Source organism: Apodemus sylvaticus, chromosome 23 (assembly GCF_947179515.1).
Source record: "Apodemus sylvaticus chromosome 23, mApoSyl1.1, whole genome shotgun sequence".
Classification (NCBI taxonomy): Eukaryota; Metazoa; Chordata; class Mammalia; order Rodentia; family Muridae; genus Apodemus; species Apodemus sylvaticus.
Window position 1 is genome coordinate 14247733 of NC_067494.1, and position 72089 is coordinate 14319821.

At 42.7% G+C, this 72089-nt stretch overlaps 1 protein-coding gene and 2 pseudogenes across 1 annotated transcript; 2 read left to right on the forward strand and 1 right to left on the reverse strand.

The window, feature by feature from the left end:
- The first annotated feature begins 16795 nt into the window (after nucleotides 1-16795).
- LOC127673495 (28S ribosomal protein S18b, mitochondrial-like) lies at nucleotides 16796-17430 on the forward strand (annotated as a pseudogene).
- Nucleotides 17431-24983: 7553 nt separating this feature from the next.
- LOC127673859 (patatin-like phospholipase domain-containing protein 4) lies at nucleotides 24984-37703 on the reverse strand. The gene is made up of 8 exons (XM_052169614.1): nucleotides 37550-37703; nucleotides 37170-37268; nucleotides 36422-36619; nucleotides 34897-35005; nucleotides 34651-34786; nucleotides 27042-27107; nucleotides 26531-26683; nucleotides 24984-25135 (listed from the first exon to the last, which is right to left on the reverse strand). Exons 1-8 carry the CDS (start codon nucleotides 37554-37556, stop codon nucleotides 25004-25006), a joined length of 900 nt encoding a protein of 299 aa, XP_052025574.1. The 5' UTR covers nucleotides 37557-37703; the 3' UTR covers nucleotides 24984-25003.
- Nucleotides 37704-57305: 19602 nt separating this feature from the next.
- Nucleotides 57306-58233, forward strand: LOC127673496 (sperm motility kinase X-like; annotated as a pseudogene).
- Nucleotides 58234-72089: the final 13856 nt, after the last annotated feature.

The window sequence follows — 72089 nt, forward strand, 5'->3', positions numbered from 1 at the left end:
GAGCTTGCTCTGCAGGACCAGAACCTGTCTCAAAGCACCGTGTAATCTCACTGTTCAGGGTGAGATCTGAACGGTGTGTTAGGAACAGAGGAGCGTTCCATTCAACCTCTGAGGAGCGTGGTTAGCAAAAATAAATAAGAAAGCAGAAAGAGAAGTGAGCAGATCTCAGATCACACATCTATGAATATTAATGTATACAACAGAAACATCGAATATATACTGTCCGTATTAATGTATACAACGGAAATATTGGGTATATCCTGTCTGTAAGAAAACTAAGAAAAAACGTTAATGTCTGTAAGGAAAATGAATAACAGACTAAGGGAAAGCTAAACCCTAAAATGGTGCTCCCTCTAGGGACACACAAGACCCCAGAGCCCGTGTATGGACACGTGACAGTAACAGTCCTAGACTAGTCAGCACTGCCATGCCAGGAACTACCAGGGGGCAGGGTATAGGCATAGAAATGTTACATTCAGCAACTGAAAATTATATATGCGTTTGAGAAGAACAAGGGACAAAGAGACAACTTGGTCATATAGTGCTTGTCCCTTACAAGCATGAAGACCTGAGTTCCCTCGTCAGAACCCATGCACAGTGTGGTGGTACTTGATTGTCATCCCAGTGCAGGAGACAGAGAGAGAGAGAGAGAGAGAGAGAGAGAGAGAAGAGCATCTCCCAGGTTCCTTCATCAATCAGAGGAGTTGAATTGGTGAGTTCCAGTACAGACTGTCTCAAAACACAGTGTGCATGGATGGCATCCTGGGGAGTGACATCCAAAGGTAATTGATGTGTCGTCTCCATACATCTGAGTGTATTAACAAGCATGCACACGTGTGTATATACATATACGAAAAAGATAGCCTCTGTGGACCCAAACTTAGATAGTGACTTCTCCAGAAGTAATGTTCCTGAGAGACAATGGGCATTTTTCATACTAGTTATGTGATATTACTTGGCCTTGACTTCTGGGCCATTTTATGTTCATATTTTAATAGGTAAGAGGAAAACAGCTCACAACTTCCTAGTTAATAGCTTTCATAGAACTAATGTTCAACTACTGGCCTTTGGTTCCAGGGTTGGGTAGGATTGTGAGTTATCATGAGGAACTGAATGGCACTCCAAGCAGGAGATTCTGGTTGTTAAAAGAGAATGTTTTGATTTTATTGTGAAGAGAGGGACTCCTTGAGTCTGTAATGCTGCCCTGAAAGATGGGCAGATCATGTCGTGGATAAATGAGGCAGATGCTTTCCTCTTGGGAGGGCTCTGTTGCTGAGAATGAATATTGAGAGCCCTGTCTGGGGATGCTGAGCTCTCATAGGGTCATAAGACCCTAACATTTAAGAAGAGATTGGACTACAATTTTGAGAGGCAAGGGTGGTTGTTGCATGAGGTTGGAGGTCAGACTTTGACATCACTCAGAGGCCAAGTGTTCCTCAGTGCTGACAAATAGGTGTAGGTGTAGATGGTAGTGATAGAAAGCCCTGCTACAATGCTATCTCCATCGTAGTGCCTTCTTATCTAAAGGATATTAATCATACTGAAAGATTAAGTGAGACCAGCCAAAGACACTGCAGAATTAAAACAAGGAGTATGTTGTGATCAGCAAAAAGAATTGTAACTCACAGTAATTAAAGGGGAGAACATCCTTTGGAGGTTTCAGGACAGGCAGGAGGTATGATATTAGTGACTGAGGAGGAGAAGAAACCCCAGAAATGTATAAATAAGGGATTTATGGCATGACATAAGAAACTCAGATTAAATCCTGTTGTAATTTAGTTTTCTTGTTTTCCTGGAAAGTATAAAACCCTGACCACAGCAAACCTCCCCATGTTTTGTGTTTTACAAGTGGGTTTAGATGTACAATGCTGTCAAGTCTTTCATTATCAGTGGTTAATGTGCCTTTTGATACCCAGCTTCAATAGCCTGGTGACTCTGTTCATGTAATACTGATTTTTTCTTTGTTCTTCACAATATCAATGTGTTAGATTTGCTTGCATCCCATGAATTAAAATAAATTTGAACTATGCTTGCCGTCTTGCGTCCTTATCTGCCAATTTTGATTAAACACCTTGTGGGGAGAGACATTATCATGTACACATTCCCACAGAGCCTCTATCTGAAGGTGGAAAATAGATATGTCACATCATATACTCAGGGTACAGCTGTGCCAAGACACAGACCAATGCTCATACACATACATACATACATACATACATACATACATACATACATACATACATACACAGTCGCAAACACAGCCCCTCCACACGCATGAGCACACGCACGCGTGCGCGCGCGCGCACACACACACACACACACACACACACACACACAAACATTGTATATATGAACAGGAGTTCACCTTGACCTTCAAAAGTTAGTTGTTACATAGATCCTAAAAGATGTGAGATGGTGGAATGCCATAGGTCCCAAGATTTGTTGTCTTGGGCCTTCTTTAGCCTGCTTAGGGCCGACTTCTTGCCTTCCTTCTTAAGTGACCTAACATTCTTGTGGCTAATAGATATATATCCTTAGACTTTATGAACAGACCTTCAAGATTTCCCCAACCCAGTACATTTGAGGCCCACAGTTGGTGCTTCCCAGCATTGTTACAATCCATCTTCCTGAGGCACCCACCTTTGTACTTCAAAGAGAATTGATTCATGACTTCCTTGTGTCTTTCTATAAAATGTTCATAAAATTGCCTCCAGGTAAAAGTGAGGGAAACCTAAATCTGTGGTCACCCTTACTGGCTGGCCATGGTCTTCCAAGTTTGTCTCCAGAAAAATTATCTTTGACCCCTTTGAGGGATGTTTTCCCCTTTTTACACATGGAAGTACCTCACTGCACTGTAATAGGAAAGATGAAGTCCATATGCCACGGTTAGTTTTCATCAGAGTGCACCCTGAGTAAGGGCAAGGTGACTGATGGGGCATCGGGCACAGAGCTCACAGAACCTTGAAAGAGGGGACAGTGACGTCAAGGATGAAAGGTTAAGCTTCTTAGGGTGACAGAGTTAAAAGAAGAAAACTTCTGCAGTATCCACAAGAAATGATTTGAGGGAGAGGGGGCAGCTTCTAATTCTTTCCCAAGTTCCTGTACAATGTTCTGCAACAAGGGTGAGGGAGAACCCACGCTTAGCCAGGGGTAGGAGTGTGTGAGAGGGCCCTGCAGGCTGAGGCTGAGGGGAGGGAGAAAAAACAAAGGGAGGTCAGAGGGACGGAGACTGGAGAGAAGTGTCAAGCAGAGGAGGGCTGGTGCAAAGGAGCCAGAGCTTGGGCAGGGTGTAGTGGGAGAATCTGCTGGGGTCACAGGGCAGGTCTCTCACATCTGAGCATCCTGTCACAGAGCCAAGAAGGCTTAGTTCTAAGAATCTCAGAATCCCTGCTTGAATCATCACAGAGAGTTGTCACTGAGCAAACAGCTGGTGTGCCACCAACAAGACAGTGCTCTCGGTGTGAGGATGGGTCCAAAAGAAAAATTGTGTTACAAAGGAAATAAGTGTTTTCTGTAGGATATCTTCAACACCATTCTAGCCAGGTTTTGAGACTACATCCTTTGGTGAGGTAGAAGGCACCATGGCCAACAGACAGAGTTGGTCCCAACCAAGATCCAAGGCTGAGCCTGAAAGTACCCACCCAGGCTCTCCACCGCTGCTCAGAAGCCATGTCTCCTTTCTGGGCATCCTAAGAGAAGAACCCTCCTGGACCACCGCACAGAACCTCACCTTAACTGCAGAGACCAACTGAGCAGATGACTGACATCAAACATGTGCTCTGGACACTTGCAACCTGAAAGAGACTACAAGTCAGCTCTGAGGGTGTGCGGGTGAGTCTTATGTCCATTGCACACAAGATGGACTTATCAGAGTGGAGGGAGCTTGTAGTGAAAAAAATGCTGTTATAATATTGACTTGTAGCCAATACTATTGGGCATTGACTAGTTTAATGAATCATGTGGAAGGACCCAGCATATTGTGTTTCAGGTCCCACTGGAATGGTGGTCCTGGGTTCTGTAAGAAAGCAGACTGAGTTAGCAGAGGGGAGCAAGGACATAAGCAACACACACACACAAGCACACACACACACACAAGCACACACACAAGCACACACACACACACACACTGTGACATCCCTATAGGGAAGTCACTAGAATTTTCATATCTTCCCCACCCTGTGGATGTTTCCTTATGGTAATCTACCTCTGTGAGGTCTCTGGTGAAGGGGAGGCCACAGGAGCAGTCACAGCCCAAAGACTGAAGCAACCAAGCAGAGAGGCTGAGGCACCAGGAAAGAGCCCAGGCGAGGCTGTTGGTAAGTGTTCAGCCCACTTGCAACAAGAGACACCAGTGTTTTGAAGATGCCAGGGCCATGGGATGACCAGCGAGCACTGCCTCTGCAGTGGAGGGGAGCCAGCTGGAGCCTCAAAGACAAACTGTGTGCTGGGTGGGGCAGAGCTAGAGACTTGGCCATGACATTTGGAGGATCTAGAAGACTGTGAGTGGATCCCAGACACTAAATACTGAGTGTATGTGTGTAGATAGATTTTCCTTTGTTCATATTGCAATGGTGCTTTATTCTTCCCTTAGTCCAAAACTAAACTGATTTGAACTTAATTTTGGAAATTAAGTAAGAACACAGTTAGAGATTTTAATTTTTTTATTTTTTACATGTTTATTAGATATTTTCTTCATTTACATTTCAAATGTTATCCCCTTTCCTTGGTTCCCCTCCAAAAACCCCCTATCCCATCCCCCCTCCCCCTGCTCACTAACCCTCCCACTCCAGCTCCCCTGACCTGGCATTCACCTACCCTGGGGGCAATGAGCCTTCACATGACCAACGACCTTTCCTCTCACTGATGACCAACCAGGCTGTCCTCTGCTACCCATGTGGCTGGAGCCATGGGTCCTCCATGTGTACTCTGGTTGGTGGTTTAGTCCCTGGGAGCTCTGTGGGTACTGGTTGGTTCATATTGTTTCTCCTATGGGGCTGCAAAGCTCTTCAGCTCCTTGGGTCCTTTCTCTAGCTCCTCCATTGAGAGACTTTACATTTTTTACAGATAATTTTTATTTTAAAAAGTCTATATATTTCCATAGAGACTGAACTTTTAAAGTGAATAAATTGGTAGAGACCATGGGAATTTTTAAGTTATTTGTGTTTTGTGATATTATATGAATGTGCCATGTTTGGGATAAATGAAAAAGGTTCTGATTAAAAAGTGTTGTATCATGAACTACAATGTCTAAAAATTATTCTATTCTATCTATTCTATTCTATTCTATTCTATTCTATTCTTAGGCAAATGGATGGAGCTGGAGAACATCATACTAAGTGAGGTAACCCAGACTCTAAAGGTGAATCATGGTATGCACTCACTAATAAGTGGTTGTTAACCTAGAAAACTGGAATACCCAAAACATAATCCACACATCAAATGAGGTACAAGAAGAACAGAGGAGTGGCCCCTTGTTCTGGAAAGACTCGGTGACGCAGTATAGAGCAAAACCAGAACAGGGAAGTGGGAAGGGTTGGGTGGGAAAACAGGGGGAAGGAAGGGGACTGATGGGACTTTCGGGGAGTGGGGGGGTCCAGAAAAGGGGAAATCATTTGAAATGTAAATAAATATATCAATAAATTAATTTGATTTTAATATATCAAAATATTAAAAAAAGTGTTGTATCATGAACTACAATGTCTAAAAATTATTCTATTCTAATTTATTTATTTATTTATTTATTTATTTATTTATTTATTTATTTATTTATTTTTGGTTTTTTGAGACAGGGTTTTTCTGTAGCCCTGGCTGTCCTGGAACTCACTCTCTGTAGACCAGGCTGACCTTGAACTCAGAACTCTGCCTGCCTCTACCTCCCAAGTGCTAGGATTAATGGCATGTGCCACCACTGCCCCAAAATTGTTCTTTTTTATTAAAATATTAATTTTTTATTTATTTTGTGTAAGTACACTGTAGCTGTCTTCTGACACACCGGAAGAGGGCTTCAGGTCTCATGGACGGTTGTGAGCTACCATGTGGTTGCTGGGATTTGAACTCAGGACCTTTGGAAGAGCAGTCAGTGCTTGTAACCTCTGATCCATCTCTCCAACTCCTCACAAATTGTTCTTATTTTGAGTTTCTACCACAGTAAAAGCCAAGATTTTAAGCTCTACTAAAAGCAAAACAAACAAATGAACAAAAGATTTTATTATTTTATGTTTATTAATAACATGTTCATCATTTTTATGATTGGTATAAAAAGATACTTATTGTTGAATATAATAAAAATAAAAATAAAAAGTAGAAAAATGTATCAAAATAAATAAATACATAAATAAATGTGTTGCAGTTGTGTGTCACGGTGACAAGGGTTCAGTTGTGCTGGTAGTTTTTTGTCAAGTTGGCAGAAACTAGAGTTTCATTTCTAATTTTTTTGGTGGCATGGTGCTTCATCATAGCATCAGGAACCCTACTCACAGGAAAAGGGACTCAGTGTAAAGCAGAGAACAAACCCCTGATCACCCAGAGTCCTTGCATCAGGGTGTCTGTCTGAGATCAAAGTGGCAGAGCCTAATGTCAGTCAGGAACTCTTTCCCTCCTATGCTGAAGAATAACAAGAACTGTCAAATAGGGAGGTGAGAGAGAGGGTGAGGAGTTTCTCACAGTGTGTTCAGGTTTCTGGGAATGAGTTCCTCTCTCTCTTCACCATTAGGGGGCACCTGTGAAGAAGAAGAAGGAGAAGAAGAAGAAGAAGGAGGAGGAGGAGGCGGGGGAGGAGGAGGAGGAGGAGGAGGAGGAGGAAGAGGAGGAGGAGGTGGAGGAGGAGGAAGAAGAAGAAGAAGAAGAAGAAGAAGAAGAAGAAGAAGAAGAAGAAGAAGAAGAAGAAGAAGAAGAAGAAGTTGTTTAGTTCATAAGTCTTGTACAGAAGTCTGAGGGTCAGTCAGACCTTAGCTTATATGACAGAAATTAAGGTGATCCATTCTCCAGCATGCAGGCCGCTGGATCTCCCTGCAAAGTCTGCTGAGACAGTAATCTTCATCCACCTATTGACTGCTCCAACAACCACTACCAGCAACAGAGGAAAAGGAGGAAGGCAAGAAGAGAGTTTCCCAACCAGGCCACCAAAGGTTTGCCTCACTGGGTTGAGCCCAAAGCATGGGCAAACATATTTCCCAAACCAAACGTGTATATCACCCCATCCAAGAGCCAGGAAACACAGCATGGGAGGGAAAGACAGGATGTGAGAAAAAGATGGGAGCTTGATCCCTTCACAAGGGCAGGCTTGTAACACACACACACACACACACACACACACACGAGAGAGAGAGAGAGAGAGAGAGAGAGAGAGAGAGAGAGAGAGAGAGAGAGAGGGAGGGGGGAGGGAAGTAGGAAGGGGAGGAGCAGGGGGGCATGAGATTGGGAGGGGGAGCAGAAGGAAGGAGGGAGGGGGAGGGGGGAGGGGAGGGAGAGAGGACATGACACAGAAGACACTGTGCCCTTGACAAGTTTCTCCCTGAAATCTCTTCCTGGTATTTGTTTTCTAGAGAGGCATGGAAATAGTATATGAAATAGCTGTTGTACATTTTAACTGAGTGTAAACTCTATAACTATAAAAGATTAAATTTTACTAAAGTATTCTAAAACTGAATTTAAACCCATAACCTCTCTACATAGCAGTTTCTTCATGTAACCATATTGACTCTAAATAGGTCCAAGGTAAATTACCATGGTCAGAATTTCATTGTCTCTTCAGTTCCCTTCACTTTCAGTATCACTATTGACTGACTCAGCAGTCATATGTAATGCAAACTAATATTTGAGACTTTTATGACTATTACACACCTTTTTGGGTGTTTTAATTATACCTATTTTTTCTATAAAGAGATAAACATTTTTGAAGTAAATCATAAAAACTATTTCCTCAATAAGATCTAGATGTCTATGTAAAATGATTACTTTTAACAAAAACTAACAGGAAATACTGTCCAGGGAGTCTGTCATCTGTGTCTTCAGGAGTTTCTTAGGTCAGCATGTATAGTCACTTCTCATTTTAATATTGCAAGACTAGTCTTCCTATAAATGTGTCCAAATATGCCATCCGTCCTGTATTTATGAGGATAACGTCTTCCTTGTTAGCAAGTCTACAAAAAGTAAAATTGTTTCAATGACCATATTGAGAAAAATAGCTGTGGATGTCAATAAAGTTTTTGGGAGGTTCATTAACCAGATACAAATAGACTCTGAAAACTGATATGATCTATGTTATCATTTCACCTCATTGCAACACTAGATAAATACTTTGCGAAAAGAGTGAACTTTGGCAAAAGATGGTAAAAATGTTATCCCTAGGAGAGAGGAAATGGCGAACTCAGCATAAGGATGAGAGCATCTAACAGTTTCTATTTGGACAGTTTCGCTCCTCCTTCCTTTAAGAAATGGTGCACAAGCGTGAGGTAAGGCAAAGCCTCCCCTGATTCTGGCTCCATTATTCTCACTCACCTGCTTCTGCAGGGTCCTCACTCTCCTAGGTTGTGGCAGATTTCAGGTCCCACTGAGGTGGAACTTGTTACTCTAGGCGGCAGCCTTAAGCAGAGGGAACAGAGCATAAAATGAGGCAGACTGAAGTCTCAGGCAATAGCCAACTTTATTCAAAGCATCAGACCCTTGAATTAAGCAAGGTCACATGAGCAAAGTTCACAGGACTGTACACAGTCACAGGGACGCCATGCTTGGAAACACTTCTTAGCCACACAAGTAAGCAGCAATGTGTAATCTGGAGCAAACCTACCGCTGTTTACACCTGGGAGGGGCATCATTCCAAGAACAAACCCTGGTTTAGTAGCAACACAGGTACCAAGGCTTGTCTTGTTCTCTTTGAATTTTCTCAAAAGCTCTCAGAACTCTCCTCACAGCTTGATTCATGGATTGTGGTCTGACAGTACCTATCTCTTCTCCACCAAAGTCTCTCTCTCTCTCTCTCTCTCTCTCTCTCTCTCTCTCTCTCTCTCACACACACACACACACACACACACACGCACACGCACACGCACACGCACATGCACACGCACACGCACATGCACACACAGACTCTGATGGTGTTGGTAATCTGTGTCCTTTCACTTCCAACTAAACATAGTGTGATATATTAAAACCGACAGTCTCCATTCCCCTGCTTCACTCCATCAGGATGTAACAGGTCATTGACATCAGCCTTGTACCTGTTCCCTTTCTCACCATCACTCATGTGCACATCATCACACAAATGCAATTACAAATAATAAGCAATAAATCCAGTCTGAGGAAATTAAATAAAAATAAAGAAAACAATCTTGGAAAATATATTAGCTCAGGAAAAGAAAGGAGGGACAGATTAAAGGAAGAGATCTGTCCTAAAATGGAGTTGACCTCTAGGGAACCTGGCATCCGACTGAGTGAAGTTAGATCAAGATGATTTAAGATCAGATGACAATTCTAGGGGATAATCTCATATAGGAAATACAAGGAGGTCAAAGCACAGAGCTGAAAGTTATGCATTTCTCACAACAGAACTGATGCTAATGTGTTAATAGGCCTGGTGAGATGACTGCAAGGAAAACCAGTTGCTGCTAAAAGTGATGTGGTTTCCATTCCCAGAACCTGTGGGAAGCCAGGCAGACCCAAGACTTTCTCAGAGGTCCTGTTGAGAGGACAGAGGAGAACCTTAGTTCTGTGTACATGTCTTGACCTGGCCCATCTAGAGTTGGAGCCCTGGCCTAAGATGAGTCGTTGTTAAGGTTTCTGCAGAAACAACTCTGTCCCCTGGACTGTGGTTATCAGTCTTAAGGCAGCTGTGTCTGAAAACCTCAGATCTGCTGAGGTAAATTTAGACAAGGAGATTCTTGGGGCTCAGTGCTCAGCCAGCCTAGCCTGCCCACTTGCTAATCCCCAAGTCAGTGAATCCCTCTGTCTCAAACAATATATCAACAACTGCTAAAGAGCCACAGCCCTGTGACTTCTCTGCATCCCTGCACAGGCCTGAGCATGGTGTGGGTGGGCACTACCCCTGCCTGTGAGCACTGAGCCCTGACATTCACCAGAGACAAGGAAAAAGGAAACAAAAGGGCCAAGTCTCAGCAGAGTTCATAACCCCTGCCTGCCTTAGTAACATTTTCTCTGAAACTGATTTTTGCTGGTGTCTGTGTACATATGAATGCATATAATATATGTATTCATGTGCATGTGTGTATATAGGTAATACACACACACTCACACATACATGATTTGTTTTTGAGAGAGTATCTCACCACTGAACTCTGCCTGGCCTTTAACTCACCAGGGGTCCTCCTGTCTGCCTCCAACTCCCAAGAGCTCAGATGGAGGGCAAGGGCCACCACAGCAGCTGAGAAGGTGTTTTCATTTTGAAACTCCAGCCTTATAAGTAAGAGGTCCTACATTTCATCCTCCACCAACCAAGGAAAAACTCCAGAAATGGTGGTTTGTGCTGTAATCCTGGACACAGGAAGATCTGCAGATTTTGAAAGCTGGCCAGTCTAGCCAAATCCAGGAACTCCTAAGTTCAGAGGAGACTCTGCTTCAAAAAACAAGATGCACTTCAAGAGCTGTGAATAACCAAAGCTGACCTCTGTTCTCAAAATACAAGAGTATTGGGGTGGCAGAATTGATAGAAAGGAAGGAAGGAAGGAAGGAAGGAAGGAAGGAAGGAAAGAAAGAAAGAAAGAAAGAAAGAAAGAAAGAAAGAAAGAAAGAAAGAAAGAAAGAAAGAAAGAAAGAAAGAAAGAAGAAAGGAAGGAAGGTAGAAAGAAAGGAAGGAAGGAAGGAAGGAAGGAAGGAAGGAAGGAAGGAAGGAAGGAAGGAAGGAAGGAAGGAAGGAAGGAAGAAAAGCAGAGCGGGCTGACTGGACAGCCAACAACTCTGAGAGAGAGAAGTGGGGTGGGGAAATGGATAGCTACAGCCAGAGAGGGGCTGAAGGAGCCCTGGTGGGCAGCAGGAAGCTGGAGGCACCAGAGGTGTTGGGGTGCACATGTGGAGGTGTCTCCACAGAAGCAAGCACACTGCAGCCAGGGTGACTTCCTCTCTTTCTTTGGCTTCTGTCCAGGTTTGCTGCTGGGGTTCTCTCAGGACTAAGGCTGATGGCTGTGCTCCTGAGGAATCTGCAAATTAAGGACTCAGAAGCCTGGAGCTCCTGATTCTCTGTAGGTCTCCACACCATGCCCGCCTGGTGCCATCACTTTCCCTGCCACCCCTTTCCCTGCCACCCTGTGCTCCCTCTCATCATTCACCCCGCCCCCCTGGTAGCCATGGAACAACTTCCTGTCACAGCTCTTCCTGCTCTTTCCCCTTCCTGATCTTCCTGTGCTTCTCATCTTCTCATCACGTGCTAGGGCGCACATGCCATGCGCAGCTGCGTTCCTTCCTGACTCCACCCTGCAAAGCACTGAGACTAGATACAAGAGCAGGGCTACACCTCAGTCCGCAGGGCACAGGCACCAGTCTGCAGGGGCTGCGGTTTTCACTACAGCAAGGAGAAGGCATTGCCCTGAACTCATAGCCAAGTTTTAAAACCTTTCTGAGGTCTGGCCATCAGCAGAATGTGACCAAGGCTTTCCCTCCCTTTCAGAGAGTTAAAGTCACACCTTTGGGCGCCAGGGTCTAGAGGAGGAGCTATGGAGCTGGCTGCTGCTGCCAAGGTCCTTTCCTGCCACTTGGTTCTGCTGTGCCTGCTGTCTGTTTGTCTGTCTTTCTGTGTTCAGGGAGACAAGGTGAATTCCAGAGATCTCATGGGGGCAGCGGGGTGATCGAGTGGGGATGGGGGTGGGGAGGAGGAAGGAATACTGTTTGTCTGTGTTCAAGGCTGGCCTGTGAATTTCCAAAGCCTGTGGTGGGGGAGGGGGCAGCAGAGCTGTCTCTGTCTTGAGCTAGCCAGTGTCTTCCTGGGACAGGAACCCAATGGGAATCCTGGGACACAGTGTGGAAGGACAGGACCCCTCAGCCTAGAGACTCTTTCCCGAAGATTCTAAGTCCCAAGTTCCTTCTAGTCCTCACCGCACCCCTTTCTCTCTTTTCCAAAACTGGCTCTCTCTTCAAGAGTTCTCTGGCCGTTTTGCTTTTGAACTTCTCAATGTGCTTTAACAGATCACAGCACAGGCAACAGCTGCTCCAGGCATTCCTACCCCTTTCCCCAAAGTCTTTGGCTTTTGGTAAAAGAGTTCAGTCTGTAGCCCAGGCTAGTCTTTAACTAGAAATTTGCACCCAGATACAAGAATTAAGGGCCTGTGGCACCACATCAAGGTTTACAACCCACTTGGTAAATGTTGACCTGCCACCCAGCTCACCTCCCTTCCCTGTCCTGCCTCACTATCCCCTCAGAAAAGGGCTTTAAGCCCTTCCTTCACTGGGTGACAACACAGTTAAATGGTGCTTAGTGGGCATGTGGAGGCTTCTGCCCCTGCCCCTGGGCCTGTCTAGACTCCTTCCCCTGGAGGCAGACCAGGTAATGGTGTTCATTTAGACAGAAGTCGGTTTTTCTGTAAAACTCAGTCAGGAATAATTCCAGATTGGCAAGAATATTATGTGTGCCTCTGCACCAGATACTCAGTGGAGGACAAGGATCTCTCTCTCTCTCTCTCTCTCTCTCTCTCTCTCTCTCTCCTCTCTCTCTCTCTCTCTCTCTCTCTCTCTCTCTCTCTCTTTTAGTTTTCCAAAGATTGAAATATATTTTAGTTTCAAAAGATTATGACAATAATGGCCTTCATTTGCCAAACACTTAGAGAGTAAAGAATTCATGTGTCATTGCTCCACTTAATTTATATAATAATCTTTCAAACACAAGCCCCAGGCCAGCTGTTTGCGTGTTGAGTGAAGTTCTACATAACTTAGTTCAAAATCATGGCTCCTGTCTGACACATGGGTACTTTGTCTGGGTGTATAGCTTTCTGAATAGACAGTCACTCCCTGAAGGAGTTTGCTGTCCAGCAATAGGAATGGTGAAATCGCTCAGTGGCTGGGAGGGAGAAAGGGAGCGATCGCAGCTGAAGTTAGGGTGCACAGGACTCACCTAGGGGGTTCCCACAAGACGGGCCTTAGACTAAGCTTTTAGAGGTTGAGAGAGCTACTGGCTGCAGAGCTGAGGTCATTCAGTGTCACCTGGTCACCACCATCACATGGTCCTCCTGTTCATCATCTCCTTTCTAACTGACAGCATCTGTCCTAAGGTCAGGAAGCTGCAGCAGTATGTTTAAGGATCCCTGTTCATTTCACAGGTGAAAACAGATGCTAACCGTTAAAACAAAATGTCTGGTTTCCCAACTCAGGAGTTATGAGTCCTGCCCGGTTTTGCAGATCACCTGACTGGGTTCCAAGTGCAACACCAACAGGGCAGCTCACAGGGCAGCTCACAAGGTTCTGTAACTTTAGTTCTGGGGAACCCCATACCCTGTACTGGGCTCTGAGGGTACACGTGTTGTGCACACTCATACATAGGCAAACCTTCACAAAATAGCAGTAACTCTAAACACACACTCAGGAAACTGAGACTGGAGAATCACCCTGAGTTTGAGACAGACCTGAGTTAGAGAGTGAGATCCTCTCTCTCTCTCAAAAAAAAAAAAAAAGAAAAGAAAACTGGGCACCTTACTTCCAGAAGATCCTGCTATACCACTCCTGGGCATATACCCAGAAGACTCCCCACCATGTAATAAGGATACATGTTCTACTATGTTCATAGCAGCCCTATTTGTAATTGCCAGATGCTGGAAAGAACCCAGGTATCCCTCAACAGAAGAGTGGATGCAAAAAATGTGGTATATCTACACAATGGAGTACTATTCAGCCATTAGAAACAATGAATTCATGAAATTCTTAGGCAAATGGATGGAGCTAGAGAATATCATACTAAGTGAGGTAACCCAGACTCAAAAGGTGAATCATGGTATGTACTCACTAATAAGTGGATATTAACCTAGAAAACTGGAATACCAAAAACATAATCCACACATCAAATGAGGTACAAGAAGAAAGGAGGAGTGGCCCCTGGTTCTGGAAAGACTCAGTGAAACAGTATTCAGCAAAACCAGAACGGGGAAGTGGGAAGGGGTGGGTGGGAGGACAGGGGAAGAGAAGGGGGCTTGCGGGACTTTCGGGGAGTGGGGAGGCTAGAAGAAGGGAAATCATTTGAAATGTAAATAAATTATATCGAATAATAAAAAAAAAGAAAAGAAAAGAAAGAAAGAAAGAAAGAAAGAAAAGAAAAGAAAGAAAGAAAAGAAAATCTTAAAGAAAACAAAAGATGAGGTGAATAAAAGCAATCACACAATATTTGCCATCTGCTTAAAGCCCTACAAAGCTTTACATGGGACAGGAATTTTCTTTCCTCCTTTCTGTTCTCTCTCCCTTTCTCCTTCCTTCTCTTACTTTTTCTCTCATTCCTCTTGTTCTGCCTTTCTCCATTCCTCCCTCCTTCCTCCATTCCCCTTCTTCCATCTCCTCTCCTGACCCTCCCCATCCCCATCCCTTTTCCCAAATTCCCTCTTCTCCCCTTCCCTTCCCCCTCCCCTGCCCTCTCCTCATCCTCCTCTCCTCCCCATCCTCCTTCATCTATCCCCCTTTCCTCCCCTTCTCCTTTCTCCCCCTCCCCTTTTTCCCCCTCCCCTCTCTCCCATCCTTCTCCCCTCCACTCCCTTCTCTCCCAACCCTCTCCCTTGGCCCCTCCCCTCCCCTCTGCCTTCCCTCCCTGTCCCCCTCCCTCCTGCCACAGCAGCGCACTCAGAGCTCTTCAGAAGCCATGTCCCTGGCTCAGAAGCTGGTTTTAAGATGACCTTAACCTCCCTGCTGTCTTCTGTGTTCTTGCTTCTACTCAACTCCAGTGTCCTTCCAGTACATACGTAATTTTCTTTGCCTTCTCATGTTCTCTCTTTTTCTGCAAGCCCCTTGTAATGTTTCCTGGACTGACAGGGAATAGTAACACACAGAATGTAGAACAGGCCAGGAATGATCTTCTCAAGTTTGCCAACATTTCTGTGCTCTGCCCATTTACCTGTAGGGCAGATGGGTGGCAGAGAACAGGAAATGGTGGCTATTTCAGAGTGTTCAGGGGACATAGGTGATGCTACTCAGCCAATAAATGTGGACACCATAGAGAAGCTGGTGTCACAGAGAGATCATTCTCTGTGTCTAGGCTACTTGTTTTCAAAGGCTGTCCACTACCACCCTGCATCCTTCACAGCTGTCATCTGCATCCTGGCTTTGTTGGATTGTTCTTGCCCTAGAGTTCATCCAGAGCACAGAGGATTTACTTTAGGAGCAGCAATTAAAATACTATCTTTTCAACATTCTGACAGTATGAGATTGGAGACCAGGGGACTCTGTTATTTGGGTGGTGCTGTGGGGAAGAGTGTTTAAGGTTTATATGGGGAATTACTCTCATTTAACTTAAGATTCCCAGGAACAGTAACCATACATCATTCCATGGCTGGGTCTCCCAGCAAGTCTGAATATATAATGTGGAAAGCATATCTGCCCATAACCATCAGAACTCATCCCACAGAACTTCAAGAAACACCCTGTAGATGCTGGGATGACTATACACTGCAAAGGCCAGAGACTGCAGTGGATGATTCCAGGATGATTGAGACATCCTGGTCTCAATGTTGGGCCCCTAGGAAGTCTCTTTGAGGATGTGAAGCTTTTAGGAGCTTTCTGTCCATTCTAGGTGGCTGTGGTTAGGAAGGAGAACTGGTGAGAAAGATAGGGAATGAAGAATGAATTTTATGAAACTTTTAATAAAAGGCACTACTTCTAAAGAACACCGTGGAACTGAGCTGGCCAACTTGCCCTTCTCTGCCTGTCTTGCTCTGTGCAGTGTTCTAAACATCTGTTCTTTAGTGATCTACAAATTTGATCAGAATCCTTTTTCCACCAGGATTTGTACATCTATGGCCTGTCTTAAGGTCTGTAGAACTTGTATCCTCAGCCTGGTATTCCTGGTCAAGGTTTTGTCTATTGCCTTGTGTTGTAAGGCTAAATTCTGTACCCAAAGGTCCAGGAGTAATTTCTCCACTCACAAGCTTTTGTTATGCAGACCTTATTCCTTGATTTAAAACTGTTGGTTATATAAAATAGGCTACAGCCAAGTGGCAGAGGGATCAAGGGAAGGTTGGTTAGGGTTGGAGGAGGAGGGGTGGGGGAGAAAATAGGAAGAAGCAGGAAGAAGTGGCCATTCAGGGATGGGAACCTTGAGCATGTGGCCAGGAGAACAGCAAGGATCTGGGGAGCACCACTGGTGAGGTAGCCAGGCCAGCAGTTAGAAAAGAAGATTAGGGGTGACCCCCAGTAATTTTCAAGCCAAGTAGAATACCTATAGTCTGAATGTCCTTTATTTGGAAGGAAGTCAGGGATGAACTTGAATTGTTCTTATGACAGTAGTTGGTTTAAAGGTCCTGCAGCTTCCCCTTGGCTTGTGACACATGCTTGCTGTTTTAGTTTTGTTTCTGTGGATGTGATAAACCACCCTGGCACAAGTATCAAGGAAAAGGGCTTCTGTGGCACACAGTTCCAGGTTCCAGTCACCTGCTGCAGACAAGAGGGCAGAACCTGAAGAAGCCCTTCAGATCACATCCACAGACAGCCACAGAGAGCAAGGAGCTGATGGCTAGACTTCTCTTCTTCATTTATTCCACAGCCAAACCCTAAAGCTGTTGCCACTCGCCCACATAAGAAAATCGCACATACCCGCCCTAGTCTGTATCCTGAGCATACATTTATTTTTCCAGCAGGCTGGAAATCATGTGTGCACATCATGATGGCTGCCTCCTTGTGGCATATGCTGCTAATGTTGTTTCCTACACTCTTAGGAAGTTCCTATGGAGCTGAGGTTCCCCTCCAGACTCTTTGCACCAGAGGCCCTCCTGAAGAAAACCCTTCAACCTCCCTCCCTTCCCTTCTCCCCTTATTAAAACAAACCTTGGAATTCCCTGGATTCCGGAGAATACCTGAATGGCTATGGCTCTCACCATGTTTGGGCTGACTATTTCCTCAACCACAAAGCTGGTGGCACAATGGATCAGACAGGTATTCCTAACAATCAAGTTTCTAGGAATCCGTGTCCCATGTGCAAGTATCTCAAATTGCATGTTGACTTTAGGGATGTGATGCTCTTGGAACAGTTTGTTTGTGCCCATAGGAGAATCATCTTCCATGCCCCATACCCTGGAGTCTATGAAGCAGCAAAAGAAGCTGACCCAGGCCATCCAGAAAGCCAGTGAGTGTGGTCTTCTCAGTTACTACATTCCCCAGATTGAGCCCTGAAACAATGCCTATCTTACTGTACAAGGTGCTGTCAGTATGACTCCACCAGCCTCCACATTGTTGTCAGGTGAACCTTGATACCCATGGTACAGCTGGCAACAGTCACTGGAGAGAGGACTCAGGAGTTGAGACTGCAATCCACACTGCTTCCCAGAGAGGATTATAAATGGCAAAGACCACAGAAGCTCACAGCAACCATTAAAGCTTATACACAGGTGCAGGGAGTCTTGCCAGGCATCTGGGTGGTTGGTTCAGGTTCAAGCTTATTCTTGCTTACTATAGGAAGCCATTCTAACTGACCTTAGTTATGATTGTTCCTAAAGGAGGGCAAGGGTCAGAACACTAGAATATATTACTTAATGGGATATACAGTTAATGGTTAGCCGGGCTCAAGAAAGGTCCTCTGTAATAATGTAAGATGGCCGGCTACAGGTCTAAAATGAAATGGCTATGGTAATGTCAGAATGGCAGCTGCCACCTAGGTCTTAACAAGCAGAACATTTTTTTATGTTAAGCTGTTACATCATCTTAGACCCATCAGTTGGGACACATGTTGAAGCACAGAGTGTAGGTATGAGGACTTTAAAGCAGAGGACCCAGAAATCATTTTAACCAGAGTCCTAAGGACAGCAAAACATCCTACAGGCTTTGATTTCTAAAAGCCTAATATTAGTCTCCATAGCCCACCTAGGCCAGAGGCTTGGAGTCCCTCCCAGCCCTGTCAGGACAGGTCCTGCTCTGATCTCATGAAGTGGGATTGTGATACAGTCCAGCCAGCACATGTTAAGCTGTGGCAACACCTGGATTTCTTTGAGTGCATTGAGAGGAGTTGGTGGAGTGGTGCTCTCTGCAATTTCGGTGTATTTTGTGACCTGTGCGTGGATTTTATATTTGATTGGTTTGTGTGTGAGCTTGTGTATGTGTGGCTAGATCAGTGTGTGTTTGGGAGGAGTGTTACTTGAGTGTGTGTGTGATTGTGTGTGTGTATGTGTGTGTATATTATGTGTGTGTGTTGTGTTTTAAGTTTACTTGCATGTTAGTACCTATATTTGTGTTTGTGTAGGGATACCTGTGGGTGGGTTTGAGTGCAGCTGTGTGTTTGTGTGGGTATGTGTGAGAGTGTGTGAGAGAGTGTGTGTGTACACACGGGTGTGTTTAGGTGCACGTGTGGTAGGTGTGAGAACATCTCTGTGTAAAGGACGGTGTTGAGGCCATCAGTCAGCTTGGCCATTGTTTCTTTTTTTTTATTATTTGATGTATTCTTTATTTACATTTCAAATGATTTCCCCTTTTCTGGGTCCCCACTCCCTGCAAATCCCATAAGCCCTCTTCGCTCCCCCTGTTCCTCCATCTACTCCTTCCGACTTACCTGTTCTGGTATTCCCCTATACTGTTGCATTGAGTCTTTCCAGAACCAGGGGCCACTCCTCTGTTCTTTTAAGACATCATTTAATATGTGGATTATTTCTTGGGTATTCCAAGTTTCTAGGTTAATATCCACTTATCAGTGAGTGCATACCATGATTGATCTTTTGAGACTGGGTTACCTCACTTAGTATGATGTTCTACAGCTCCAACCATTTGTCTAAGAATTTCATGAATTCATTGTTTCTAATGGCTGAATAGTTCTCCATTGTGTAAATATATCACATTTTTTGTATCCATTCTTCCGTTGACGGATACCTGGGTTCTTTCCAGCTTCTGGCTACTACAAATAGGGCTGTTATGAACATAGTGGAGCATGTGTCCTTATTACATGCTGAAGAATCCTCTGGGTATATGCCCAGGAGAGGTATAGCAGGATCCTCCGGAAGTGCCATGCCCAGTTTTCTGAGGAACCTCCAGACTGATTTCCAAAGTGGTTGCACCATCTTACAATCCCACCAGCAGTGGAGGAGTGTTCCTCTTTCTCCACATTCTCGCCAGCACCTGGTGTCTCCTGAGTTTTTGACCTTAGCCATTCTGACTGGTGTGAGGTGAAATCTCAGTGTTGTTTGACTTGCATTTCCCTAAAGATTAATGATGTTGAACATTTCTTAAGGTGTTTCTCAGCCCTCTGAAGTTCTTCATGTGAAAATTCTTTGTTTAGCTTGGTACCCCACTTTTTAATGGGGTTATTTGGTTCTCTGGGTTCTACCTTCTTTAGTTCTTTGTATATATTAGATATTAGCCCTCTGTCAGATTTAGGGTTGGTGAAGATCCTTTCCCAATCTGTTGGTTGATGTTTTGTCCTTTTGACAGTGTCCTTTGCCTTACAGAAACTTTGTAATTTTATGAGGTCCCATTTGTCAATTCTTGATCTTAGAGCATAAGCTATTGGTGTTCTATTCAGGAACTTTTCCCCAGTGCCCATGTCCTCAAGGGTCTTCCCCAGTTTCTTTTCTATTAGTTTCAGTGTGTCAGGTTTTATGTGGACGTCCTTGATCCATTTGGAGTTGAGCTTAGTACAAGGAGATAAGAATGGATCAATTCACATTCTTCTGCATGCTGACCTCCACTTGAACCAGAACCATTTGTTGAAAAGGCTAATTTTTTTCCCACTGGATGCTTTCAGCTCCTTTGTTGAAGATCAAGTGACCATAGCTGTGTGGGTTCATTTCTGGGTCTTCAATCCCATTCCATTGATCCGCTTGCCTGACATTGTACCAATACCATGTAGTTTTTATCACTATTGCTCTGTAGTAAAGTTTGAGGTCTGGGATACTGAATCCCCCTGAAGTTCTTTTACTGTTGAGAATAGTTTTAGCTATCCTGGGTTTTTTGTCATTCCAGATGAATTTGAGCATTGCTCTTTCTAGCTCTATGAAGAACTGGGTTGGGATTTTGATAGGGATTGCATTGAATCTGTAGATTGCCTTTGGCAAGATGGCCATATTAACTATATTAATCCTGCCAATCCATGAGCATGGAAGATTTTTCCATTTTCTGAGATCTTCTTCGACTTCCTTCTTCAGAGATCTGAAGTTCTTGTCATAGAGGTCTTTCACTTGTTTGGTTAGAGTCACACCAAGATACTTTATGCTGTTTGTGGCTATTGTGAAGGGTGTCATTTCCCTAATTTCTTTCTCAGTCTGCTTATCCTTTGAGTATATAAAGGCTACTGATTTGTTTGAGTTGATTTTGTAGCCAGCCACTTTGCTGAAGTTGTTTATCAGCTGTAGGAGTTCTCTAGTAGAGTTTTTTGGGTCACTTAAGTAGACTATCATATCACCTGCAAATAGTGATAGTTTGACTTCTTCCTTTCCAATTTGTATCCCTGTGACCTCCTTATGTTGTCTAATTGCTCTAGCTAGAACTTCAAGAACTATATTGAAAAGATAAGGAGAAAGGGGGCAGCCTTGTCTAGTCCCTGATTTTAGTGGGATTGCTTCAAGTTTCTCTCCATTTGGTTTGATGTTGGCTACCGGTTTGCTGTATATTGCTTTTACTATGTTTAGATATGGGCCTTGAATTCCTGTTCTCATCCAACATGAAAGGATGCTGAATTTTGTCAAATGCTTTTTCTGCATCTAATGAAATGATCATGTGATTTTTTTCTTTGAGTTTGTTTATGTAGTGGATTGCATTGATGGATTTCCTTATATTGAACCATCCCTGCATCCCTGGGATGAAGCCTACTTGATCCTGGTGGATGATTGTTTTGATGTGTTCTTGGATTCATTGGGCAAGAGTTTTATTGAGTATTTTCCTATCGATATTCATAAGGGAAATTGTCCTGAAATTCTCTTTCTTAGTTGGATCATTGTGTAGTTTTCGTATCAGCGTAATTATGGCTTCGTAGGAGTTGGGTAGTGTTCCTTCTGTTTCTATTTGGTGGAATAGTTTGAAGAGTACTGGTGTTAGTCTTCTTTGAAGGTCTGATAGAATTCTGCACTGAAACCATCTGGTCCTGTGCTTTTTTTGGTCGGAAGGCTATCTATGACCCCTTCTATTTCTTTAGGGGTTATGGGTCTGTTTAGATGATCTATTTGATCCTGATTTAATTTTGGTGTTTGGTATCTAAGAAATTTTCCATTTCCTCCAGATTCTCCAGTTGTGTTGAGTACAGGCTTTTGTAGTAGGAACTGATCATATTTTGAATTTCCTTTTGTAGTAGGATCTAAAGATTTTTTTAATTTCCTCGGTTTCTGTTGTAATATCTCCCGTTTCATTTCTAATTTTGTTAATTTGGATACTGTCTCTGTGCTCTTTGGTTAGTCTGGCTAAGGGTTTATCTATCTTGTTGATTTTTTCAAAGAACCAGCTCCTGGTTTTGTTGATTCTTTGTATGTTTCTCTTGGTTTCTACTTGATTGATTTCAGCCCAGAGTTTGATGATTTCCTATCTTCTCCTCCTCCTGGGTGAATTAGCTTCTTTTTGTTCCAGGGCTTTCAGTTGTTCGGTTAATCTTCTAGTGTATGCTCTCTCGAATTTGTCTTTGGAGGCACTCAAAGCTATGATTTTTCCTCTTAGCACTGCTTTCATTGTGTCCCATAGATTTGTGTATGTTGTGCCTTCATTTTCGTTAAATTCTATGAAATCTTTGATTTATTTCTTCCTTGACCAAGGTATCATTGAGTAGAGTATTGTTCAGTTTCCATGTGTATGTGGGCTTTCTGTTGTTTTTATTGTTATTAAATACCACTTTTACTCCATAGTGATCTGATAGGAGGCATGAAATTATTTCAGTCTTCTTATATTTGCTGAGTTCTGTCTTGTGAAGATCGATTTTGGAGAAAGTACCATGAGGTGCTGAGAAAAAGGTATATTCTTTTGCTTTGGATGAAAAGTTCTATACATATCTGTTAAATCCAATTGGTCCAAAGCTTCAATTAGTTTCACTGTCTCCCTGTTTAGTTTCTGTTTTCCTGATCGGTCCATTGATGAGAGTGGAGTGTTGAAGTCACACACAATTATTGTGTTAGGTGCAATGTGTGCTTTGAACTTTAGTAAAGTTTCTTTTATGAATGAGGGTGCCCTTATATTTGGAGCATAGATGTTCAGGATTGAGAGTTCTTCTTGTATTTTTTCTTTGACCAGCAAGAAGTGTCCCTCAGAGTCTCTTTTGATGACTTTGGGTTGAAAGTCAATTTTATCTGATATTAGAATGGCTACTCCAGCTTGTTTCCTGGGACCATTTGCTTGTAGAATTGTCTTCCAGCCTTTTACTCTAAGGTAGTTTTTGTCTTTGACACTGAGGTGTGTTTCCTGTATGCAGCAAAATGTAGGGTCCTGTTTACATATCCAGTCAGTTAGTCTATATCTTTTTATTGGGGAATTGAGTCCATTGATGTTAAAAGATATTAAGGAGTAGACTCCAGGGATCTAAAGCTCGGGGTGATACAGTACCTAGTGAAGCTCTTCTGCCCTGGCCTGCAGCGAATATATGGCTTAACTCCTTTTCTTATCAAAAATTGCAAAGTTCTCATTCTGTACACAAGCAACATAGTCTGTCACAGCAATACCCCACTCTCAGGAACCAACTTGTATATGGATCAGTGTCCTATTTGAGGAGGATGGTGGCCCAGAGGTAGATATGGTAGCTAAGATTTCTACATCCCTATCTAAAGGCAGCAAGAAGAGAAACTCAAGGGTTGGAATGGGTTTGATGAACTTCAAAGGCCACCTGCTATTACACTTTGACCCCAATATGGCTACAGCAGGATGTGGTAAAATAGTCCTCACACATGAGCGCCTTGGTCAACCTAGAGAGAGAAGCTGATGCTGGAGGTGTGTCTTTAGCTTTATCCATTGTTTTCTGTTCCTTTTCAAGAATTTTCCAAAACCTTGACGACTATTCTATGCATACTAGCACCAGTTGCCTTTATCGGATTGATCATCTTAGGAGTCTATCGTTATGTACCAAGACACCCACATGAAAAAAAAGGTAGGGAAGCAGGCTGGGTTCTCACTCTTGTTCTTGGTTTTATGAGGCTGATAATGACCTGGGAGATGAACCCAATGGTCTGACTCTTCATAGCAATGTTGGAGATGATTATTGTTGGACACAGGAGGCTAAGAGAGTCAGCCTACATGTACAATCAGAGAAGCAGGATGGAACAGGAAAGTCCTCCTGAGGTGAGGGAGAATCCAAGGACCAACAATCTAAATAAGATGAAGGAAAATGGAGATGAGGCAATCCCTCCTCATAAACAACAAAACCTTCCCTGAAGACTGTGATTAAAATCAATTTGCTTTCTGGGGATGTTATCATGCAGCACAATAATTCTTATACCTAGGGTCAAGTAGCTGTGGGGAAGGGAGTGAGTCTGTGGCCCATGCTGGTGTGTGTGTGTGTGTGTGTGTGTATGTGTGTGTACATGTATGTTATGTGTATGTCTCTGTGTGATGTGTGTGCAAGTGTAATATAAATGTTTGTACATACATATGTCTGTGTATGTTATGTGTTCATGTGTGATATGTACGTCTGTGCATGAATGATATATACATATGTGTATGTGATATGTATGCATGTGTGATACACACCACACACACATATACATACATACATACATACATATATATATGCTTATGTGTGGGTCTGGTGTGATATACATATATATAAGTATGGGTCTGTGTGTTTGTTATGTGTATGTGTCTATGTATGTGTATATGTGTATGTGATATAAATGTGTCTGTTATGTGTGTGTGATATGTGCATGTGATTATGTGTGTGTATGTCTGTGTTTGTGTGTGTTTGATTGTGTGTATGCATGTGATATATATATATATATATATATATATATATATATATATATATGCGTGTATGTGTATGGGTGTTTGTGTATGTGTGTGTATGTGTGATATATGTTTGTGTGTCAAAGACAGATATAAGAGAAGTTGGAGCACAGAGACTGTTTGTGCAGCTTAGGCTGTCTCACATATCACTCCGGGTAACCCAGGTCCAGTTTCTCCTTTCATGTAGCCAAGACTGTCCCAAGTCTCCATCTGTGTAGACCAGGCTCTCTTGCTTTTTTCTGCATATCCCAGGCTCTCTTGGGTTCCCCTCCGCTTAGCCCAGGCTGTCCCATGTCTTTTTCCAAGTAGCACAGGTTGACTCAGGAGTGAAAGGAGAGGAGCCAGGGAGCTGAGGCAGGGGATTGGTGTCATAGGATATACATGAGTATAGCACATGGAATATACAGGTCAGTGTGCACACATAGAAATCAGCACACATCTATGACTGTCAGCACATACATGTTAGAGCACATGGATACAAACCAGCCTCCACAGATGTCAATAAGGACACACACATGTTAAGAGTCTTCACACATATGTACCAGAACACATTAGTCAAAACACATGTCCGTCGGATGATGTACATGTCAGTCAGCATGCACACATGAGAACATATGTGTCAACCAGACCTCATACATGTAAGTCAAAATCCATTTCCATCCCTGAGCACCTGCCAATTCCACTGCACATGTGTAAGTCTGAGCCTATGTGTCAGTCACGCTTCATATGTGTCAGAACACACAGGGAACTCTGTGTACACATGTTAATCGGAGCATATGCATGCTAGCCTTTATGTCAGCACACACATGTCAGTCAGAGTGCAAATATGTCAGAGGTCATTCCTGTCAATCTGCTCATACATGTCACCCAGAAAGGGAAGCTGAGGCAGTGGGATTATCCTAGACAGGAGTCTGAGCCAGCCTTGGCTATACAGACACATGTATGCACACACTGAGTCACTAGCCTGAGCTATGCACGTCTGCATTTATTGATGCCAGCACTCCCTGCGCAGGAAGCGCGCCATATCAATCATCCCCCTGCTGTAGATGGCTTCCATCATCTGCCTACCCGGTGGGAACAGCATCTGCCACGCACGCACCAGGTTGGCCATGGAGATCTGGTGGGAGAAATAAGAGACATACTAGCTGGGAGTCACAGGAACATATGGCATGTAGCCCAGGATGGGTCAATCCCCCTGCCTCAGCTGCCCAAGCACTGGGAGTAAAGGCTTGCACAGCTGTGTCACATGTATGATGTTCATGTTTATACTTCATGTGTAAACTATGTGTACATATGGCATACATGTTACACATATGTGATATATACATGTTACACATGTGTGAGGCATGTTACTTATATATGTGACAAGTCATATAAGATACATACATACGTAATATACATATGTAATATGTAACTTACAGTACATGAAGGGCAATAACATGCATTATATATATCACGTACACATGTAAATCACAGATTATATACATGTTATTAGTCACATGTAAGGTGTAAGATTTATACATCACATACACATGTATAATTAGTAACATGTAAGATATACACATGATAGATGCAATACACACAGTGCACTGTACATGTTACATATCACATGTGTTTGTATAGAATACTGTATGCATCATACGCACTGTACAGCACACATTGTTTTCATATGATGCGTAGACATAACTTCAAGTGTATACATTAGTCATACCACAGAAGTAACATGTATGTTATAAACAATGCACACACCTAAATTCAATCACAACACACAAATGATAAATGATATGCACATTGTATTGTACACATTTATCATATGATGTGCACATGTAACTGCTCTACATGTGTACACATTAATCATGTTAAATAACACATATGCTATCAATATGACACAAACCACATTGTGTATTCTACAATGATCTATTTAGTTCCCTTTTGTAAATGACTCCACAGATCACATATCTCTATGTATATAACCAACCACATATTATGAAGCACACAGCATACACACACTGTTCTGTGTAAATTCCATGCTATACCTTGTAATTTCTCTACACACCACACATATGGGACACTTGGGACACTTGGTCTTGCTTGAAATGATATGGGAGGTAGAATCAGCATGTGTTCCCATGTGTGTGCATGTGTACATTCATGCATGTGTGTTGTTTTTTATCTATGCATCCAGTGGAATCGACGTGGGGTTGGTAGTGCAGTCTGCACTGAGATTAAGGCAAGGGTCGTGAAAACTACATATAACCATCATGTGTACACATGTCACTATATACATTATGCACACAGGACACTCATGCAGGTACTATATGTTGTTATGCCCTGTATAACCATATAAATTATGTGCCTATGTATAAATAACCATGTCACATACACAAATTATACATTATATCATATAACATACATAATGCACATATGACATCCTGTGTCATATGCATGTGTGCGTCTCACAGTGCATACAACCTCTGTGTGCACTGCACCCAACATGCACACTGAGACTCACCATGATGTCCTGCTTGGCGAAGCTCACACACACGCCAGGCCACCCCGGATCCCGCGGGGATACATCCGCCCCTCCACTGAAGGGTGAGAAGGTCAGGGTGCGTCCCATGGGTAGCACGGGCAGGCTGTCAGTAAGGCCGCCGTCCATCCAGCACTGCCAGGAGGGGACACACATGCATATGGGTCACATGCGTGATGTGGGTCACACGTGTGCTGTCTGCATGGCTCACATATGTGTCTTATGGTCGCGCCTGTGTCATTGACACACATCGCACATGTCCTATGTTCACATATCATACATGTATCCTAGGTTGGCTTACACATATGTGTTATGGTCACACACGTGTTACACATGTCCTATGTTCACATCTCACACACCTGTCCTATGTTGGCTTGCACACACTTTATGTTAATTCCTGTGTCTTCTGCAAACATCACACACATGTCCCACAGTCATGCCTGTGCTGCTCACCCATCCCCCCAGTCCCCGAGCATAGCCACACCCACAGTACCTGCCCTGCATACTCCACAGGCTCAAGTCCTGCGTAGACAGGTATGAAGCAGCTGGCGAGGAGAACCTGTATGTGTCAGAACACATGACAGCTCAGGAGCACAGGGTCAAAGGTACTCATACATATAATGCAAATGTTATTTACATCTCAACCACATATCATGAACATGTTATTTACATACCACCCACATCGACATTACATCCACATAACATTTATACATGTACATATCAACCATGTTTCTACATGCCATGGAGATGCTATTTACATTTCAAACACACATCATCCATGTTTCCAACATATCATCCACATGTTATCTGCATACCACTTACACATCTATCCCTTCCCCCACAGCATTGAGCTGGGCTTTCCAGCCCATTTGATCAGTCTGCTACATTCCTGGCCGCCACCCCCAGCCTTCCGCTTGTGTTATCCCTGGCCTTTGTTCTTCTGAGAACCATACAGCTGCTTTCACCTGGAAATCAAGGCTGCCTCAGGGCAGTCTCACCTGGAGACATCCAGGACCTGCAAGACATGAAGTCCTTTAATCCCAGCAGGCAACCCGCTGAGAAGAGGAGCCAGCGAGTTCTCAGATCTCTCCTTGAGTCTGGGGGCAGGGTTTTATTTTAAATAAAATAGGTAATATTTTAATATTTATATATTGACTAAATATTAGTAAAGCATTGGTCTCGATCGGCTAATGTCGTCCTGACTCATTTCTTTTGTGGCCTCCCCGTTTATCCCCAGAATTTTCTTCCAGGTCTCCAGTTCACCTGTAGTTGCTGGCAACTACAGATTGGCACCCGAACAGGGACAGACCTGATACAGGAGAATTTCCTGAGGTGACCCTATCTGGCGAAGCTTCGCAGAAAAACAGAAAGAAGATGGTATCCTGCACGGTAAACAACTATCAGAGTTAAATGCTAGCGCTAGTGTAAGGTTTTATCCTTTGAAACTATTGTTGTGGGTGCGGAAGGATATGGTTAAGCAGAACAGTATTGGCCCAGGATAGATAGTGGAAGATGGGGCAGGAAAGTTCTCAGCAGAGATGTGCCCGCAGCATTCAGGAGCTGCTGCAGGCAAAAGGGATTGGGTTTGAAGAACAAAGATCAGAAGATTTCTTAGATCAGATAGATTCTTGCTGCCCATGGTTCTGAGAAAAAAGAACCTTAAATGAGAATGCCTGGGAAAGAATTGGTGATTCACTAAAGACTGCCAAGGCAGATAGTATTACCCCCTGCCTCTGGACACTTATAAAGGATGTTATAGATGAAGTAACCCTGGAGGAATTAGATATTATGCAGGAAGAACTTAAGGAATCTCAAGAAGAAAGCCTGCTGGAGAGGAATTTCTCAAAAAAGGACACTCTCCACTCTAAGTTACAAAAACGTGGATAGTTTAGAAAAGGAAGCTCATCCCAAAAGAGAACAGCTGAATTCCATGGGGAGAATGGGCCCCTCCGCGCCCTCTGCTCCACCTATGACCTCGGTTGTGGGAGACGAGATCCAGAGAGATATGCAGATACAAAAATTGGAGTTCGAGATTAAGTTACAGAAATTGACTAATGAATTACAGGAGCTAAAACGGGTATCAAATACTAGAGAGAACAATGATCTTGAGATGAGCCAATCTCCACTAGAAAGAGCTGTAAGTCAGGCTCGTGGAGAAGGGCAGGATACGTCAGAACTCTTAGCCTTTCCTGTCCTTGAGATTGGGATTTTCCTGTCCAGGAGAATAGGATTAGACAATATCAGACATTGGAATTCAAAGTGATAAAAGAATTAAAGGCAGCTTTGGCTCAGTACGGCCCTACAGGTCCTTTTACACAAGTTTTATTGGATACTGTGATGGAGTCGAATTTAACTCCACAGGATTGGAGAACTCTGTCTAAGGCTACTTTGTCAGGAGGAGATTTTTTGCTTTGGATTTCTGAGTGGCGAGAGGCTAGTAAAAGAACTGCCATCGTAAATGCTCAGGCAGGCCATCCAGATTGGGATGCTGACGTGTTACTGGGAGAAGGTGTATATGAAGGAAATACTAACCAGATTGGGTTTCCTATTGCAGTGAATGCCCGCTGTGCTTGGAATCTTTTACCATCGAAGGGAGATCTTAGTGGAAGCTTAACAGGTGTCAGACAGGCTCCTGATGAGCTTTTTCAGGATTTTATAGATAGATTATTGGAACAGCTAACAGAATTTTTAGAAATTCTCAGGCAGAAAATCCGTTGGTCACTCAGTTGGCTTATGAGAACGCTAATGCAGCCTGTCACGAGGCCATCAGACCTCACAGCCAAGACAGACTTGGCTGGTTATATTCGCCTCTGTTCTGAAATTGGCCCCTCGTATAATCAGGGTCTAGCAATGGCTGCAGCTTTGCAGGGAACCACCATACAGGAAATACTTTCACAGAGATGAGGGAATAAAAAGTGTTTTAAATGTGGTAGTCTGGGTCATTTTAGAAGTGATTGCCCTAACAACAGGGGTGCTATAAGCGGACAATCAGTTTGCACCCCAGGAATCTATTCTAAGTGTATGAAAGGAAACCATTGGGCTAGAGAATGCAAATCTAAGACTGATATTCAAGGCCTGCTGCTGTCGGGAACCAGGAGAAGGGGCCAGCCCCAGGCCCCGACTCAACCAGGGCAGACAGTTTATGGGGCTACGAAAGCTGCTGCCAAGCCAGGAAAATCCATCTTTGAACTTACCAGAGCAACACCAGGAAGTGCTGGACTGGACCTCAGCAGTACCTTCTATGTTGTATTAACCCCAGAATTGGGTGTCCAGATTCTGCCTACAGGAGTCTTTGGACCTTTACCTGCAGGAACTTGGGGATTACTTCTAGGACAAAGTAGTTCTACTGTAAAGGGGATGCAGATTTATCCAGGTGTCATAGTGACTATGAGGGAGAAATAAAAATTATGGCTGCTTCCCCTCATAGTGTCATAACTATACCTGCTAACCAAAGAATTGCTCAACTTGTTTTGGTTCCTTTACATCCACTGCCTTCCAAATTCGTTAAGGATAAGAGAGGACAGGAGGGCTTTGGCTCCTCTGGAGTGTATTGGGTTCAATCTATTACTAATAAAAGACCTAACCTTAAATTAACAATTGAAGGAAAGGGTTTTGAAGGATTAATAGATACGGGAGCTGATGTAACAATTATTAAAGGACAAGACTGGCCATCCAGCTGGCCTTTGATGGAAACACTTACCCATCTCCAAGGCATTGGATATGCTAATAATCCAAAACAGAGCGCGAGACTTTTAACTTAGAAGGATGAAGAGGGAAATTCAGGACAAATCCAGCCTTATGTTATACAAAACTTGCCTACTACCCTTTGGGGGAGAGACCTTTTATCACAAATGAATCTGATTGTGTGTAGTCCTAACGAAAATGTCACTAGGCAAATGTTAGAGCAAGGATCTTTGCCTGCTCAGGGGCTTGGGAAAAAAGGGCAAGGCATTAAAAGGTTTGAAAGCCCCCAGCCTAACTCTTAACACTAGAGGTCTGGGGCATTTTCAGTAATGACCACTGTCTTGCCTGCATCCCACACCAATAAAATTCAATGGCTTAATAATAATCCTGTGTGGGTTGATCAGCGGTCTTTATCTAAAGAAAAAACAGAAGCTGCCTCTTCACTAGTGCAGGAGCAGCTAGAGGCAGGGCATTTGAGAGAATCTCAATCTCCATGGAATACCCCAATATTTGCTATCAAGAAAAAAATCTGGTAAATGGAGATTGCTACAAGATCTAAGAAAGGTTAATGAAACTATGTTGCCCATGGGAGCTTTACAAACTGGACTTCCATCTCCAGTGGCTATTCCTAGAGAATATTATAAAATAGTTACAGATTTAAAAGATTGTTTCTTTACTATTCCATTACATCCTGAGGATTGCAAAAGATTTGCTTTCAATGTTCCTTCTATTAACTTCATGGAACCTATGAAAAGATACCAATGGATAGTTCTTCTTCAGAGCATGGCTAACCGTCCTGCCTTATGTCAGAAGTTTGTGGCACAGGCCATTCAGCCTGTAAGACAACAGTGGATGGATATTTACCTTGTCCATTACACAGATGATATTTTGATTGCGGGGGGGGGGGGTGGAGAAGGGGGGAAGGGGAATCCTCAAACTTTGCTTTTGTGTTTTAAAGATTTGCAGCAAGCTTTAGCCACTAAAGGATTACAAATAGCTTCAGAGAAAGTACAAACCCAGGATCCGGATAATTATCTGGGTTTCAAACTTACAGATCGAGCTGTTTTTTCCCAGAAGATAATTATTCGCAGGGACAATTTAAAAACTTTAAATGATTTTCAAAAGTTATTGGGTGACATTAACTGGCTTCGGCCATATTTAAAGCTTACTACAGGAAAATTGTGACCTTTATTTGATATTCTAAAGGGGAATGCTGACCCTACATCCCCTAGATTATTAACTCCAGAAGGACTTTTGGATTTACAGCAAGTAGAGAAAGCTATTGAAAATCAATTTGTTACCTATATAGATTATTCTTTATCTTTGCATCTGCTAATTTTTAATATGACTCATTTGCCTACAGGTTTATTATGGGAAAAGGCTCCTCTTATATGGATTCATTTGAGGGTGTCTTCAAGGCGTAATATCGTGCCGTATTATGAGGCAGTAGCCCAAGTGATTGTGCTTGGAAGAAAGCAGGAACTAACTTATTTTGGCAAAGAACCAGATGTTATTATTCAGCCTTATAGTGTAGATCAAGATGCTTGGTTAAAACAGCATAGCACAGATTGGTTGCTTGCTCAAATAGGCTTTTAAAGGACTATAGATAACCATTATCCTCTAGACAAATTGATAAAGTTTTTAAATATGCATGAGGTTATATTTCCTAAAATGACATCTCTACAGCCGTTGCATAATGCTCTTTTAATTTTCACAGACGGCTCTTCCAAAGTAAGAGCTGGATATCTTATTAATAATCAACAGGTGGTTATAGAGACCCCTGGGCTTTCTGCTCAGTTATCAGAACTGACAGCGGTGTTGTGTGTCTTTCAATCTGTAAATAGTACCTTTAATCTCTTTACTGACAGTGCTTATGTTACATTTTCTGTACCACAGTTAGAGACCTGTGGCACATTTAATTTTAATACGCCAGCAGGATCCTTGTTTTCACAATTGCAAAGTATCATTCTTGCCAGGAAAAATCTTTTATATTGGCCATATACGAGCTCACTCCGGTCTTCCTGGAGCTTTAGCTAAAGGCAATCAATCAGTGCACTGACAGAGCTCTAATAAGAGAGGCTTTAAATTTAGAACCTGTGGAAATGGCTAGACGTGATCATAATAAATTTCATCTTTCTAGCCATATATTAAGACTCCGTCATAAGATCACAAAGGAGCAAGCAAGAATGATTGTAAAACAATGCCCTAATTGCCTTACGTTAGCACCAGTTCCTCACTTAGGGGTTAATCCACGAGGCCTTATGCCTAAACAAATTTGGCAAATGGATGTAACTCACTATGCAGAATTTGGAAAATTAAAATTTATACATGTTTGCACTGATACTTGTTCAGGATTTCTCTTTGTTTCTCTACATTCAAGAGAAGCCTCTAAAAATGTAATTCATCATTGTTTACAAGCTTTTAATACCATGGGATTACCCAAGGTCATTAAGACAGATAATGGACCAGCCTATTCTGGCAATAACTTTATCTCGTTTTGTAAAGAATTTGGTATTAAACATAAAACTGGAATTCCTTATAACCCAATGGGTCAAGGAATTGTCGAGTGTGCTCATTGCACCCTTAAAGACTGGCTTTTTAAAACAAAGAAGGGGAATCTATACCCCCCAGGTTACCCAAAGCACACCTTGCTTTTGTTTTATTCGTTTTAAATTTCCTGCAGACTAATGCTAATGGTCAATCTGCAGTGGACAGGCACTGGCACCCTACCAGTTCTAATTCTTATGCCATGGTTAAATCGTGCGACCCTTTAACTAATACATGGAACGGTCCAGATCCCGTCTTAATCTGGGGCAGGGAGTCAGTTTGTATCTTTTCTCAAACAGAAGATGGAGCCCGAAGGCTTCCAGAACGATTGATAAGGCAGATAAATTCACACCCTAAAGCAGCTGGTCCATATAATTAATTCACAAAGGCATTCTCTAAGCTGCTTCTCACTTACTTGGGAAGAAAGGTTCCTTTGTGCTCTTGCAGTTAATTTGCAATCCAGGCCTCTTGCCTAAATCACAAATTTGCAATCAAATTGAATGCCTTGGGCCTTCCAGACACAGCCCAAGCAGGGTTTTTGTCTTTTAATCTCTTTTTGTGTTTCAAGCAGGTATCTCTCAGATACAGCACTGAAGGTGTGCTACTGCAGCAATGGCTTCTACGATCTGACAGAAGGCTGTGCAGTCCTGCCAGGCCACACTCACAGGACATTTACTTTACCAGTGGATCCCCAGAGAGGGGGCTGCATAGAACTGGATCTATGCATGTTTGTTAATTTAACAAACATGGGCATCAGTTTGAGGTGTGAGGCGAGGCACTGCAAGGGAAAAAGAAATGTTCTGCTTCTGAGTTTCCCTGAGAAGCACGCCCGGCTGCATAGGAGTTGACATTGAAAGACTTAAATTATTAAGGCAGTCTATTTCCCCTCCCCTGAAAAAGATGTCAATTAATGTTTAAGGGGGTCGAGGCCACTGCTTTCCCTGATTAAAGCCCATTGTCTTTTGACGAATATATCTATCCACTGAGGAGCCACGAGTTGTCGGCCATCTCCTTGAGTCTGGGGGCAGGGTTCTATTCTAACGGCTATATATTGACTAAATATTAGTAAAGCATTGGTCTCGATCGACTAATGTCATCCTGACTCATTTCTCTTTCATGGCCTCCCTGTTTATCCCCAGAATTCTCTTCCAGGTCTCCAGTTTTCCTGTAGCTGCTGGCAACTACACACATCTACACAACACTCACAATACCATCTCCATATACCATACATACATGTACCATACATGCACATATACCACTCCCACCTACACACCACACTAAAGCACACACATCCACATGAATGTGCCCCCACTAACACACACACATGTGCACACACGTAACTGCATAGACACACATGTGACTGCTTAACAGATGTAACCTGCTCCTCCTCAGAGCAACAATGTGTATCCTCTGAACGCATGTTGTCGTTACATGGTCCCTGAGTGGGAAATACCCCTGACTGATGTGCAAAGGTGCATACATGGACACACAAACTAGAACACTACAGTGGAAAAAGTTCACAACTACCTGTAAGTTGGGATGGTTCTGTGTGTAGGATCTGTGTGGATGCACACGGATGACCGTGTGGCATCTCCTGGTTCCACAGCATACACAGAAATGATGGAAGATACTGGTCACATGTGATGAGTTGAAAATCACTGATGAGGCCAGTCACATATGACAGCACAAGGGGGAAATGGAGGGTTGGGGGACACAATCTGTGTGCAGAGTCCCGTGAACATGTCTGAACTCTGCACAGACCACTGACATGCCATGCTGTGTGAACCCCTAACATGTGAACACACACCCAACATGAGAACACTCACCTAACATGAGAACACGCCCCTCCACACACATCTTTGTGCCCTTACCGTGATGAGGTCGTCCCTAGAAGTGAAACTAGACACCAGGTGGCTCCTCCTGTCCGCCATGCTGGTGACCGACACATGCAACCGTCCCTGGGCCAGTGTGTGTGCGTGCTGGGGAAGGATGGAGTCAATGCCGCCTCTGCACATGCATGCAAGGACACAGAATTGGGGGGACATGGAGATGGGAGGTCAGGCACCATGTGCTCCTGTGTCCAGCTCTGGCCAGGACACGTGTACACTGACACCCACCTAAGCCGAGCCATAAAGTTGTATCCAGGTGTTACCGGCCCCAGTGCCTGCATCCTCGTCTCTTCGGCAAAGGCAAACACGAATCTGGTACATGCCCGCAGGGCGGGGTCTGTGTGTGAGTGTGTATCACACCTCTGTATGCCATGAATGACATTATATGATGTTATCTGCCTGATCCATATAGTCTATATGTCAGGTATTATACAAATTACAGTGTATTACACATACTACATATTATAACACACTACATGTGATTATATACACATCATTACATGTATGTGCATGGTGCAGTGTGCCACATGTAATAGCATACATGTGATTATGTGCCATTTCGTGTTCTTTACACAATACTCATCATTTTGTATAAGGCATATAAAAGTATTCTACACAACATGCAATCATGTATCATCGTAGATAGTAAAACAGTATAGTCACGTGACATATCTACATGTATCCTATGTGACGATATGCATCATGTAAAGTACAACCTGTGTAGGAAGGTAATATGATGTTACCACTTACAGCACACTGCATCATGGAGTTACACACTTCAACATATGAAAGCTGTTCATATCACTTGAATTATATACATTATGTAACATGTAGCGTACAGCATACACCCCAAATTGACATGTATAATACACTGTGTAATATATTACAAACATATAATACATATAGTCATGTCATAAGTGACCTCACTGCACAATGCATCACATGTATGATTACATGCTTCAGTGCACCATGCTATGTTACCATTGATATTTTATGTAGCATGTAACATGAAATGTACAGCACACAACATGTAATGGCACATACGACACACACTTTGAAATGTGTTTAATTTCCGCACATGTCACATCCATGCACACAACACGGATATTCTGACGGGGCATGTCATGTGCTAAGGTAGGGACTCATGACGCACATGACGCACGGACTCATGATCAGACATGTCTACACTTGATTTACTGTACTACACTGTGCACATGCCACAGCACATCGTATGTAGAGTACAAGTGTGTCAAATAGTAGGCAGTTTATATTAAAATGTGTTTAAGTGTATGTTGTATGGACACTGAACTGTGTCACCTACATGTCAGACTGCATGTTGCATGTATTTAATGCATAGATCATAGTACATGCTGTCTGTACTACACTGTATGTTGCATGTGTGCGGTATCACATGCAGTATGTGTAGTTACGCTGTATGCACACTCTAGCCTTTTGAGATACTATGTGCTGTGTGCATACTCTACTACATATGTATCACATGTATGTCGCCCATGTGTCACACGTCTATAGTCAAACTGCGCACACTATATCACATGCCATATGCGTCACACCGTGTGCTGTGTGTACACTCTACTACATATCACACATATGTCACCCACGAGTCACACGTGTGCACACTATATAGCTCGTCATATGCGTCACACTGTGTGTACACTCTACTATGTATCAAACGTATGTCACCCACATGTCACATATGTGTAGTCACACTGTGTGCATGCCCAGCGCATCACACCTGCCCCCCTCACCTCAAGCCTCTCTGGTGCGGTCAGTAGCACAGTGGCCACCAGAGCCCCTGCTGAGGCCCCTGCAAAGCCAGTGATGTCATGCAGCAGGCCCCGCCCACGCGTGCACAGCATGGTCGCTGCCCCCAGGTGGTAAATACCCAGAAACCCGCAGGCTGAGAAGGAGAGGTGAGTGTACTTCATGGCGGCTGAGAAAGAAACACATACTTGTAATTAGTATACGCCTTCGGACTTGTGCATGCTTTCTACATACAACAAGATGCACAGCTGACCTACTGACTGGGAACTGTGATTGACAGACATCTCACCCGGTCCCACCCCCTCAGCCTGTGACCTTCACCTTCCTTCATTAGCCCCACCCCCTTACCCCTGACCCCCACCCCAGACCCCGCTCAAGCTCCAGGGAAGGGAGCAGTGAGCTAAATTACTGGACTAGGCTAGAGAATTAATCAGTCCAGACCACACCCTCCTCTTCAAGCCCAGCGCTCCGTGGAGACCACGCCCTCATTGTAACCTGGGAAGCCCCGCCCCTGTCCTGCCCCCTGCCCGCCCTGACCTGCAAACCTGGGAAGCTCCACCCTCCATTCCTCACGCCTGTCACTCCTCAGCTGACCTGGGAATCCCCGCCCACTACTCCTGGCCCCGCCCCTACCGCCCCAGTAGGCCCGCAGCACTTACGCGTCAATCTAGCCTCCAGCCAATCCCCAGACGCAGATGTCACAGACCAATGTCACTCACAGCCGCTGAGCCAATCGCGATGCGGCAGGGGCCGGCCTAGGCGGTGCGTGCTGATGTCATTCAACAGGGCTGCACCCGAAGGGTTGGCTCTCGGCCGCCCTGTAACGAGGGATGCTCAATGGTATTCCGGTATTCCGGTATTCCGGCCCCACCTCACCGTCCCGCGCGCCCTTATGACATCTTCAGACCGCGTCCATGCCCCCGTCCCCTCGCCTCCTGCAGCCGACACTGTCCTAAGAAGTCGGTGCCTCGTGAAGGTTCTGCTGCAGAGCGGGTTGCAGGGCCTGTCGCGCCTTATGACGTCACCGGCCTGCGCCCTCCCGTTCCCTTCTCGGCGTGAACAGCGGGGCCTCAGCTCCAGAACGAGTGAGGATTCAGACCTGTCATGAAGCCTCGGGCCTTGTGGCATCACCATCCCGCTCCCTTCTGGTCAGATGGCTGGCCCCGCGGCCGGAAACCTCCCCTGCCCTGGCCCTAAGGTGACATGCGGGCCGCGCCCCAGGGGAACTTGACTTTGCGCGTGCACGCCGACCCCGCCCCTTCCCCAGGCTTGACCTTTGCCCCCTGCAGGCGCTTAGGAGCCTGTCCTGTTTTCTGATGTGACCCCGGGAAGTGGTAAAAATGCAGTAAACTAACATAAAAGACTCTCGAAAACTACGCATGTGATGGTGCCTGTTCCTGTCCATGTATATGTATATATATACCAGTTAATTGGACTGATAGGTAGAAAGATAGAGTTACATGTATGATTTTTATTTCTTTTTATACTTTTTATACATACATGTACATACATACATACATGTAATATTTTCCCACTGTAAGTGGAAAAAAAGGGACAGGCCATCATTCCTATGTAACCATCAGCTGCAACTGACCCGACTGTGGCAATAATACCCTTACTACCAACACTTTGCTTTTACCTTGTGTGATCTACACTTAATGACGGTGAGCATATAAAACAGAGACATTGCGCATTGCCCTATTTTATTGGATATTTTTGAGAAATTCACACATCTATAATATATTCAAGTTGTCCTTCCTCCCATATCTATCAGCCTTTCTTCCTCACCCATGCAAGTCCATATCATCAGGGTCATAATTGTGATTTTGCCTTGTGACCAACTTAGTCTAAACACTCATCTGCCCGAGCATTAGATTAAAATTGTCAATTGGAACATTCAGGGTTATCTAGGGATACAGGGTGGAAGGCAATGGCTCCCTAAATACACAAATCCTTCAGTAACAAACTTTGTGAGATACAGATAATGCTTCTGTGAACCAGATCTCTTACATCGATATATTTTCTTATTATTCTCCCCTTTATTATTAGGAAGTTTGGTCTTTGGAAGCATGAGAAACTACATTTCCAATGAGTTCAAGGTCTACTGTGTAATTCCTTGGAACTGGTAAATAATATAATATAGTCTATGGCATAAACAACAAAATATTTTTATCATAAAGATTTTCATTTCACGTCTAATGTTTGCATTAAACTGGATCCTTCACTCTCATTAGACATGAATTTAAATAAGGTACAAAATGGAACCTGAATGTTTTATTCCATACTTTCTGAGCTGTATAAAATGAGGATGACAGAATGTAGCTGAAAGGATAGGAAATAATACAGCCTAACTCTAATGACCCCAATACATCAGGAGTTTAAAATGTTATCTTGCTTTATTAGAAACTAGGTAAAAGGTCATATTCCAGAACCCGCCCTTTGTTTAGACCTAGCAGAAAGGCCTTGAATAGGTGATCCTGGCCCCATAGGGTAACTGGAAATGGGCTAAGCTTATCTTCTGTAAACTTACGCCATTACCCCTAAGCAGGAGTTCACACAGCTGTAGACATTATAGGAAACTAATTGGTCCACTGAGCGTGGGCTCCGATAATTTAAACTGATTGGCCTACAAACTATGGAGTGGTACAAGTCAATTGGCTCCCATTTCGCGGGCTCTCCATGCTAAGAAATGATTGGTTTGTGATTCGCGGGCTCTGTCGTAAATTTATAAAAGCTGTTGCAATTCGGCACTCAGGGTCCATAGTCCTCTAACCCTGCGTGGTGCACGGCTATGGAACCCAGAATTCTGGAAATAAAGAAATCATGCTATTGCATTGAGACCGTTTCTCATGAGTGATTTGGGTGTCGCCTTCCGGGGTGTGGGGTGCTGGGGCACCCTCGGTTTTTGGGGTCTTACAGTAGCATCAAAGTTAAATATTTGCTGTCTTCTAGTTGGAAGAAAATAATGCACATGAAAGTCAAGAAAATCCAGGTTTTTTTAAAGGAGGTTCTATGGTTGTAACCCCACCTAAAATATATAAACTATACACTGCTATTGGAATTATGCCTCTTCTGTATACAATGTCTGATTTTTTTCATCTTTCTAATGTTCTTATTCACAATTCACTCTGAGGGTTTTCTTTGGAGAACCTGCTATCTCAAGACTTTTAGGTCTTCATCAAGCTGACTTCACTCAAATGCTACCTTACACTGACATTTGTTGTTGTTGTTGTTGTTGTTTCCTGAGGAAAACCAGAGCCTCACTCGGTAAACATTTATTCTGCCTTTGAGTTATACTCCTGCCATTCCATCAAGATTTGTGCAGATGATATTTATTCATATGCTCCTTGCCTATGATCTTTTTTACACCTATGCAAACAAGTCATAATATCTGGAAACCTGGACTGCAAAAAAGTTGTGCTCTCAATTATCTGAGTGTACCATGGTCCTCTGCAAGCCTGGGTGTTTATCCGTGCACAGTGCTGAACCTGGGATTGATGAAAATGGATGGTAAGTCAGAGACCCAATGAGCAACGAACTCTTGAAAGAAACTGATTGTATTTTTAGATTCCTTCAGAGTGTGTGTGTGTGTGTGTGTGTGTGCACGTGCGCATACAAATGCATGTGCATGGACATGGTCCAAGTCAAGGGTCAGCCTCCAGTGCCATTTTGCAGGTGCCATTTCCTTACCTTTTTTTTTTTTGTTTTTAACATTCTTAAAGTATAACAACATCACATTTTTTCATTCCGTCTTCACCCTCAAAGTTTTGACATGGCACCCACATTTTCCTTCTAAACACATGGAGTCTTCCTCCCTAATTGTAGGTAGATGATATATATATATATATATATATATATATATATATATATATATATATATATATATATATATATATATATATATATAGAGAGAGAGAGAGAGAGAGAGAATCTGAAATGCTAGGTGAGCTTTAGGTCGAATCAGGCAGGTTCAGCTTAGCCCCAAGCTGTGAGTGCTGCTACTGTTCCTCCATGGATATCTCGCCATATTAGTTACATTTGTGGGTCACAGACCTCATAGCATAGACAGTACTGTTAGTTACTCCAACCTGGGAAATACTTTCTACTTCTATAAAAACTCATCCAAGGGAGAAGGTTTCAGGACCGAGCAGCTTGGATCCTCTGTATCCACTGTCCAAGGTCTTCAGCAATAGGGACTTACCTTCAATCTCTATGGTGTTGGGAGTCCTTTGAGCTCTCCTGATCAATAATAACCCACATTGGCTTTTCTCATGATCATTTCTGGGATGTATATTATTCATCTATAAATCTTGGTGGAGTATGGCCAGCGGAGGAGTTTAACTTCATCTAAATTATGCACATATACATACCAGTGCAATTCTCCTTTAATTACTGAGGCAGGATGGCTCACTGACTTGGAACTCCTTGAGTAGATTGCTGCTGGCGTCCCAGACAGTTCCAGGTCCATGCCAGAACCTCTACAATGCTGGCCGATATTTTTATATGTGTTGTGAGGCTGGAACTCAGGTTCCCATGCTGTGTAGCAAGAATTTTACTGAGCGACTTCCAAAAAATGAAATTGATCATAGCCCTTGATGTTTGTGCTTGTTGATTCATGGCTACTTTTGTAGAACACAGGTTGCTGTTTTTCCTCCTTAAACTGATCATTGTAATGAGAATGGTATAGTTTTAACAGTTTCACACAATCTGACAGTTAAGACACCTTCATACGTAAGTACTGGCAAAACATACATAGATACACACAGACCTGCATACAGACAAAGCATCAATGCACATTAAATAAAAAATAAAAGGAAATTTTGGGTCCTTGTTTTATTAATGGCTAGACCAAGAGGCCCCTCCTGTCTCTAAAAAGGCTCCAACGTGTCCAAGGTCAGGGATATAGCATTTTAAAAGACAAACCATAATTACCTCAGAGCTCAGGGAAGGTAGGCTATGTTAGTGAAGGATTTAGAGTGGCCTGGGAAGATCTACATCATTTGCAAGGGTCAGCTGCACCTCCTCCTGAATTTTTAAGGGTGTGCCCTCACCCATCCACCCAGCCACTCCAACCTCCCTGTCCTCGAATTCTCCTACACTGGGACATTGACCCTTCATGTGACCAAGGGCCTCTGACATGGATATCCTCTGATACATTTGCAGCTGGAGCCATGGGTCCCTCCATGTGTACCCCTTGGTGTTTTAGTCCCTGGGAGCTCTGGTTGGTTGGCATTGTTGTTCTTCCTATAGGGTTGCAATCCCCTTCAGCTCCTTCAGTCCTCTCTCAAGTAAGCCTTTGGGGTCCCCGTGCTCAGTCCAATGGTTGGCGGAGAGCTTCCACCTCTGTATATGTCAGGCTCTGACAAAGCCTCTCAGGAGACAGCCATATCAGGCTTCTGTCAGCAAGCACTTCTTGGCATCCACAATAGTGTCTGAATTTGGTGGGTCTGAGCCCATGCCCTGAGCAGATCTTGGAAAGTTCCTTCTTTTTATTTAGCCAAGCATCTCAGTCCAAAGAAACAGCACTCTCTGCCATGGGTGGGTCTTCCAATTTTAATTAACATAATCAAAATGATCTCCCATGGGTGTGCATCTCTGAGATAATTCTAGTTTCTTTCAGGTCAACAGTGAATACTATTAATCACACTGATTCACCTCAAAATGGCATCTGTTGTGAAAATGTACAGATTTCTTTTTAGGCCTTATTCTGTAAACAGTGCATCCTAACAACTGCATGGGAGTCATTTTTAGTATTGCAGGTAATCTAGGTAGCATTTTAAGTTTACTGGAAAGATATGTATAGGTTGCTTGCAAATACTATTCCATTTTCTACAAGAGACTTGAGCATCTATGACTTTGGGTTGGCATCTGTGGGGAGTCCTGAAGCCATTCTTTTTCAGATATTGAGGGTCTACTATTTTAATGAAGACAGTTTTCCAAATATGAAAAAATCTAAAACTGGGTATGGGGGTAGGTGTCTATAGTCCTAGCTCTTTCTGGAGACTGAAGCAGAAAGATTGGGAGTTGAAGGCCTGCCTGAGTTAAAGAGGTCAAACCTAGACTAAGCAACTTTTAAGATCTGTTTTAAAAAATAAAATAGCAAAGGAAAACTGTGGGAATATAATATAGCTCAGTGGTAGAGCACTGCTAAGCCTATGTAAGCAGTTGGGGTCAGTTCTCTTCACCATCAAGAAGGTAGTGACCCACTCAGTGACACCCCACACCCAATGATACACAAATTCCTTCCAACAAGATTACATATTCCAATACTTCTAATCTTTTTGAGCAGTTCCACTCTCTGGTGATTAAGCATTCAAACATGAGCCCTTATAGGGGGTATTTTATTTTTCTTGTGTTCTTTCTTTTCAGAGGGATTTCAAGAGAGAGTTTCCCTTGTATAGCCTTGGCTAACTGTCCTAGAACTTACTCTGTAGGTCACGCTGGCCTTGAATTTATACATATCTGCCTGCCTCTGCATCCCAAGTGCTGGGTTGCATATGGTGGGCATTTCTATTCAAACAACTATAAAAGTGTAAAAAAAAATGCCTGAATTAACCTGCGGAGGGAAATGAAAGCATTGAAATTCAGTTTTATGTTAAAGGTCAGAGCAAGCCTTTAAAGAGCCTCAGATCCTCTGTGGTGCCCGACAACCCAGCAGCACATACAGAAGAGTCTGAGAGCAGTTTCTCTCGTAATTGAGAGTAGGGAGGGGGGTGCTCACCAGACTCAGAAACTACTTTTCAGGATAAACTGATTTTTGAAACAGGAGGGTGGGAAATAGATCACCTGTTGTTGTTTTTCTAACCGTTGGGCTCCTGGGTGTGTGGTGGCGGTTAGCTGTTTTCAGCGAATGCTGTGGGTGGCAGCTTTTCTGACATTTTGGGTTGAAGGTTGTTGTTTTTGAGAGGATTTCCATTTGGGAGAAAGAAGAGAGGGAAAAGAAACCTCTTGCTTCTTTGCATTTGAGAGGTTTAAAAATAATGTATTATTTGTTCTCTTTTCCATAGAATGTCTCTGGCTGTTCATTTTCCAGTCCCTTGTTCGGCGCTGCTTGGCACCTTAACAGGTGCCTCCTTGGAAGCTCAGCTTCTTGAATATTCCCAGAAAGGGAACTGGGACGTGAAAGTCAAGAAAATTCTTATGAAAGGTAAATAGAGTGTTAAAGCTGGCAGAGGTAACGTGACCCACATTTTTGAATAGTGTAAAACAGTGCCAAGACTAGATGTAGTAGCCCACATCTTTAAAATCAATATTCAGGAGGCAGAGGCAGGCAGATTTCTCTGTGAGGTCAAGGCCAGCTTCCTCAAAAAATGGAGTTGGGGACACCAATCTATACAATGAAATCCTTTCTAAAATACAAATACAAACAAATGCCAATAAAGTTCTTTTTCAGAACAAGCAAATGCGGTGAGGTGCAGCTCAGCAGAAACCATGTTTTCTTAGCATATGTAGATCCCTAGGCTCCATCCACATCACATGGAAAACTAGATTTGTCAGCACCTTCCTCTAATCCTGGCACTGAGACGTTAGAGTAACCAGAATCAGGAGTCAAGGTCATCCCCAGCTATCTAGTGAATTGAGGCTAATGTCTCAATAAAACAAAACAAAACAAAAAATAAAAACAAAACAAAAACAACAACCACAAAACAAAAACAAAAGCAGTTTCTGGAGTTAAAAGAACATACTACTCTTTCAGAAGGCCCACTTACAAGATCATAGCTTGTAACAGTAACTCCAGGGAATCTGACGCCTCTGTCTTCCAGGGGTATCTGGGCTCCTTGGCTCACACCTTAATCCCAGCACATGGGAAGCAGAGGTAGGCAGAGCTCTCTAAGTTTGAAGCCAACATGATCTACATGCCAAAGTGAGTATAGCCAGGGCGACATTGAGAAACCTCTTCCTGAAAAACAAAACAAAACAAAGTAATAAAAACTAAAACCAGAACCAAACTATGAAAAATAGAAAAGAAAAATGGGAACTGAGTTACAGGTGTGTTCCACCATGCCTCCTGGCTCCTGGCATCTGTTGTTTCCAACAGGAAGGTAAGTCTTACTTGAATCATTGTTCCAGTATACAGTGTTCAATGTAATTATATTGAGTCAATGAAATATTATGTATTTTTGTTTTGTAAATTTAAATCACACATGCACGTCAGAGGCCAGAGGTGACAGACACTTTGGAGTTGGAAATACAGGTCATTTCGAGCCATCCGATGTGGGTGCTGGGTAACAATTTCTGGTCCTCTAGAAAACCATCTCTCCAACCTCCAATATTTCGCTTTTCTTTCTCTTTCTTCAGAGTCTCTCTCTCTCTCTCTCTCTCTCTCTCTCTCTCTCTCTCTCTCTCTCTCTCTCTTTTATTCCGTGGGGTTCCTGTGATGTGTTTTTAATTTTCCCCTTCTCCTTTCCCATATCTTCTCCTTTGTACTGATCCAGCTCTCAAAACATTCACAGTCTTCAGTCTTCTTTGTCAAATGAGTGAGGAGGTGTATTTGTGTGCAGTGTGTGAGGAGGTGTATTTGTGTGCAGTGTGTGAGGAGGTGTATTTGTGTGCAGTGAGTGAGGAGGTGTATTTGTGTGCAGTGTGTGAGGAGGTGTATTTGTGTGCAGTGTGTGAGGAAGTGTATTTGTGTGCAGTGTGTGAGGAGGTGTCTTTGTGTGCAGTGTGTGAGGAGGTGTATTTGTGTGCAGTGTGTGAGGAGGTGTATTTGTGTGCAGTGTGTGAGGCTGCACAGGCAGAGGAAGAGGCTGCAGGTGTCCTCTGTCTGCTTTCCTCCATTGAGTCAGGATCTCACCCTGAACTCACCCGGAGCCTGCCTTGCTCTTGGCTAGGCTGGAAACCAGCAGGCAGCCAGTGATCCTTCTGTCTCTCCTCCTCCCGCCAAATAGCCAGAAGCTGGAAAGAACCCAGATGTCCCTCAACGGAGGAATGGATACAGAAATTGTGGTGTATTTACACAATGGAAGACTACTCAGCAATTAAAAACAATGAATGAATGAAATTCTTAGGCAAATGGGTGGAACTGGAAAATATCATCCTAAGTGAGGTAACTCATTCACAAAAAAATCACACATGGAATGCAGTCACTGATAAGTGGATATTAGCCCAGAAGCTCTGAATACCCAAAGCACAACCCACACATCAAATCATTCCCAAGAAGAAGGAAGGAGAGGGCCCGGGTCCTGGAAAGTCTTGATGCAGTGTTGCAGAGGATTGCCAAGACAGGAGTGGGAGGGGGTTGATTAGGGAACTGGTGGAGGGAAGAGAGCTTATGGGACTTAATGGGGTGGGGGGACCAGGAAAGGGAAAATCATTCAGAATGCAAACAAAGAATAGAGAAATAACAACAACAACAATAATGTGTTTGTGGGATAGTGCCTGCCTTGTTCTGAGTGCTGCACTCTCTGATCTTTGTAACAAAAATGCAAAGAAAAAGAGGTCCTCAGTTATAGAAGGACTGAGGAACATTCTATTTTCCCCTTTTTCTTTTTTTTTTAATTGATAAATTTTTTATTTACATTTCACATGATTTCCCCTTTTCTGGGTCCCCACTCCCCGAAAGTCCCATAAGCCCTCTTCCCTCCCCCTGTTCCTCCATCTACCCCTTCCCACTTCCCTGTTCTGGTATTCCGCTATACTCTTGCACTGAGTCTTTCCATACCCCCCCCCCCTTTTTCTTAGAGAGCTTTCATAGAAACTTTTTACAACTTAGAAATAAAAGCTAAAATCACTTTTCCAAGTGTCACTTTTTCTCCCTGCAACTTCCACCTACAGTTTTAAAGTTAGATCCATGCTGCTCCTGCTGAGCTAGGACAAAGGCTACATTACTTAGTCCCCTAGGTGTTAGGCTACAGGCATTGGTCACATTAGCCAGCAGCTTTTAAACCTCAGAACTAGCATAGAATAGAAGGCTTGGAGACCATCTTTCTTTAAAGTCACACCAGAGTCCAATTCTATGTCCTGTATCAAAGTCCTCTGTGTCTGGAGTCTCACAGCAAATTTCCTTCTGGAACACACTGCATCTGTCCTCTTATTTGCATGGGGTTCACTCTGTTAACCATTCACTCACTCTCAGTAAACCTCAGCGAATGGCTCTGGTGGCCTGGGTCAGGTTAAAAGTCCTGGGATATAACTTCTTTAATCAGTGTTTAGTAAATCCAAATCCTAGAATCCAGTCCTGCCTAAGCAGAAAGTACTTAACAGTCAGAATATAAGACACCTATTTCTCCACCTGTTTCTCCAGCATGCTGTCCAAGAGCTTCCAGTCCCATGTCTATCTTGGTGGTACACTAGGTCATTGAGATCAATCCTATTGGAGATCCGTAACTCTGGGGTGCCCCTGTCTGGTAACTGGGAAGGTCACTTGCTCACACCCTCATTTAGGCCTTCCTAGCATGACTCCATAGGAGTGTGCCTCCATGCCACGTTAGTGCAAATTGCTGACTACACTTTACCATGTAAGACCATACTTAAGAGAGAGCCAACTTTCTCTCCAATCCCCTACACTCATCTCTTCACTGGGGATTTGATCTTAGGGCCTCCTCCTGCTTGTACACTGAGCATTTTACCAACTGAGCCCCTCATCCATGCCTTTTGAGAACCTCTCTTAAGTATATTTTTTGTTCTTGTAGAAACTGGGATTTGATTCACAGTACCAAGGCAGCTGACAACCATCAGTGACACCAGTTACAATCGATATACTGCCCTCTTGTGGCCTTGGCAGTTAGTGAATGCATGAGATAGACATTCAGGCAAAACACCAACCACACACACACACACACACACACACACACACACACACACACACACACAGAGAGAGACAGAGACAGAGACAGAGAGACAGAGACAGAGAGAGACAGAGAGACAGAGAGGCAGAGAGGCAGAGAGGCAGAGACAGAGAGAGAGACAGGCACACAGAGACAGTGATGGAAAGACAGAGAAAGAGAGACAGAGAGACACAGAGATAGAGAGACAGGAGAGAGAGCAAGAGCAAGATGTCACTTTCTAACAAGCTTTGTTACATTTCCTTGCATTTCTAGAAAACATCTCCTTTCTGCTAATGGAATTGTGAAGCCTCCCAAATTTTGATGGTGTTTTTGGGGTAGAAAAATTACGTAACATAAGGACTGGAAGAATATTTGAATGTCCTCTAGCCTGTCTTCTGCCCTGTTCCTCTTGCTCTCTTGTAGCCCATTCTGGCCTCTAACCTTTTGTCAATCCAAGGCTGACTTTGAACTCCTGTACCTATGCCTCAAGAGCTCTATCATGCCCAGTTTTATCTCCTTGACCATCTCTGGGGAAATTTTTGCTATCTTTCCAAAGAGATTTTTCAGTCTTTGGAAGTCTCTTAGAACATTCTTCCAGAGACTGAAATGAAAACTAGGCTGGCCTCTCTGTTTGTCTTCAGGCTCTGAGGGGCAGCTTCTCAGTTCCCCCTGATACCGGGGACAACCTCCAGATGGCTAACTTAACTCTGGACCCTTCTAGAACTGGCTCCCCTCCTGTCTGTAGTTTACATGTGGTCACTGCTGTCTGAAGGAGCCTAGGCTGAACTCTAGCAGGTGAGCTGGATGGTGAGACAAGAAGTATCATGCATGTGTCTATAATGCACTGATTAGATAACATGAAGAGACCCAGCATAGATGGAGAAGTTAGAAGCCAGCGTGAGTTCTGGTTCTGCCTTGCATGGGCATTAGACAGACCATTTTGCTTTTGTGTCTCCACGATCTTGTCCTAGTTCAAAGAGATACAGACAACTGCATCTCACCCCTTAGTTTCTCGCCCAGTCTATCAAATGTTGCTACCTTCTATCACTAAAATCTCAAGTCTAGAAGAAAGACATGGTGGCATCTTGTTAGGATGGTCAGAAAAGAGATGTTCTCAGAAAACCAAATACCTTTTAATTTCCCTAAGAACATGGCCCCTATCTTATTCATCAGAGGAGATTTTCTGTATTCCGTTCAGTGTTCCAGCAGAGCTCAGCCTGAGATGCTCACCACTCAACAATGTCTGTTTGCTTAGATTTGAACATTTTTTATGTCCAACCTCTGTACAGATTTGCTGGTACCTGAGGATACATGGGAGGAACAGTATGTGCACCCTTGAGAGAGAAAATCAGACAGCTAAGCATTTTTTTTTTAATTTTTAATTCCTTTTTATGTGTATGAGTGTTTTATGCTGCCAGCTAATCAGGAAACTCATAAGGCTTAGTTCCTCTGCCCCTGACTGCTCCAAATTCTTGTGAGTCAGTATTTTTCCTGTGAAGTGAGAACCCAGGACTTGTGGGAGGAACACTGTTGTAGTGGATATTCCTGGTTGTCAACTTGACTATGTCTGGAATGAACTACAATCAAGAATTGGAAGGCTCACCTATGATCCTAATCTGGAGGCTCAGAGATACAAGTTTCTGACCTGGATCTTGGCATGAAGATCTTGAAGCATAGTGGCTATAAATTCCAGAAGATCAAGACATAGAGATCTCCGAGTTCAAGGTCATCTGGGATTAAAGTCTTGATGGCACATGCCTTTAATCTGGGCAACACCCTCTGATGGAGACCTACAGCCTTTAATCTGGGCCACACCCTCTGCTAGAGAGCAATATAAGGACATTGGAAGTAGACTAACACTTCTTTCTTGCCTGCCTCGTGGGACTGAGCAACTGCTAGATTCTTGGACTTCCATCCATAGCTGCTGCTGACCATTGCTGGGGAGTTGGACTACAAGCTGTAAGTCATCGATAAATTCCCTAACTATAGAGAGACTACCCATACATTCTGTGACTCTAGAGAACCCTCACTAATACAACTATATTCTTTTGATTCTTTACTGAGAATATAGACCAGACTCCCCTCCTAGCCCATCCCCAAGAAAGGTATCAGGAAGATCTGGGAGCATCCATGTCAGTATCAGCCACCTGTCGTAGGTATAGCTCAGCCCCCTCATGCTGGGTTCCTCACCTTCAAGGATCTGCTACACCATGTCTCAGGCAGCCTTCCCTACATCATACAGCTCCTAGTCCTTGAAAAGTATCAGGGCACACAGAGATGAGATGTTAACAACAGTCTTGCTAAGGCCGGGATATCTGGGACAGCGTTGAAGGTACCTGAGGTAGTTGTTCACCTTAACTAGGCCCTTCACATTCAGGACGACATTGGAATTATCCCTGAGAGTGCTAGAAAAAAAAAAAAACAGGATGGAACAAACTGAAGAGGCAGCTTGGGCTCTGCTCCCACAGCCTTCTCCAGTTACTCCCTATAGCTCCAGCTGTGCAGACATCCCTAATAGAAGCTAAGAGTAATCATGAATGCTCTTTATAAAAACAGATGTCGTGACTCACACACCAGCCCTGAGGCACAAATTAAGGCACTTTAGACAACCTGGTTAGACTAACGCTGCAGTGACACCAGTACAGTCCTTTCTCCTCCTGAACTTTGGATTTGAGGACTAAGCATCCACCTAACCAAAAGGCAATGAGGTGAGAGCTTGCAGCCCTGGTCTTGTTAGAAGTCTCATCTCACCTGCGTTGTGATTAGCAGCAGGCCCTGCAGACCCTAAAGCCCAGGGATCTCAAGCATCTCACACAGAGACTGCTGTTTCCTGGCCTGGCAGCCCAGATCTGGAGCTACCAGCACCACTCGCAGGCCAGGCTGCTGTGCACCAGCTCTGCATTCAAAAGCCATGGCACCAGGTCACTACCTTCCCTTAGGATCAGCACAGAACTGGACAACTGCAACTAGGCCAGCTCCTGGGACAGGGCATGGCCCAAGTCCTGGGAGGCCCCCATCAGCAAGCACACAGTGCAACTCAGCCCACCTCCCTCAAGGCCTGGAACTCAGCAGAAGGCTCAGCTAGCTGCTGATCAAGTGTATGGCATAGATTGCTTGGCTCATTTATAGAATGAGGTGATGTAGAATCCATCAGAATTATAGAAAAACCTTTCTTTGATTCAGAAAGTTGCAAGTAGTAGACCTAGTTTCTTATCCAGGTTTGGATAGGGAAGTCAGCAATCACAAGTGGCCGTTCCCAAGTCTCATTTTTTTTTTATTCATTAAGGTTTTTGTCTTTATATGTTTCTAAAAAATACATAGTCTTGTGCCAAATCAACACCTTGGCATTCATGCCTTTTCTCTATGCCATAGTTCCCTTTCTGTATATTTCTGCATTGTTTATTTAAAACTACTTAGTTATCACTACTCTCTTACATTCACTATCTTATTTCCAATAATAGTTGAAGGACCTTTAACAGACAAGGTGAGGTCAAAGTTTGCTGGGCTATATGAGACTCTGTCTGAAGACAAAACCTAAATACAGAAAGAAAAGGAGAAAGATAGCCCATGCCCTGCCAGTGAAAGGTGTCCCTTGCTGAGTTTGAAGCCCAGAACTCATATTAAAAATGGTAGATATGCTCTGGCAGAGGTGGTACTTGCCTTTAATCCTAGAACTTAAATGTCAGAAGCAGGTGAATATTTGTTAGTTCCAGGCCAGCCTGGTTTACATAGACAATTCCAGGATATCCAGGGCTTCACAGAGAAATCCTGACTCAGCCAGGCAGCCATGAAACCATTAATTCCAGCATTAGGGGATGCTGATGCTTAGGCAGGTGACTCTCTCAGATTGAGGCCACTTGCTTCAGAGTGAGGTCCAGGACATCCAGAGTTATGACAAGAGAAACCCTGCCTCAAAGAGAGAGAGAGAGAGAGAGAGAGAGAGAGAGAGAGAGAAAGAAAAAAGAAAGTAAAGAAAAGAAAAAAGAAAAAAAGGAAAAATAAACTTTTTAAACAGAGGACATGCACGAAGAACTATACACATTGTCTTCTGTCCTCCACCTCCTAAGACTGCCTCCCAACATACCCACACAGTAATAGCCACACACATTAACATATCAAGAAAACAACAAGAACAGGTAAGTTTCTTAAGGGAGAGTAAGCACAGCAAGTCTTGGTTTTTTTGTTTGCTTGTTTTAAGATTTACTTATTTAGTGTATGTGAGTACACAGTTATTCATCTTAGGTACACCAGAAGAGGACACTGGATCCCATTAAGAGTTGACAAAAGGAAATGTCTGTTCTGGTTAGTTTTTGTCAATCTAACATCAGCTAGAGAAAAGGAAACACCAAATGAGGAATTTGTTTCCATCAGACTGGCCTGTGGGAAAGAAAAGAAAAGAAATCACATCTTGACTGATGTGATTGATGTGCAACCCACTGTGGATGGAGCCACTTCTAGGCGGGTGATCCTGTGTTCTATAAGAAAGCAGAGAGAGCAAGATAAATAATTCAAGCCAGTAAGAAATATTTTTCAATGACCTCTGCCTCCAAGTTCCCGAGTTCCTGTCTGGTTTTTCTAGCTTAGTCAGTGCTCCATTTCTGTGAAGAGACATGATGGCCACTGTAACTCATGTAGAGGAAAACACTTAATTGGGGCTGGCTTACAGGTCAGAGGTTCAGACATGGTGAAGAGCACGGCTTTGAAGAGTAGCAGAGAGTCCCACATCTAGATCAGCAGGCAGCAAGAAGAGAGAGACATAGGAGCTGGATTGAACATTCGAAACCTCAAAGCTGTGACATAGTTCCTCTAACTAAGATATACCTACTCCAACAAGGCCACACCTCCTAAGAGTGATGTCACTCCCTGTTGACCAAGAATTCAAATGCATGAGTCTATGGGATCATTCCAGTTCAGACCACTATAACTTCCTTCAGTGATAAATTGAAACCTGAAAATTAGAAAAGTAAATATTTAGGAAAAGTAAGTGACTTATATAGAAGGGTTTTTATCCTGTATTCCAATTTCTTTCTATCCTTTCTTTTCACTTCTTTCTTTCCTTACTTTTCACTTCTTTCTTTCCATCTTTCCTTCCTTCCTTCCTTTCTCTCTTTCTCTTTCTTTCTTTCTTTCTTTCTTTCTTTCTTTCTTTCTTTCTTTCTTTCTTTCTTTCTTTCTTTCTTTCTTTCTTTCTTTCTTTCTTTTTCTTCTTTCTTTCTTTCCTTCTTTCTTTCATTTCTTCTTTCCATCTTTCCTTCCTTTCTTTTTCTTTTACTTGTTGGAGTTTCATTTAGCCAAGGCTGGTTTTCAACTCACTCTGTAATGAGGCTGGCTTCAATTTCCTCATTTTCTTGCCTCCACTTCCTTGGCAATTTGATTACCAGCATATGTCATCAGTCTAGCATGTGGGTATAGAGGTGTGTGCATGTTTGGTGATATTAGTGCACTATAAATTCACAGTGTTGGGCATGCATGTGTGAAGCTCAGAGTTTAAATTTGCATTTTTTTCTATCTCCACTGTACTTTATGAGACACAGACTTTCAATGAACTGTAAACTCAAGGACTGGATAGGCTAGGCAGTAAAAAACAGGGAACTTTTTACTGACAAGGAGTCTTCCCAAATTTCTAAGCTTAGGTTTGAATAAAACTCCATCCTCCAATCCTAATCCTTTCATCTGTTAGAAGAGAGGCAGTGGGGAGCAAATCCTTCATTGTCCATCAACAAACCCCTTTTCAGGTTCCTGTGCTGATGAGGAAGGAGGATCTTTCCTCTGTGACTTTCAAATATCAAATATCTGATTAGAGACATCACACATAGGGTTTTGTTGCCCATTTCTGGACAGTACCTGTGTCTCTCTTTCATTGTGTGATGGTTTGTCTGATAGAATTGCTAGCCAGTGCATAGTGTGGAATGTGTAGACATGTTCTATTTCCAGGTGACAATGAACATTTTGTTAAGAGAGAATATCATCCTTGACTACTGCTCTATGAGGTGCTTTGTTCTTCTCTTCCCAAGCATTCAAAGTACCTGACTAGGTTGTTTTGACTAAGCCCACTGAGTCAGTCAACAAGGTCTCAACAGAGTGAATGGTGATTAAAGAAAGAAAAGACAATTAGACAACACTATAGTATGACTCCAGCTAGAGCATGTTTAGTTTCTCCTATGCTGCCTTTATACCATATGAAGTACATGCAAAAAATAGGGTCAGTTCTAGGTCAAGGAACTAACAAGGCATACACAAAAGTCCTGTGATTGCCGGCAGCTGGGAGCTTCCCGGTCTGGCGAGGGTAATTGTGGAGACACGGAGTAGGACTCTGGTGATGATGGCTTTGAAGTCTGAGGGTTTCAGGGCTTTCTAACTGTACTAAAAATGCTGATAATTTCTAAAATGTCCTAGAAACTTTCTTGTTCTTTCTGAGGGTGAAAGACTGCTGGCTTAGGTGATTAACACCTGTAGTCTAACAGCAGAGGATTAAGCAATGTGGTCTTTGTTCTATCTCATCAGGAACTGCTGGGTTCTAACTTTCAGCTTGCTAGTCAGAAGTCTTCACAGGGAGAAAAAAATAGGATGCTTAAAAAAGTGGTTAATGATAGTTAAAGCAATATACAACAAACTGGTAGCCAACATCAAACTAAATGGAGAGAAACTTGAAGCAATCCCACTCAAATCAGGGACTAGACAAGACTGCCCTCTTTCTCCATATCTTTTCAATATAGTACTTGAAGTTCTAGCTAGAGCAATTAGAGAACATAAGGAGGTCAAAGGGATAGAAATTGGAAAGGAAGAAGTCAAATTATCACTATTTGCAGATGATATGATAGTATACTTAAGTAATCCAAAAAACTCCACCAGAGAACTCCTACAGCTGATAAACAACTTCAGCAAAGTGGCTGGCTATAAAATCAACTTAAATAAATCAGTTGCCTTCCTATACTCAAAGGATAAACAGGCTGAGAAAGAAGTTAGGGAAATGACACCCTTCACAATAGCTACAAACAATATAAAGTATCTTGGTGTGACTCTAACCAAACAAGTGAAAGATCTATACGACAAGAACTTCAGGTCTCTGAAGAAGGAAATTGAAGACCTCAGAAAATGGAAAAATCTTCCATGCTTGTGGATTGGCAGGATTAATATAGATAAAATGGCCATCTTGCCAAAGGCAATCTACAGATTCAATGCAATCCCTATCAAAATCCCAACACAGTTCTTCACAGAGTTAGAAAAAGCAATTCTCAAATTCATCTGGAATAACAAAAAACCCAGGATAGCTAAAACTATTCTCAACAGTAAAAGAACTTCTGGGGGAATCAGTATCCCAGACCTCAAGCAATACTACAGAACAATAGTGCTAAAAACTGCATGGTACTGGCAGAGTGACAGGCAAGTGGACCAATGGAATAGAATTCAAGACCCAGAAATGAATCCACACACCTATGGTCACTTGATCTTTGACAAAGGAGCAGAAAACATTCAGTGGAAAAAGATAGCCTTTTCAACAAATGGTGCTGGTTCAACTGGAGGTCAGCATGCAGAAGAATGTGAATTGATCCATTCTTATCTCCTTGTACTAAAGCTCAACTCCAAGTGGATCAAAGATCTCCACGTAAAACCAGACATACTGAAACTAATAGAAAAGAAACTGGGGAAAACCCTTGAGGACATGGGCACAGGGGAAAAGTTCCTGAACAGAACACCAATAGCTTATGCTCTAAGATCAAGAATTGACAAATGGGACCTCATAAAATTACAAAGTTTCTGTAAGGCAGAGGACACTGTCAAAAGGACAAAATAGCAACCAACAAATTGGGAAAAGATCTTCACCAACCCTACCTCTGATAGAGGGCTAATATCCAATATATACAAAGAACTCAAGAAGTTAGACCCCAGGAAACCAAATAACCCTATTAAAAATGGGGTACAGATCTAAACAAAGAATTTTCACCTGAAGAAATTTGGATGGCCGAGAAGCACCTTAAGAAATGCTCAACATCATTAGCCATTAGGGAAATGCAAATCACAACAACCCTGAGATTTCACCTTACACCAGTCAGAATGGCTAAGGTTAAAAACTCAGGAGACAGAAGGTGTTGGCAAGGATGTGGAGAAAGAGGAACACTCCTCCACAGCTGGTGGGATTGTAAGATGGTACAATCACTCTGGAAATCAGTCTGGCGGTTCCTCAGAAAACTGGACATGACACTTCTGGAGGACCCTGCTATACCTCTCCTGGGCATATACCCAAAGTATTCCCTGGCATGCAATAAGGACACATGCTCCATTATGTTCATAGCAGCCTTATTTATAATATCCAGAAGCTGGAAAGAACCCAGATGTCCCTCAATGGAGGAATGGATACAGAAAATGTGGTATATTTACACAATGGAATACTACTCAGCAATTAAAAACAATGAATTCATGAAATTTTTAGGCAAATGGTTGGAACTGGAAAATATCCTAAGTGAGGTAACCCAATCACAAAAGAATACACATGGAATGCAATCTCTGATAAGTGGATATTAATTAGCCCAGAAGCTCTGAATACCCAAGGTACAATTAGCATAACAAATGACTCCCATGAAGAAGTAAGGAGAGGGTCCTGATCCTGGAAAGGATTGATCTAGAAATGTAAGGGAATATAAGGACAGAGAAAAAGGAGGGAGGTCATTGGAGAATGGATGGAGAGAAGAAGGTTTATGGGACATATGGGGAGGGGGGAACTGGGAAAGGGGAAATCATTTGGAATGCAAACAAAGAATATAGAAAATTAAAAAATGAAGTGGTTAATGAGTTTATTACTAAGTTGTAAATATTTTCCTATGTAATGCTATCTAAGAGGGAAAAGCGGAAAGATCCTAAGCGGGGAAAGGGAAAAATTCTAATTAGAGAAAGGTAAAAAGTGAGAGAGAGCGGGAGAGAGGAGGAATAAGGCACGAGAGAGAGAGAGAGAGAGAGAGAGAGAGAGAGAGAGAGAGAGAGAGAGAGAGAGAAGTAGTAGTAGTAGTAGTCGTAGTGATAGTCGTAGTGCCTATCTCTTTTGTCTTCAGTACTTCTACATCTTTCAGAATGCATGATCACATGTTACAAAGTTCATCATAAGTTCACACAAAATACCAAGTCATAAATTGAAATAGAAGTTTACTATAGAGAATGTTTACACGCATATTCATTAGGAGTAATTATCTAGAGAGTAACATCTATCACATGTCTTCTCTACAGGTTCGTAGAAAGTTTAAAACCATAACTAAGTTATAAGTAAAGTTTTGTATAGATAAACCCAGTCAATATGTTATCTTCTGTCCTAGCACCTATAATAAATCATTAGTTCCCTTTTTATGACCTTTGCTTAATTGTTTTACAACCTCTTGGAATGTGCTCTGAGTAGGAGAAAGTCTGTTTGCTATCTAAGAGCAATTAACTTGTGACACTTGAGAGAGTGGCAGAGTTCTCCTTGCAGTTTGGCTATTAGAAAAGGACCAAGTAGGAGTCCCATTACAAAAGAATTTAATAATCACAGATATAATTTTAGGAATTGTTATAGGATCATCATTAAAACTTTAGTCATCTGTTTGTCTACATAGCATCACTATAAGACAGTACATCTTCATGGATCTGCAGAGATATGCTCCAAAGGGATGTGCTACTACTTATTGATTATTATAAACATATAATAATAACAGAAAAAGCATATAAATAGCAGGAATCTTTCCTAAAATCAGTCCCCCACAGCCTTGCCGAATGGGGGCTCACCTGTTGCAGATTGTATAATAATCCGAGGCAAGCATTTCAGGATGATCATCTGCTGGTATATTAGCTTGTCCCATTATGGCTCCTGACACTGTGATCACTGTGTCTGGGGACTTATCAAGATGATCAAGATAAAAAATTCTCATTCCTTGGCTGTAGTTATTTTGAGCCTACTTTCTTGTCCTAGCTCAATGTCAAAGATCTCCACATCATCTGACACATTTCTCCCTTTTTCTTGTCCTTTTGACACAGGAATCTAGCTGTAAACATTTTTTGGGGCCTGACTTAATTTTATTTTATTTTTTAATTTTTTTGTATTGCAAAATTGGTTCTACCCAAATCATGAAAGGTTTGATGATGGAGTAGGACCTGGAGGCCTGCTACTCTATTAAAGAGATCTTTATCCCTAACTATAAGGTGCTGACCACCCTTGGTGAAGGAAACTTTTCAGTGGTCAAACTGGCCTTCCATGTTTCCACATTGACTTGTGTGTCTGTAAAAATTTGCCAAAAACACCCACAAAGTATATCTCGATTATCTGCATGGAAGTCAAGAATATGAAATCACTTAGACATCCTAAGATTGTCAAGTCATTTCACATGGTGCAGATGAGAGAGACCACCTACATAGTGATGGAGCATGCATCAGAGGGAGAGCTACAAGACCTCAACATCGAAGGGGGTCTTTAGAGGAGAGCTAGGCTTGAAAGATGTTTGTCCAGATCGTACGTGCTGTGCAGTACTGCCACAACAATCACATTGCCCATAGGTACAGAAAGGCCAGCAACACTTTGATCGACCACTGTCTAATTTTGGCCTTACTGCTGAAGTAATCCCTAGGCAAAAGCGGGCAGATTTCTGTAGCATACTGCCCTGCTGTGCTCCAGAACTCTTGTAAGCAGAGTAATATGAGGGCTGCCCAATGGATATCTGGAGTTTAGGGGTACTCCTGTTCCTCATGGTGACTGGGAGCCTGTCTTTCCTAGGTAAATCTGTTGTGGATTTGGGGCTGTAGATCATCACAACAAACTTCAGCATTCTCCTCATGTTTCCCTCGATAATTTCAATGTCATCATCAAACTGCTGATGATCAGTTCATCTAATCCAATTGTGAGACACCCCATGATCTGGACAGTGAGGCATGTTTACCACCTACTTACACGCAGATGTTCCCGGACACCCAGAGCCCTAGCATTGTCAGGACCAAGCGAGTCATTGGATATATGCCTGACAGGCATATGTCCTCCTGCAGTACCCAAGAGAAGGTCTGAGGATCTCTACAGGCAGCTAAGAGTATAACCCTCAGAGGGTCCTCCACTTGGGATACCTGCAGAAAGAGACCCTCACACAGGAAAAGGACATCACCCAGGAAAAGACCATCCTTCAATAAGATGCCATCATTCAGGAAGAACCCACTACCAATGTCCAGCCTTGGGGTGCAGGCTCTCATAACTGACCATACTGCTGGAAGGAATGAAGAAGACAATCATGCACTGCCTCTGAAACCCGTGCAGTTGCCTGACACCACCAAAGGGGAGTAAAGTTTCCAGTAAGAAATTGGTTCCAAGAAAAGGGGATCATTGGACCCTTCACAGGACCACATTGGTGCAAGTCGTTATTCATTTTTTCCATACTTTTGTTCTTTGTGACAAAGGATGGGTCTTCCCCCTTGTGGCAAACTTAGGAATTTAACAATCTGCCACTTCAGAAAGAATTCCATAGAGCTACTTCATGCTTACTGAACCAAAAGTGGACAGTAGAGAAGCTGATCAAAGCAGGGAGAGGAGAAGATGGGGCATGGAGAAAGGAAGCAGAGAGTTATTGGAGAACCACTGGGCGGGGGAGACCGAGTGCTAGGGGTCTGCAGGGCCAGTCCAATAATTTCTCTGTGATTCACAGTCACTAAGAGCCTCCCTCATCTGTCTTTTTGCTTTGAAGTCCTGATGAGGACAAGTCCCAGCTCCATAGCTTGTGAGTCATGTGTTGGGGGTCAGCCTGGCTGAGAATCTGACAGTCCATCAGGAGACCCAAGCCAGATATACATGAGCCTGTGTGGCCACAGTCCCCTCCTTCACAGGAAGAGCTGTCCACCCCAGCACTGTCTTATCCAGGTAAAATCTCAGGCAGAAAGGGCTAGTTTTTCACTGGGTGTTGCTCAGATGAGAGGGCTGAGGTGCAAAAGAACCCCCAAAGCCCTCTGTGGAAGAGTAGCATTGTGGCTTCTCCTCTAACCTGGATAACTATCAGAGGTTCTTCTACAATAACATTCTGTCTTTTGCTCCCTGTTTCTGGAGAGAATATGGTCTTATTCATGAAGTAGACTTCTTTCCTTAGAGAACTTTCCCTAGTCAGCATATCCTGCCTGCCACAGTTGGGTTCCTAGGTTGAAAGTGAGGCCTGAAAGTGCCTCTGTGGGGGTCTTCTAGGGGGCACCCTCCTTTTACAAACCCCCACCCAGCCCCATTACCCCTGCAAAAGCCATCTCAGATTACACAGCTTGAGTCCTCAGACCCAACTCAGAGCAAAACTTATGAAATCCACAGCAGTGGAGTGACTCCAGAGGCAGCTGTGCCCTCTCTCTCTGCCAATTCTGCCCTCTAGCTCCTCTTCCCTTGCCTCTCTCTGCTTGTTCTCTCCAGGGCACCATTTACCTTGGCAACAGGACAATTCTCTCAGCATCAGGTGCCATCACATGAGGGAGTAATAAGTGCTGGGCCCAGGGTCGAACTAGAGGCCCTTATGATCAGGCAGCAACCTGCTGTGGCTCTGCCTCATGCCAGCTTCCGGCCTCTACCTGGAGTCAGCATTCAGCTAGACACATCCACAAAATTACTTATATTTTATTTTTTGAGTATTTGCACATTACTTTTTCTTTCTCAGGTAAACAGCCTGGCACATACTTTGAGATGGCTTCTGGGAAGCGTTCTCTGTCTCTCCCACTGTCACATTGGTAAGATGTCATCTCCTGTGTCCTCTCTCCCTATGCTGTACCTGTCACAGATTGAGGCCCACAGAAGGCCATGTGACTGACATGGATGGTCTGTCCTGCCAAATGTCTCCCCTAATTTGAATACAAGGCAACAAGTCTCCTGGCATAGTAATCCTGCTGGGATTTCTGCTGAGTTCAACAGCATGGCCCTATAGCATTCTACGGTCAGGAAACACATTCTTATTTGGTATCTGCACTGTCCGCTGTCCCCTGATCAACAAGAAGCTCTCATAGCACAGATATATTTTTTGCCCAATCAGAGAAGAGATGTGTGTCTTATTCTACTCTGGAACAGGAAGAGTATCACAGAACCCAATGTTCCCCAATCCACAATGCACAGCTTTGAGAAAGTTCATTTCTCGGGTTCTGTGTTGGTCCTAGCCACTGGAAGAAAACCAAGGAGGACTTCTCAGATACTCTGGCCAGATTGGCTTGGAGAGCTGACCTCACATCCTCTTTCCTTGCCATCCATGCACTTGGACAGGGAACACCTGGTGAGTCTTTACCTCTGTCTCAATCTTTTCCTGTACATGAACAGCTTCCAAACAGAAGATCTCAATTGCTCTTTCATAAACAGGAGCTCTAGGGAGTTATGTTACACTGAAGACCGCCTTATGTGGCATACACAAAGTATAAACATAAAATTTAAAATCATACTTGATCAAAACAGATACAGGAAATTAAAAACCAAAAGATCAACAGACCTAACAACAGCAACAACAACAAAAGTTCTTGAATGTATCACTCTTAATAATAACAAACTCAGAAGTATGCTAAGGGAACATATTCTACCTACAACAAATACAAACATTGATTTTTATTCCCTGGTAGATGTGTTCAGATGTCTGAGGCATACTTCCATTTTATATCCTGACATTTGGTTCTTTCTACTTTGGTAAGTAGCTCTGCTTGTTATAGTGTTCACATTGTCTCATCTATAAATCAAATGGAATGGAACCTAGAGCATAGCACAGCTTGGTTTTTACTTCCTGTGCATCCTGTTGCCTCAGTTTCTCCTTAGGTACACTGTAATGCTGTTAGCATTTGTGTTTTAGTCAGTCTCATATATACCAACAGGCCACCTTGTAGCCAAGATGATCTTGAGCAAGATCCTCATCTTCCTATCTTGACATCACCAATGCAGAAATATCTGTTTTGAGCCACCTTGTCCTGTTCAAGGCCCGTGTAGGCAAGAGTAAGTTCCAGGCTGAGTGGTATATTGTCTGAAAAAGGACATGTACATTCTAAATATGTGGAATTATCAGATCTTGTCACTGGGACTGGGCAAATATGTGTTTGGTATAGAATCCTTTGAAAACCAGTCAAGGCAGCATCTTTGTGTTGTCTTAGGCCTGGTGGCTGAGAAAGGCAGATATAGGAGTTTGCGGTCCTGAGATCACTTGACATACTCTGTCTCAAAAACTAAGATAGAAAAGCATTTCATAAATATACCTGGCCTACATAAGTGAGGACAAAGAAACAGAAACACACACAAGGACAATTAGACACACATACACAGACACTCCTAATTCTGTGGTCATGTATGCATCAAGGTCAAATTCAGTCCTTATTTAAAGCAGTATCTAAAGTTTTCCAACTCTGCTGTGGATGACTTTGAGCTTTAAATTCTGTGTTACTTCCCAACCAATGTAGAGATACAGGATTTCCTTTAAAAGTCTGGTTTACTTGGTTCTGGGGAAGAAACACAGCGTTTCCTGCATTCTGGGAGAGAGCAATTCCATTTGAGGTGTCAATCTGAAGATCGAGCTAGCTTGGGATTTACTCTGTAGCTGAGGAAGACCTTGAATTCTTGATCATCCTCCTTCTATAGTACTTTTATGGACTTCCAGGTCTGTATGACTGACCCTGCATTTTCTTCCTTCCTTTCTACATGATTTATTTTTCCTGATAATAATATTTTCAAGTACTCCCAACATGATATGTAGCTGGACTTCCCTCTTCTGAAGCTGATGAGCTGTGATCTGGTTGGAAGGAGGGAAATGAGACTGTTCCAGTCCCATGCCATTGAAAGGAAACACAGCAGCAATTGTCAGGACTGTCCCTGTGTAGCCAGGTAGCTTTGCAGGTGTGTTCTGACCGATGGCCCTTGAGCTGACTCCACCTAACTTCTCTATGTATTACAATAGACAGAAGAAAAGGCACTATTGCTAAGGATTCTTGCAATGGGTACTATTTAGGCATTTTAGAGGATGCTTGGTGGGTTTTCTCAATGACCTAATTCCATGCATTCACATGGACGTACTTAATTCCCCTTCTGACTTCTGTGTTCTAGTTGAGTTGGTTCCCAGAATGACTTTCCATTCATGAAAATATGTTCTCAACTACCTTTTACTGGGTCCTCATAATAAATTTAAAAGATAATCCACTAGAGCCATTGTTTTGTCTACCCTCCTAGGCATAGGTATAGCAGGAGCTATAGGAACAGGAACCAAAGCTTTCTTATTACAGGGTTCCCATTACCCACACCTTGAAAGAAGCTATTGATGAACACATCTAAAGATTAGAAAAGTCAGTGACAGTCCTAGAAAAATCTGATTGTTCTCTAACTGGAGTGGTTTTGCAAAATTGAAGGGGCTTGGATCTATGCCTACTGTAGCAAGGAGGGCTATGTGTGGCCCTTGGAGAGTGCTGTGTATATGCATACTATATGGGGATTGTTAAATAATGGCCTAATTAAAGAAAAGATTACAAGGCCACTAGAGAAAGAGCCATCTCAAGTGTTGCTTGCAACCTCTGGCAAACCATGCTGTCTCCTGTGGCTGAGGGCTGCTTTGCTTATGGATCTTTCAAGACAACTCCTAGGTTAGATCAGACGTTTTGGTAGAGACTGACTTGCTAAAGAGGCCTTTTTGTGTAACAATATAAAAAAGCTTCTAGGAGCCTCTCAAGGTTCAGTCCTTGAGAGGCTAATCCCCTGGTCATGAGAAGGCTAAATTCATCAAGCAGTGGGTCTCTTTCCTTCTATCATTCATTCGGAACAAGTCAGAACACTAATAGGGAACCAAACCCAATTTCTCTCAACATTTTCATAGTAAATGCAAAAATATGTTACTGACTGCCCCTCAGTTTCTCAAGAACCTTTCCAGGTGTCCATGTTCCTAATGTATTTTAATATCAGAAATTAACTACCTGAGCAGCACAAGAAAGACTGTCTAGAAGTAACAAAAGCCTCTCAAACTATATTCTCTCCAGCACAACCAGACCCTAACTTTAAGATAATTGTTGTTCCACAACTAACCTACACAACCAATCTAAATTTTGCTGCCTCTTCTCAAGAACACTCAGACTGCAGACAGTTACTTCTGCCAACCAACAGCCTAAGACTTCCTATCTACTAAGTATTCTGAAGGGTGTGATCTCTCCCCTTTCCTGATCCTCTTTTCATGTCCCTGCTCTTTGGACTCTTCTTCCCAGCTACATGGACCAAGAACTATATAGTTTCAAGTGTACATCCAAAACCATTTTGTTCTTAATGCCTTAACTTCACCTCTGTCTTTAGGAAATCTGTCCCAAGGTATTTCCAATCAACCACAGACTGCCCCAACAAATATAGGGCCATCATTAGCTCTTTCATCAGAAATAACATCCTGTTTCATCAGAATCTACATGCTTCAGAGACTATACCGCCCTGGTATCATATGCTCCCCCAAAATCTGAATATCAACTGACATAGTCTCTTCTTCCTGGTTTTTACAAACAAGCCAGATAGCTTTGGTCTCATAACAACAATGGCTGAATGTCAGCAGGTATCCCCAGCAAGAGCGACTGAAGGCCACCTCCCCACACTCATCAATCCAGCAATAAACACAATGTAGGGATGGAGGCAGTCTAGGCAGCTGGACCATGGCGAGAACAGCAAACATGGCTCTGCAGGCCGTGTTCTTCTCCCCTAGTCCTCTGCCCTGTTAAAGCACATTAGCTTACATTCTTAAAGCTAGGCACCAAGACCTACTTCTTTATTTGTCAACTTTCCCCTGCTCATCAAGGTCCAATTATTAATGTGTTTAAGAACCAGGCAGTGGTAGCGTAAGCCTTTAATCCCAGCACTTGGGAGGCAGAGGCAGGCAGATTTCTGAGTTCAAGGCCATCCTGGTCTACAGAGTGAGTTCCAGGACAGCTAGGACTACACAGAGAAACCCTGTCTCGAAAAACAAAACAAAACAAAATAACAATAAATAAAAATTCACACACATGTATATGTATGTATATGTGTATGTGTATATGTATGTGTATGTGTATGTGTATGTGTATGTGTATGTGTATGTGTATGTGTATGTGTATGTGTATGTGTATGTGTATGTGTATGTGTATGTGTATATGTATATATTCCAGGTTTACGTTCGCTTTTACTGTAGCCACACTGGGATAGATACATTCACATGTGCATATATATTTAAATATGATTTATATGATGTTTTTTCTTGACTCACTATTCCCAGGAGCCGGTCTCACTTAGATCTCAAAACCTCCTCCTTCCAGCCCTCTTACATGCTCAAGCCTGCCTTTGGAAGAAGAAATATTAGCTCTCAGGTTTGCAAATATCAAGTAGGTCAGCACATATAGAGCTTAGTTGGTTAGAACAAACAGAGCTCACTTGCAGTTAGGTTACTAGAACTCTTTCCACTTCACCTTCTCGTGATTGTTTTAGTTTGCCAGCTTCCTTGAAGCCCAAGCCAGCTTTGTCATGCGATTCTGAGAGAAAATTCTGAGAGACTACTTCCTAGAGACAATGTTTAGAGACAGTGCTTGCCCCTGAGAGACTGTTCCCCAGAGACAATGTTTCCCCCCTCATACCCCCTCCCTGCATCTTGCTTGCTTTCCTTTATATTGCGGTGTGTAAAACAGTAAAGTTTGACAGCTTGATCAGAATACAGACTTGCTGTTCGTCTCCATGTCTCTTTGTCTCTCGCTTTCCTCTTAGGTAGTTTCGGGGACCCTGTTGACTGTCCTGCAGGTCGGGACACACTATCTATGCTGATAGGCACATACAAGTAGCTATCAGGTCAGACCAACAATACTGACAAGTGGAAGATGTAGTGTTTTCTACATAACTGAAAATACTCAATATTATATCAATGAAGGACTTGTTTAAGTATATATTCATGGTGATGCAAGACCATCCATTTGTCTTATAGCAAGATTACTTGTAGAATTTATGGAGATACCATTAAGATAGTCTGTGATTTAGGAGAATGTTCACTCTTATTTGTATTGTTAGGTAGAAGAAATTAATAATTTCTAAAAAATGTGCTTTTCACATGCACAACACCTTTGTAAGCCAAATTAGAATGAAATCCCAGCATGAAGAATAGAGTTGGGAATGGAATTCCACCCATATTTGAAGAGATGTAATTGTTAGCTCCTGGAAGAAAGGGTCAATGTTCTTTAAGTACAGCCTCTTGCCAAACTCTAGTAAAAGACCATATATCCAAGAATCCTTTAACAACTCATATTGGCATTTATAGGAATGCTAGAGATGACACAAAGTTGGTGGAAAAGAAGGATGGTTTTGGGAAAGTTAAGAGGGAAGATGAGTTTTCCTCTTAGCACTGCTTTCATTGTGTCCCATAGATTTGGGTATGTTGTGTTTTCATTTTCATTGTGTTCTAAAAAGTCTTTAATTTCTTTCTTTATTTCTTCCTTGACCAAGGTATCATTGAGTAGAATATTGTTCAGTTTCCACGTGTATGTGGGTTTTCTGTTGTTTTTGTTGCTATTGAAGATCACTTTTACTCCATAGTGATCTGATAGGAGGCATGGGATTAGCGCGCTCTTCTTATATTTGTTGAGGTCTGCCTTGTGTCCAATTATATGGTCGATTTTGGAGAAGGTACCATGAGGTGCTGAGAAAAAGGTATATTCTTTTGCTTTAGGGTGAAATGTTCTATAAATATCAGTCAAATCCAATTGATCCAAAGCTTCAATTAGTTTTACTGTGTCCCTGTTTAGTTTCTGTTTTCCCGATCGGTCCATTGAGGAAAGTGGAGTGTTGAAGTCCCCCACAATTATTGTGTTAGGTGCAATGTGTGCTTTGAGCTTTAGTAAGGTTTCTTTTACGAATGAGGGTGCCCTTGCATTTGGCGCATAGATGTTCAGAATTTGAAGTTCTTCTTGGTGGATTTTTCCTTTGACCAGCAAGAAATGTCCTTCTGTGTCTCTTTTGATGACTTATCACACAGATCTGACTGGAGGTGGTGTGGCATGAATATCTTTGAATGAACTCTCTGAAACTGTAGTGCAAGCAAAAGTCCACATCTCTTGCAAAACACATCTGAATAAGGTATAAAGATGGATCAAGGACCTCCACATAAAGCCAGACACTCTGAAGCTACTAGAAAAGAAACTGGGGAAGACCCTTGAGGACATCGGTACAGGGAGAAAGTTTCTGAACAGAACACCAATAGTGTATGCGCTAAGAGCAAGAATTGACAAAGGGGACCTCATAAAATTACAAAGTTTCTGTAAGGCAAAGGACACCATCAAGAGGACAAATCGGCAACCAACAAATTGGGAAAAGATCTTCACCAATCCTACATCAGATAGAGGGCTAATATCCAATATATATAAAGAACTCAAGAAGTTAGACTCCAGAAAACCGAACAACCCTATTAAAAATGGGGTAAAGAGTTAAACAAAGAATTCACACCTGAAGAACTTCGGATGGTGGAGAAGCATCTTAAAAAATGCTCAACTTCATTAGTCATTAGAGAAATGCAAATCAAAACAACCCTGAGATTTCATCTTACACCAGTCAGAATGGCTAAGATTAAAAATTCAGGAGACAGCAGGTGTTGGAGAGGGTGTGGAGAAAGAGGAACACTCCTCCACTGCTGGTGGGGCTGCAAATTGGTACAACCACTCTGGAAATCAGTCTGGCGGTTCCTCCGAAAACTGGGCACCTCACTTCCAGAAGATCCTGCTATACCACTCCTGGGCATATACCCAGAGGATTCCCCACCATGTAATAAGGATACATGCTCTACTATGTTTATAGCAGCCCTATTTATAATTGCCAGATGCTGGAAAGAACCCAGGTATCCCTCAACAGAAGAGTGGATACAAAAAATGTGGTATATCTACACAATGGAGTACTATTCAGCCATTAGAAACAATGAATTCATGAAATTCTTAGGCAAATGGATGGAGCTAGAGAACATCATACTAAGTGAGGTAACCCAGACTCAAAAGGTGAATCATGGTATGCACTCACTAATAAGTGGTTATTAACCTAGAAAACTGGAATACCCAAAACATAATCCACACATCAAATGAGGTACAAGGAGAAAGGAGGTCTGGCCCCTGGTTCTGGAGAGACTCAGTGAAACAGTATTCGGCAAAACCAGAACAGGGAAGTGGGAAGGGGTGGGTGGGAGGACAGGGAAAGAGAAGGGGACTTAAGGGACTTTCGGGGAGTGGGGGGCTAGAAAAGGGGAAATCATTTGAAATGTAAATAAATTATATCGAATTAAAAAAAAGAGGGAAGATGAATGTGATTAAAATACATCATATGACATCTTCAAAAAATGTAGAAATGTGCTTTTTAAGTGCTTTCATCCAGAAGCAGAAAAGTCTGAATTAGATTATTAGTGGGCAAAACAATCCTGAGATTTCACCACACACCAGTCAGAATGGCTAAGATCAAAATCTCGGGAGACAGCAGGTGTTGGCAAGGATGTGGAGAAAGGAACACTCCTCCACTGCTGGTGGAATTGCAAGCTGGTACAACCACTCTGGAAATCACTCTGGTGGTTCCTCAGAAAACTGGCCATGACACTTTTGGAGTGCTATACCACTCCTGGGCATATACCCAAAGGACTCCCCGACATGTAATAAGGATACATACTCCACTATGTTCATAGAAGCCCTATTTATAATAGCCAGAAGCTGGAAAGAACCCAGATGTCCCTCAACGGAGTCATGGATACAAAAAATGTGGTATATTTACACAATGGAGTACTATTCAGCCATTAGAAACAACGAATTCATGAAATTTTTAGACAAATGGATGGAGCTGGAGAACATCATCCTAAGTGAGGTAACCCAGTCTCAAAAGAACACTCATAGTATGCACTCACTGATAAGTGGATATTAGCCTAGAAGTTTGGAATACCCATGACACAATCCACATATCAAATGATGTCCAAGAAGAAGGAAGGAGTGGCCCCTGGTTCTGGAAAGGCTCAGTGCATCAGTGTAGGACAATACCAGAATAGGGAAGTGGGAATGGGTGGATGGGGGGTACAGGGGGATGGAAGAGGGCTTATGGGACTTTGGGGGAGCTGGAAGCCAGGAAAGGGAAAATCATTTGAAATGTAAATAAAGAATATATCAAATTAAAAAAAAGTTTGCTAGTGTGACTAAAATCCAGTCATATCAGCCTTTCTCAGGACCTTAGCATGACAGATGAGACGTTAGCGATGACCCAGCAGTTAAGCCCACATACTGCTCTTGCAGAGCATAAGTTCAGTTCAAAATAACACACAACATACAGCTCAAAACTGCTCAAAACTCCAATTCCGAGTAATCTGAGGACTTTGAAGGTACCTGTGTTCATGTACACACACACACAGACACACACACACAGACACACACACACACACACACACAACTATGTGTTCATAGAAGTCAGTAGATTTGGAAAATGACTGTTATTCTTTAATACAAAACACAAAACAGCAGCAGTGTCCATTAACTGAGTATCCAGTCTATGTCTGTCTGTTAAAGGCTTCTCATTCACAGCCAAATAAAATTTCCCCAAAACCTTTTTTGGTACCATTATTGCCAGGCTCTACTCTTTAGCTCCAGTTATCCAACAACAGGCAAAACTCTTGTTAAGAGATTCTAAAGCATTACTTAAAGACACTTAACATGCTGTTGAGTGTTAAGAAATTTGTGTGGGAAAATTGTTATAATATATGAATTTTAGTTTGATTATGCTGCAGACCACCCACGGGAGGTGAGTTCTTGAAGTCAGGTGGGTAAGGATTCGGTGGTGACAAACAGAACCAAACACAGAGGCAGTTTGAATCTGAGTGTATTTTGCAGCTCCCAAGCAAGGGTTTTTATACATAGAGAAACAGGTATTTCAACACTGAAAAGCTATGTTCAGTGAATCAGTACAACAGAACAGACATTGCAATAATCGTTTGGCACATCAAAACACAAAAATCAACTAGGCTAGTGGCAAATTTCCAAAAATAAACTAATACATTTTTATGATCAATTACTATTTAACTTAGAGTTCCTGCTCTTCTATTACTCTTCTAAACATACATTTAACCATTTTAATGCTCTTCTATTTAAGGCTTTCTTAAACAATATAGCAAAACATACTTCTGATAACAAACATGCAGACATATAAAGTATTATTGTTGGGAAAGTTTATATTTATCAATACTATCTAATAAATTACTTATAAAGTGAAGCACTGGTTTATCCAGAGATGATGTCATGGTTAATGAGTCCATCTCAAGAGATAGTTTCATACCCATTATACTTGCTTAAGATCTTAGCCTAGGCTATGAGGAACATCTTGTAAATTAGAAAAGGAATAGGACACAAGACAGATAAATTGCCAAGAGAACTATGGCTCAATAATTTTTCTCCGGAGAATTGTTCCACAACCAGTTCCAGGAGGCCTCCCCTGTTGAGGTTAAACACCTTAGTCTGTGGAACTTATCACACAGATCTGACTGGAGGTGGTGTGGCATGAGTATCTTTGAATGAACTCTCTGAAACTGTAGTGCAAGCAAAAGTCCACATCTCTTGCAAAACACATCTGAATAAGGTATAAAGAAATCATATCCCATTGGGATGTTAGTGATCTGTAACTGTTTTTATATAATGGAACAAAATAAAAATTCTCCTCTCTTTCTTTCATAAGTAGTTGAGGTCAGAATACATTCATGGTTTTTGCAGCAGAATTTTCACACCTGTTTTCTATGTCTGCTTCCATATTGCTTCTCATTGTCAAGAAGTGATTTTACTTTTTCACAGAAAGCAGACATGCCTTGAATTCATTATCAAAGTCAGTAATCCACAGATTAGAAAGATGTAGAAAAATATAAACAGCATTAATTCACTCTTCTTTTATGATTTAAAGGGTTGTTATGTGTATGTGCCTTTGTAAGTTTATTTGGGCCATGTATGTGCAGGTGCCTGTAGAAGTCAGAAGTCACCAGAACCCCTGGAGCCTGTGTTATAGCAGTTGTGAGCAGCCATGTTGGGTTGGGACCCAAACATTGGGACCAAAGCTGAGTCCTCTACAAGAACTGCAAGTGCTCTTAACTGAATAGCCATTTCTCTAGACCCTCACACTTTCCTTTTGTATTTCCTAACTTCTCATTGTCCCTCAATAATTTTTTCTAAGGCCAAGTTAAGGAGATGCTGATGTTCCCTCTAAATGGAGTGACATAACCATGCCATGAGGTGGTGTGCGGATACATGGTTAACATCCATACCCTTTCATGAAAGATTTCGTGACTTAGGGACTGGAGAGTTTGCTCAGTGGTTAAGAGCACTGGTTATACTTGTAGAGGATACAGGTTTAATGTCACAGAAGCTTATAATCATCTCTATCTCCAGTTCCAAGGCATCTCATACCATCTTCTGGCCTCTAAGCCAGAATACACCCATTCTGGAAGGCAAATTACCCATATCCAAAAATATTTAAAGAAAAATCAATTTGTTGGTTTTCCTCTGTGTGTGTGTGTGTATGTGTGTGTGTGTGTGTGTGTGTGTGTGTGTGTGTGTGTGTGTGTGTGTGTGCAATATCAGGACTTTTCATTTATCTTCCACCTTATGTTTTTGAGACCTTGTCTGTCAACAATCCTGCCATTCATGTGCTGGGTAGCCAGTAACCTTAAGGGAACTTCTTTTTCCCTGACCATAAGGCTATAGACATATGAGACCACAATCAGTATTTGTTATGCTGAAGATCTGAACTTAGGTCCTTTTACTTCTGCTACAAGAATGTTTCTTAACTGATTCTCTTCATAGTTTTTGCTTTGGCTATCTCTATGCTCTGAATTCTATACCCCAGCTGTCCTGACTGTGGTCTATTCAGTTTGATATAAACATCCAGAATGGTGGTAAGAGTCCAATGATTCCATCTAAGCTTTAGGGTTTTCCACAGAAGACTTGAAAAAGGATTGAGGATTTTGTTTTATTCAATCCCCAAATAGTAATTCTTTTCATAATTTGACTGTCTGGTCTTAGCCATTTGGCTAACTGTTCCATGAATGTGCATCCACACATATACAATCACAGTTACAGACAGTATACACAAACACACAGACACACACACACACACACACACACACACACACACAGATTATTGCCTCTCTTTCTGTTCTGTATCAATTCCTTTCTTATTATTGAAGTCAAACACCATAACTAACCAACATTTAGGAGGAAGGGACTATTTGTCTCAAACCCCACGCAGTTCCAGTAGGTAAGAGTCTATCACTGTAGTAGCAGGGAAGAGGGACAGGAGGAGCAGGAAGCTGAATCATTCCTTGAAACATGAACATGGTGTAGAGAAAACTCACTGGAAACTGTAAAGCCTCAAAACTTGTCCCAGTGTCATACTTTCTCCAACAAGGTCACACCTCCAAAACCTACCCAAATAGCAATATCTACTACAGATCAAATATTTGAACATCTAAAACTATGGTAGGTGTTTTTTATTCAAACCATCACATTATGTATATTTTTATGTTTCAAGTATGTTTATCCTCTAGGAAGAAACCATGTTCCTAGGTCATATATTAATTTTACCATATGTCTTTCTGAGACTTTCCATGGTGGAAACTCACTTGGTTTCTTAATATCTATCACATTATCTGACAACTGTATATTTTTAATTTCTCTTGCTAAATAACAACTCTTACTGTGCAGATAAATTCTGAGAAATTGATAGCTTACCTAGGATTCAGAGTAAAGAGGAGGACTGAATTGGAAACAAATGCAAAGCTGGAAAGCTCAGAAAATTCCAGATAACTCACATCTTTCAACTCCCTTATGCATCCACTCCAGCTTGGTACCCTCTCAAACTCCCACCAACACAAAGTAAAAAAGAAATCTTGCAGGCACTTAACATTTCCTGGGGGAGGGGAA

Excerpts from the sequence above, each read along its gene's own strand:
- LOC127673859 (XM_052169614.1), bottom strand. Across the intron at positions 35,006-36,421 it reads GCTTGAGGTGAGGGGGGCAG|ACCCCGCCCTGCGGGCATGT; the intron begins GTGTGATGCGCT and ends ACTCACACACAG. Across the intron at positions 27,108-34,650 it reads CTAGGGACGACCTCATCACG|GTTCTCCTCGCCAGCTGCTT; the intron begins GTAAGGGCACAA and ends TGACACATACAG.